Source organism: Stegodyphus dumicola, chromosome 8, assembly GCF_044657685.1.
Source record: "Stegodyphus dumicola isolate Sdum_Otavi_A_Nest chromosome 8, ASM4465768v1".
Lineage (NCBI taxonomy): Eukaryota > Metazoa > Arthropoda > Arachnida > Araneae > Eresidae > Stegodyphus > Stegodyphus dumicola.
The window spans coordinates 27584927-27657015 of record NC_140775.1 but is presented as its reverse complement, the minus strand read 5'-3'; the positions used below and the strand labels follow the sequence as shown (position 1 = coordinate 27657015).

Genomic DNA, 72089 nt, shown 5'->3' with positions numbered 1-72089 from the left:
CCAGTATTTCAATGGCGACTTACAAATATTTCCCCTTCCCAACAGCGGGTTTTCAGCTTGGCCACAACTAAGGCCAGGTGGTGGTCACTTTATTATGGAGGCACCTAATAAACCAATAGGGGTGTACGGAAAAATCTATGAAGGAACCAGCAGTTATAACCATGCCTTCTCCGGAATTCGAGCCCAGGCCTTGTAGTATCGCAGTCAGCTTCCCTAATCAATATATCGTGTGGGCGGTGACTTATAAATATAGAACTATTTAAATTTACGTGGTGTGAAATCGCCGCTTTCGCTAGATTTTGCGCATATATTTTTGCTGCAATTTGCTATGGCCCCTATAATGGAATTATACCACAAAATAGTACTTTTATTTGAATTGTGATGTTTTATACGATAAATAACACCAAGATTGAAAAATTCTTAAGCATACAAGTCTTGCACAATGAAAATATTTAAATTACCTTTACAAACCTAACTTAACATACTATGTCACTTTACGTTTCTCTTTATATAAGTAATGTACAATGACAAATTTTCATTATTTATAATATATTAGATTATGTTGATTTAGGGCCACTTTAACCCTGCAGGAAGTATAAATGTATACTTAAAACAAACAGTTTAAGAAATTGTGATTTTAAACATAGCATTAAGAAAATATCATGCAAATATAAAAAAAAAAAAAAAAAAAAAAAAAGTTGCTTTTTACTGATTTTTGAATTTTTTCAGTTTCGTTTCCTCATTTCTTTCAAGTGAATTTGAAGGAATGTTTTGTATATTATTGTTCAAACATATATTTAGAAATCCTGACAACACTCATGTTTATTATCTTGTACAGCAAATTACATTCACAGCATCTTTTACTAATACATACATACTATATTACAAAAATAACTGAGATGAGCCTCAGTTATTTTTGTAAGAAGCTGATGGTGTAGATGAAATGCTTTTCGTACTTTTCAGATATAATAGTCTGGAAAAGTAAATATGCAACTGATATCAATGCCACCATATTTTCTGCTGGGTCTTTGAAACCTCCCAAATTTTACAGTATCAATATATATATATATAATTTGTTTCCACTAATGTTCCATTTTTTCCGCCAAGATGCAGAAATCTATGCAAGCACTTTAGTTAGTTTCAGTATTACTTGCACAATAAACAGCAATTGTATGTGAAAACTTCTGCAACAGTGTCTGAAACTGCAACCAATTTCACTGACCACTGGAAATAATTTCATTGATCAATACTTTTATGAACTTCTTTTACATCTGAAACTTCTGTAATAAACTGTTTTAGAGAGATGTATCGATAGGAATTAGAATGAAGCTGAAGAATAGACCTTCAATTAATGTTTTTTTTCTTTTATATTCCAGGATTTGCTGTACTGAAATATAGTAACTGCCTTCAGACATCTGATGAAAATCTGTACTCAAATTTGCGAGTTTGAAATTTACACGTTAAAATTAATTTTGACCTAATTACTAAAAGTTCTTGAATTCTATCTATAATAGCATATATAGTGTGAAAAAGAGCAAAAAATATTTCCTTGCGTAAACATTTGAAATGACTTTTTTTTATTATCGTTGTTATTAATCTCACTGACAACACCTACGCTAATTCAAATGAAACGCGAAACGCTGGCGAGAAATTACAATAGGTTTACCATCATTTGTTGGCGATAAAAAGAAACGGCGTATGCGCAGTTCGTTCAAAAGATTTTCTCATAGGGAGCCGTTCACAGCCATCCCTGTTTTGAGACGCTAGTGATGGCCTTGGTTTAGGGGCGATTTTTCGCACCCCATCGAGAAGGCCAAAAGTTTGTGACGTCATTAAACTACGAGCCTTCTGTAGGGAGGCTTGTATTTAAGAAGGTGTTGGCAAAAATACCCGTTCTCCGAACGTATGTACGAGGTACTGGTACAGATAGGTGAATGTCGTTCTATTGATCAAAGAATTGCGAAAGCGGTAGAAAATTCCAGTACATTCCATATTCTTTTGCCAATATTACACACGTTTGAATTTCTATCAAGATTTTAATAATGAGATACATTCCGGTGACGTCGAAGGTCACGTGATGTAAGAACTGCTAATGTAAACAAACAAGCTTGTGCTGCGGTAGAAGTGTTGAAAATTCGGAAACTTTGTTTATTTTTAATTTAGGGTGAAAATGTGCTTTAGCCCACTACTTGGCGATTTTCAGTAGTGCCGATTTTTTGAAAATCGCCAATAAAATCTCAGAATACGTTGCGTAAACAAAGTTGCTAAGGCGGATCTAAGTGACGTCCATAAATAGGTGGGACTAAAATTGTGACGTCACAATGTATTCCCTATAGATATAGAAATAAGTATAATAAATTCTTTATATTTTAAGTTATAATAATGCAGTAAGTGAATTGTACCAGTTATTAAAACTGTAAACAACGTCGCAGTCTCTCATATTTGTATTTCATACAGCATCAGAATATTCAAAGATTTTAGAATTTACACAAATAAAAAAAGATTTTTATTATTAAATTTACTGCGGCAATTATATCAGAATGTTGCAAATTATTGCGTGTCTTTGAAATAAAATAGTATATACTCCGATTTACATTAAATCTATTAATATAAGGGCTTAATAAATTTCAAGACTTACCCCTTTGATTATTTTTTTGATGCTGGATTATTCCGAATAGCTACTAGAAAAATACTAACTTCTTCTTTTGTGAATGATTCAACGTAAAATAAATCATACACGATTTTGATTTTTTTAAGGGGGGTTTATATTGACATAACATTATTTACATTTTTAGTTTAAAGGGATAATCATTTAAAGAACAATATCCGATTACAGCCGATTCAAAAACTATCAAAAATCGAGTTCAAGTTCTTAAAAAAAAGTGCTAGTTCTACGGTTTTCGTTTTTACTTAGGAAAGAAATAGAGAATTGCACAAACTGGGCATTGCGTGCTACATTGGCTTTACCCATGAACACACCGATCTATTTTCACTTTAAAAAAAATCAGAGAATCGCACAAACTTGGCATAGCGCACAACCTCGGCATTGCCACCACACTGGCTTTGCCCATGTGCACATCGATCTATTTTCACTTAAAAAAAATCCCAGAATTGCACAAACTCGGTATTTCGCACCACATTCGCTTCGCCCATGCGCACATCGATTTATTTTCACTTGAAAAAACATCCCAGAATTGCACAAACTCGGCATTGCGCACCCCATTGGCTTTGCCCATGTGAACTTCGATCTATTTACACTTCAAAAAACATCCCAGAGTTGCACAAACTCGGCATCGCGCACCACATTGGCTTTCCCCATGTGCACATCGATCTATTTTCACTTCAAAAAATATCCTAGAATTGCACAAATTTGGCATCGTGCACAACCTCGGCATTGCGCACCACATTGGCTTTGCCCATGTGCACATCGATCTATTTTCACTTCAAAAACATCCCAGAATTGCACAACCTCGGCATTTCGCACCACATTCGCTTCGCCCATGCGCACATCGATTTATTTTCACTTGAAAAAACATCCCAGCACTGCACAAACTCGGCATAGCGCACCCCATTGGCTTTGCCAATGTGCACTTCAATCTATTTACACTTCAAAAAACATCCCAGAGTTGTACAAACTCGGTATCGCGTACAACCTCGGCATAGCGCACCAGAGTCGTAGCTAGGGTTTTCAGCGCCCAGGGACAACTGAAGATTTCGCGCCCCCTACTGCTTGCCAAGGATGGAAAACATTTAATTCTAAAATGTCGTAACATCAGTTTGGCGCCCCTTGGATTCTGCGCCCGGAGACATATGTCCCCCTCTAGCTGCGGCCCTGTAGTGCACTGCATTGGCTTTCCCCATGTATCTATCGGTCTATTTTCACTTAACATCAGAGAATTTCACAAACTCAGCTTTTCCAATCTTCTAGAATCGAGCCAAAAAGAAATACAAAATATTAAAAATAAGAAACTTTAAAACGAACCATACATGAAAGTTTTTTTCACTTACCCTTTTCAAGAAAATATGTAAAATCTTTTTGAGGGGTTTTATATATGTATATTGAATTTATCTCAGGGAGAAACCCTTTTGGATCCCCCTCATCTTTAAATAAATTTACTAACGTTTTATACTACATTTCCGTAATATATGCAGAAAAAAGGCAAAAACTCACAGAAGGAAAAATACTCGATTAAAAAAAGAACCACCACATAAGAACATTCAAACCGCAACAGAATTAACAGCTCAAATTAACAAGTAAAAATTTTTTTAAAAAAATTAAAGCTTTCAGATTTTACATTATGCCCAAAAGAGCGTTTTTTAACGTTTTCTGTGTTACCTTTCTTTATCAAATATAATGTTCTTTACACTTAAACCATAAAATTCAGTTCAACAGCAATATCGCAAAATAATTTTAAAATGAGCATATCTTTAGAATTTCCGATACACAGTTTTGCGCTTTGCACGTAATTTTTTTCCCCCCACGTACTGTGCTGCCATTGTTCGCTTTGAAATCTTTGAGTTTGTTAATCAAAAATTTGTTCAAGTTTTACAAAATGTCAAACAGATAATAAAAAAATTTCCAAATTCCAAGTTTCCCATATTAGTTTGGTAACGTACGTTATTCAAAATTTGATGGCTCTAGGTACCGTTGTTTTATCACAATGCGAGAAACATTTATGCAGACTTTTCAATATTTAATTTCTTTAAATATAACACAGGGCGATAACATCTAGTGGCAACAAAATAACAACACAGCTTCAAAACATCGGGTTAGCCATGTTGGCGCGTTTATTGCCCACTGAAAAACAATCACCAAGCAGTGGGCTAAACCGCATTTCAACCTTAATTTAGTTATGAAATATGCCTTTCATCTTTAATTATTATTTCATCCATTAATTAACTGTTCATTCATTCGGTTAGTATAATTTTGGTAACTCTTATATGTTATTGTTATTTTCATGATAATCTTTTGTTAGCTGCTTTACCAAGTTTTGATTGTTAATATTTATTTATGAAAGTAAAAATGAGTACATAAAATCATGTTTACATAGATTGCTCTTCTACACTGAAAAGAAAATTACTATTAATATTTTTAAATCATAATTTTATCAGCTTAACATCAGAACAGTAAATATAAGTAGTTGGTTTCTCAAAATCACACTATAAATGCAGTTGGCCCTTAAATCATGTAAGGATAACGATGGCAATGTTCTGCGCAGTTCAAAATTAATATATAATTTTATACAACTTAAAGTTTAATTTTTAGCAACTGACTATTATCCTATTGGTAGTATAAACTGCAAATCAACACATTTTGTATACTATAATGTAAATGTCAAAAAGAAAATATAGATTTTTGCAACTGAGTTCACTGCAGTACTAGCTGTGAAACTAATAATTTTTCATAATATATTTTTCTTCATTTTATAATAATAAATAATAATAAAGTACTATCTGTATACATTTTAAACATTCAAAAAATAAATTTGAAGTTATTTTTAAGTTTGTAAGTTACATAACTTATGTGCAGAATTTTTTTATTTTAAAATCATGTAGCTCAAACAGATTTTAAAATGTACTAGCGGGCTGAAGCCCGCTTCTCATTGTTCGTGTGTATGAGAGTTCCCATTGTAATTTCGCCGGTATTCGAAAGTTAGACCGAACTACAAGTGTTCAGCGGTTTTGCGTGGGCTGCGCCCACTTTGTTCACATATGCATGGAGAAGATACTGCATAAACAATAACATGCGTAAGATCAAGAAAACACTTTTGGAACCAGCCGGTACGCCGGGATCGAAAGTTGGACCAAATTACCAGTGTTCATTTGTGCGGGCTATGCCCGTTTTATTCACATATGCATCCAGAAGACACTGCATACATGACACACATGCGGAAAATCACAAAAACACCCATGCAACCAGCCTGCTCGCCGGGATTCGTAAGTTGGAGCGAACTACCAGTGTTCAGCTTTCTTGCGCGGGCTGCGCCCGCTTTATTCCCTTATGCAACCTTATTTTAATCTAAACTAAAAATAAACTAATTATGAAAACTTCCTCTAGTCTTTCAGAGAAAATTTACAAAGTGGAACAAAACTTGAGATAAATAATATCACATTAGTCTTAAAATTTTTCTTCAATGTATAAATAAAAAAATGTTTGTTTGCATGTAAATTGTTATAAATTCTTTATTTCTCTTTGCAGCTTAACACTTAATGGCATTTTGATTCTAATAATTTGTAGGCTTGAAGAAATATTACTAGGAACCACCTTCATCATGGATCATAAGCCTTATCATCCAATTGGGTTTTTTCTTATTAATTTTCAACAATGTGTGTATGTGGGGGGAATCTGTTCACATATAAATGTATTCCCAAACAAAGCAATTATTCTTAGTTCAAAAATTCGTAACTGATTTATTTTTTGACAGAAACAAATAAAATTTAATAAAATACTGTTATGTTATTTTCTTCCTTCACGTTCGTAGATTTGGAGTGAAAAATGACGACACTTGATGAAGTATCGAAACACACTTTATTTAGCCAAAAGGATTTATTAATCAGGACAGCTCCAAAGTCACTTTTTACAGTCGTCGAAGATCTACTATGAACACGCTGGAACAATCAGCAACACAGTCTTCAGGCTATCATGGTGAAGACAGCTTCACGGTAAAACACTACAATACAGCTCCCGACTCTCCTCGGTTGTTCTCGAAACTCTACGTACTCTCGATGATACACAAGAGTACAGCTGTCAACTCGGTTCAGTCGTTCCCAGAGCTCAGCACTTTCTAAGACGAGACTCGACGATGCACTAACTCACGATACACTAAAGACTCTCTCAATGCACTCGACGATCAACTCGGCGCTAGACTTCGAGACTCGCTCAATCACTGACTATAAGCTCGCTAAACGAGGTACTAACTCGATACTAACTGACTCTCTGCGTACCAGCAGGTTTCATATAGCTTTTGACTGGTATTCGAGAACATTCTGGGCTAAACCGGTAATTCGTTCTAGAAGGTTCTCCATCCGTCCATGATATATCACCAAATGGGTGATTTCTCGCCAAAACAGGCCTTTACTTGCCATTTTGTGGCAAAACTAAAACTGCTTTGCGGGGAAGCTATCTCACCACGCCTGTACATTTCGTAACAATACGTATCTTCAAATCTTTGAATAAGATTTATATCACACTGTAAATTAATTAGCTTCATTTACTGATTTTCTGGTGCATTATTCACGTTCATTTTTAATGAAAATGATGTAAATTCGGGTTTCAAATAGAAATCTTTCCAACACCATATTAGCAAAAAATACGTAACTGAAATGTCCTTATGGGCCACTTAAATATGCTTCACGGGCTGCCAGTTTGAGACCACTGCATACTTGCCAACCTATGACACTCAAAAATCAGATTTTTCACAATGTTAAAAAGACTTGTGTTTTTGTATACGCACGTTTAAATGATAAAAATATAGTTTGTAATAATGAATTATCTTTAAATAGCTACTAATTCTTAAATGCAAGCTACACAAAAATACCTCACACATAAAAAAAATTTTTAGTACTTGCATCATTTAAAAAAAAAACAAATGTTATGACAGTATTACAAATGTTATGAACAGTGGCAGATTTTGCTTTCGTTATGGAAGAAACTTCATAATTTTGTTCATAGCAATCGCCATGTAGGCCTGCTTTCACTAATAAAAGTTTTTCTAATGTGTCATCACTAATATTAGATCTAAATTTAGTCTTCGTTTTTGCAACAACACTGAAAATCCTCTCACATTACTATGGGGAACTGTCAAGATGGCCAACATAATTCTAGACAGTTCACTATATTTTAAAATTCCATCAGCACCTTTCAGTTTTTCAATTAAACTCCACTGGGTGTCAATCATAGCTGAATTTATAACTTCATCCAAGTTTTCTAATTGTAAACTGCAATATTTATCAGTGGGAACATCAATATCATCATCTTTCATGACTAAATGAAGTAACACAGGAAATCTGTTCAAAAAGTATGTTATATCAGAAAACGATACATTTGCTAGAACAGAAACATCAGCAACTTTGGTATACAAAATCACTTCATCGTTGACTGGAAATTTATGTACTATGTAATCACATACGACAGAAGTAACTTCTAACATGAAGATAAAACTTATTTTTTTCTTCTTCTGAAAGTTCTTCCACTTCTTTTGTAGTTTTTGTAGTACCAAATCTTCATCTTTCTTCTGATTTTCTATTTCACCATACATCACATCATATATAGAATTACAAGACAAAACACAGACTGGTTTTACAAACTTTGATAAAATGTCTTGAAATAGATCATAAATCATTGATTGCAAAACATGAATTAATGGAATTCTGCTTTGTAGAACTGTGTTAAAAACATCGAATGATGGCAAAATGAAGTGGAAAAAAAAAAAAAAAAACCTTTGTTAAGGTCCGAAGGAAAAAAACATAAATATTCATTCTTTAGAAGATAAACTTACAGTAATCGGAAAATGTTTCGTGTGTTGAGCAATTTTTTTTTTTTATTTTGAGAGAAATTTGTTTCAGCTTTACGCTTATATTTTGCAGTATAATTTTGAGAACTGCCAGTTGAATTGTTGAATGGTGTAAAAATTATTTTCCTCAAACCTATTTTTAACAATGGAAGTAGTAACTACATTTCCGTTTACTTTAGGTATTTTATAACTTTCAATAGAGCCTTTTATCTTAACTCTCGAAGCATTTACTTATTCTTTAAAATGTGCAAGAAGTGGGTTCCATTGATCGAGGATTCTAGATAAGCATTTTTTTAAAGACAGCCAGCGTGTACACACGTTTCAAAAATTTTCTCATTTCAGTATTATGCAGCTCTTGGAACTGTTTCAATTTTTTCTTCCTTTTAGAACTCCTTTCAAGATAATAATAAATATCAATGTGTTCATCCACATTTATTGGTAAAGAAGCTGCCCCTTTTTCAGCTGCTAAATTTAAGAGGTGACTCATAATCTGCAAATCTGAATTTTCCTTTCTTAAGATGCCTGCGACACCAGTCTTCAAGCCTACCATTACTGGTGTATTATCGGCACCAAGTGCTTATCCAGAGGGACTGCATTTTCTTTTAAAGTTTTAATAATTAGCTGTGCTATATTAAAGTCTGTCGAATGTCCTTCTAAAGTGGGGACAGAAAGTAAACTCCACTCAATTTCTGAAGACTCTGGATTCAAAAAATAAACAATTGGATACAGTTTTGAATCGGTATTTTTGCTCCCATCTGTAGAGAGGCAGAATGGAGCTGTTTTAATGCAATCAATAACTGAAGATTTATTTTTTAAACCCATTTCTTTAACAATTGCACCTGTTTTGGTCCTTGCACTTGAGTATTTCTTAGCGATTTCACTATCGGGAACTAAATAAAGCTGTAGCATGATCCGATGCATTCGGTGGCAGGTTGTGCTCCAGCAAAAAGGCAGAGAACAGACATTCTGCATTAATAACTTTTTGGTCCTTTGTTTCCGAAGAAAAATTCAATTTTTCGTTTTTTTTTTTTTTTTTTCTCTTTAACAACTCTTGTTGTCCTTGTGTTTTTGTATACGCACGTTTGAGAACATCCTCGCTTTCACCATGCGAAATCGAAAAATCGCAACGACAGATGGTACACATCGCAAATTTATTACATTTCCTTGAGGAAATAATGGAAGGAAAGCCAACTGTGTACGATTTTTGAAACGTAAATGAGTATTTCATCTTTCTCGCAGACATAACAAAAGATGATAATTTTTAAAACTACTTCCTGAAGGCATGTGTACTCACACAACTCAGGACAAGATGAACGATATAACTAAAGAACATCCAAATAACAGGCTTGAGCTTGCTTTGTGCTTATTGGCTAATATATGCCAGATGACATGCAGTGGAGCTCGATGCCCATTGGAGAACTGGAGAACGACGTTTCTGGATATGTATGCTCTCACTCACAAAGCAGAAATTCTCATCTGATTCGCAAGGTCTTGTTTTAGATATAATCTAGAGAAAATTCAATTGCTTTCAGACGTCCAAAATCTTTTTTTTTTTTGTTCGTGTAACGAAGTATTAAGCCAAGTTTTATAAAAATCGAGAGAAATTTTAAGAATAAGAAAAAGCCGGGAGAAATATATCGTAAATCGAGTTGGCAGGAGAGTGGTAAAAAATCTGGAAAGCTGGCAACTCTGCCACTGTCTTAAGATATACCTATTGTGCCTATAGTCTCCTAGAATTGTTTTTAATTCTATCTTATAAGAACCTTAGTTTAGAACACAGAGAATAATGGATGGTGAAAATAAAAGAAAAGTAACATAAAGCACATTTCTTTACAGATGGAGCATGGAGCTTAATATAATCAATAATAGATTTTAAAGATTAGTGTAAATGTTTCATAATTTAGGGCATTACTTCCATAAGGAGCAAATTAGGACTTCCCGCAAGAGTTGAGTCTCACAATGGACTCCACCTTGTGCAGATGGGTGCAATATCCTACTGAAGATCCTACCCACATCACCTCTAATTGTGTGATGTTTGATGATGTTCTGGGCCTGATTCTGTGTGTCTCATTTTCCCCAGACCCTTACACACTTCTGATTCCAGGAGAAATCTGTACTCATCCATGAGCAGGACACTGCACCAATTTGAGATGGTCCAAATGTGACGTTGAAAACACCACTAGCCCCTCTGGATTGGGCAGTTAGTCGAACATAAACACTTGAAAAGCAAGCGTACAGTCACTTGATGCGATGCCTTTCATGCACAATACTGGCAGATACTGTCTTACCAAATAACATTCTAATGGTGGATGCAACAGTTGTGGAGGATAGTTATTGATTCTGCATGGCTATTATAGCAATATACCAGTCTTCCACTCCCACTTTAATGTGTCTGACAGCATACACATACCAGCACTCCACCATTAATTTTCTTTCAATCATCAAAAATTGCAACATCAAAAATTATTCTACAAATTATAAACTCTTCATATCAGCATTTAAATGAACCTCCTCAAGCTTTTCAGAAAGCTGGCAATTTCAATGACTGAACAATTCAATGACAATTTCAATGAATGAAATGTTATCCAAGGTATGGCCTAGCCTGTAGTTCAATTAATATATAATTAATTGGACAGCTGGTCATGATGATACAATATTTGCATACGTCTGCATCTGTAATGATTTTTAGCCACTCAAATTCAATTATGCTTTTGAAAAATGCTGATTTGTATTGCTTAACAGTTAGTTTACGTTAAGATATAAAATATAAATTTTTATAAATAAATATAACATTTGGAAGTCAATTTACATTAAGATATAAAATATTCCTTAAAAACACATAAAATACTTTTTCATTTTTAAGAGGCCAACCTTGTGATTACATAATCAACTTTTAAAACATTTTGATAAATTTACACCCTTTCTTCATAAATTCTTTAATACATCAAGTTTCATATATACATCAATAAATTATCACATTACAGTAAGACATTCGGTTCTTTTAAATTCCTTTTTTTTTTTAAACTACACAAACTTTTTTCTCCCTGAACTAAATCCAATAAAATAATATAGATTTTTTTCCCTCAGTGCATAAATATATCAAACTAAATTTTGAAATTAGCAGATAAACTCAGGTTAAGTGCAAAAGTATATTAAAGAAATGTTTAAAACACAATACTATTAAAAAATTAGTGCATTCATACTTTTTGATGTAAAATCCACTGTCACCTGAATCATTAATTGGTAATTAAGCCTGAATTTCTTATATAATCCTAAGAAGAAGTATTCAATTTGCACTTTTTTTCAGACATCAAATGTACTCAATTTAACATAAAAAATATTTTTAATATTTTACTGGTAACTTTTGAATTTTTCAGGTAGCTATGCTCAAGTTTTCCTTATAATCACTCTTTTCTTGAACAGTACAACAGTTCCAAAATAGCCATAGGGTTCATACACTTCTTGAAAAACTACTTATACATTTAAACATACATCTTATTTTTTGAAAACATTCATACGAATTATTTTTATATCACATTGATATATTAACTTCAAAATTTGCAGAAATCTATCTCAACACCTGTGTTTTGTGTGTGTGTGTGTGTGTTTTGAATAACTTCTCTGTAGTAGTACCATTGACCTTATCTTTTTAAATATGCCCTATTAGCAGCATCAGTACTTAAAATGGTTAATAGTTCATTAAGTAAAATTTTTCGAGAAGATTAAGAGCAAAGCAGGGATCCAGTCTTAAAAATTGCTTCATACAGGCATTTTTTTTTTTTTTTCCTAACAATTTTTAAAAGCAATTTCTTGACAAATACTTTAAAAAATTCAGCTTCCTTTTTACCTGGGCAGGCCAAAAAAAGGTGTCTGTTTTTGCCATTAAAATTTAAAATTTGTAGCTTATAATGCTATTATTTCTAATCTTCCTGACCTGAGCTGACAACCAAATCAGGTCCATGAATTTTATTGTAGGCATAAGACAAGGTCTGCACCTGTCAGTAATTTAGGGCCCTTATATATCCCTAATTTTGGTCTCTTTATATGAATTTGCTTAGCTCCATTCCAACTTGAAGGAGAATTGCAGATAATTGAACACATACAAAAGTGCAATTCATGGGACAAAGCCTAAATAAATGACAATATAAAATGAGATTTAAATGCGGAGGGAAGACATAAAAGCTGGTGCACATAGGCACATAAATTTCAGACATAAAAGCTGGTGCACATAGATAACTCAACTTTTGAGATGAACAGACAGGATGTTCTAAGAGAAAATTTCTTGTTAGATGTGTAAATTTGAACTCTTCCAGTAATTATGTCTGCAGATTATAATTTATAACAACCACTACAATTTAGCTATGATAGAATTTGAAAGGAAGAATGGAACTGATGCAAGAGCATTATTGTGCTATGATATTAAAGTACCAGTAAATCAAGAAGCATGCCTTCAATGTTCACAATTAATATATCAAAATGAAGCTGCATCTTGTATTCAGATGGTTTACAGAATTTTGAAGATGTCAAAATCTTCTTCAAATGAACACACAGTAAGACCTTCGTTAGCTATAGCCCCAGGAAATGTGATGATCATTTAAAAACTGTTAATCGATGATAATCACTGTACCTAGTGAACAATACAGAGAGAACTTAACATTGAATTTGCAGTTGTACATAAAATTATTCATGAAGAACTACATATGAAAAAAATTATTAAGTAGTTAGTCTTCCGTAAATTAACAGAACAGTAAAATGTATAATGCTTCAGAATCAGTAAAAAAGCCCTAAAATTGCGTAATGGTGCTGGATACCACATTATTTCTAAAATCATAACTCATAATGAAACATACATACTGTTGTTTGATACTCCAATAGGTCAAGCAAGTAAAATCTCTGAAAATAGCCCCCAAATTCTTTCACCTCAGGCTTCTCTATAATAATGCATCTTCTCATTCAGCAAGAGTAGTATTTCAGTGTCTTGAAACAGCAAGACATTAAATTAATTGAAATTCCATCCTACTTTACTGGTCTTTATATGTCTGACTTTTGACTATTTATTAGTCTAAAAAAATTTACATGGCTATTGTTTTCCTACCAAGGATGAGATAAAAGCACATTTTTCATAGCTCTCAAGAAATGGATGGCTTAAAACATCTTTGAAAAATTCACCTATACACGTACAGTAATGTTGGAGGGAGCTACTATAAATACTCCTATGATTCTGATAAGTTGTAATTTTGCTGTATCTAAAAAATTTCAGTGACCGTCAATCCTGACAATGAAAGCGCAAATCCTGTCAAACAAATCAATGTGTGGCAATCAAATTGCAAATTGTTATGCTAAACTCATGTTGTAATCTTCCCCCCCCCCAAAAAAAAAATGCTACAGAAAAACAGCAGTTCCTTTTGTCCTTATTTACAAAAATTAAGACATTCTATTAAGAATCAATTAGGTTTACATAAAACCAAGCCAGAGATCAGTGTTGTGATGACACATTCATCTATTATTGGAGCTAAATCATACAGTTTGCTGAGAGTCTTTGTTTGTTGAGACTGGTAAGTTTAGTTCTCACAACAGACTGACTAAATGCCTATCATGAATTCTCGAATCTCTCATAGTTTCCACCCTTTCTATGAAGAGTCTCCAACTAAAAAGCGAATTTTTGGAACACTATGACGAATACAACAATGGGAAAGGGAGCAATCAACATTTTCAGAAAGAAAGCAGTGTAACTGTATCAACACTTAAGGTATTATAAACAGTGTTCCTGGTGGTAATTTTATATATATTTTATGATGACATTACCAGTATTTCATTTGTTTCTTTACCCATAAAAAAATGTTTAATATTTGAAAACATTCTAGCTTTTAAGCTATCTGGTTACTTGAATGCCAAATAATCAAGTTCTTACTGTATTTAAGAAGAAAAAAAAAAAAAATTCTGAAAGCTTTCAGATTTTGTATTACACCCAAAGGGTTATTTTTTTTTTAACATTTTGTGTGCTACTTTTATTTATTAAATATCCTGTTCTTCGCACTTAAACCATAAAATTCAACTCAACAGCAATATTGCAAAATAATTTTAAAAGAGTACATATACCTTTAGAACTTCCGATACACAGTCTCATGCACTGGAGATAACCCCCCTCCCCCCGGTACAGTGTTGCTATTGCTCGCTTTGAAATCATTGAGTTTGTTAATCAAAAACTCATAAATGCTTTACAAAATATGAAACAGATAATAAAACAAATTCCAAATTTGAGCTTTCAGATGCCCATATTCTGGTGGAGACGTTATTCAAAATTTGATGCCTGTAAGTATTGTTGCTTTATCACAATGCGAGAAAAATACAATTAAATAATGCAGATTCTTCATTATTTAATTTCTTTAAATATAATACAGGGCGATAATATTCAGTGGCAACAATTTGAAAAGTGATTCGATGCAAAATGCCAAAACAAAATTAACAGCCCTTCTGGGCTAAAAAAAAAAAAAAAAAAAAACTACAGAAAACACATCCATTTTAGAATTTTACAGGATTGTAAGAAGCTGAATTTTTTACTCTGATGATATCTACTAATGCACTTCTAAAAATATATTAAAAACAAATATTAGAAAAAAACTGCTTAAAGAAATGTATGACCAGTTGCTTTTTACAAATGTATTTTGAAAAATACACCTGTAACTCTGCACTTTTCACTAACACGAATAACTCACATAATATATAGATACATAGATATCATAGCATGACATTATATGCAAATACCCATAGCACAGAAAGCGTTTGCAAATGATTATTTTTAGATAATTTATCTCATATATCATCAACAGGAGTAGAAAAGCATTTTTAGGTGGAATTGGCATTTTTAGTTCCACCTGAAGAAATGCCTTCATATAGAAATTTGTAAGGAAAATGCCAGCCAACACTTGTTACACACATACATACTCCCCAAAATACTCTATACATCCAGCCCCTCAATTACGAGGAAATAAATCTGAATTGAACTATCAATGTTTCACACTTTTTAAGTACTTAGCCAATTATAAGGAAATCAGTTATTATTTATCCTGACAGTCCAAAGTATCCATTACATATAAAATATATAATTAATTTCATTTCCAAATTATTAATACTTTCATTTGCATTTTTTACTAGCATATATCCTTTTTATAATAAACACATTTCAAATGCAGTTTTCCAGTGAAAATGAAAGCACTAAACAAAACAATGTAATAAATATCTTAAGATTATTTTATACACTCAATGTTCGAAATACATCAAAACCACTTTGGGCAGTGGAAATTAAGACACCAGGCATCTGTTTATGCCAGTGCAATTCTTTGATTTCTTTTTGGCCTTGGTGGATGAACAGCAATTGAGGTGGCAATGCTAAAATTTCAGGACTTAATTCTTTTCCTTCTTCCTGTACATCATCTCTCTCCACAGCAAGATCCCATTGTGTCAACTGGTCGTCAGCTCCAGAAGCAGCAAAGACTGAATGATCTGTTGGATGCCATTCAACACTGGTAATGGGAGCTGTATGATGTTTAAAGGTGCATATTGGATCCCCTTCCTGTAAAAAAAAAATATATATATATATATATATATATAATGTTTTTAAATAACAGCAACAATGAAACAACTTATAAAAATAAAATAACAATAAACTCACATATTTCTACTGCACCCATTTTTAAGACTAAAAACATATAGCTTTTAAACTCTTTCAAATAAATTGCATCTATTAAAAAACAAAATATTTCTTGTTTACTTGCTACCATCATACCATCAAAGAAATGGATGGGAACAAGTAATAAATATAACAAAAAGTTTTCATGCTTAATGCTGCAAAGATACCTTTGAGTTAAAAAAAAAAAAAGTTAAATGAATAGCTGAACATATAAAACAGCCCCAGAACATAATGCACCAACTATTAAATGCAAGTCATATAAAATTGTCACAGCAATGATATTTATATAACACTTTCAAATTCACACTGCCATATGGTATTTGAAAGATAAATTACCTGTTATAAAACATCATATAATTCAATGCTCAAAAAAGCATTTTTATTTTTCAAGATGCTGTTGGTTCTGAGAATTATACTTTCAAATTTTTTAAGTTTTAAGTCAAGCAAGATATTAATTGCTGTCTTAATTTTTTTTTTTTTTTTTTTAATGTTGCAGCTTTTGAAAGACATTCATTGTGCATGTTGTTTTTGGAACTTGATTCTAATTGTTTTGAGTTAACCACCTGATTTTTCTTCATTACCTGACATTCTACTTTACACATTAATTATGTAGAAAATAAATGACAGTTATGAAATTTTATAAAAATGAAGGTGAGTTACTATTATCACAGATTTTTCACAAATATCCTGTAAATTTATGTCTTTTTCTCATAGAAAATACATATTTAAAAAGCCAATAAAATATAAATTCATAAAAGGAAATGAATCTGAAAATCTGTTAACTAAAGTTAATACTGTTTTATCAAAGTACTAATACTTTTTTGCATCTGATGCAAGGAATATAATGGCAGTTGTTTAGTAACCGAAATATAACTGCAATAAATAGTTTATTAAAAATTTTAGTTGATTTCTGAAAATCGCATATGAAGCAGTAACCATATAAAGTATAAAACTAAGAAATAAGGATGCTGCCAGCATTTTAAGTAACAAAACATCCACTTCCACTAAATTAAGTTTTACATTAATGAAACTGTATTTTTTAAAAAGGTACCCAAGCAATTTACGCATAAAAGTAAATTTTGCAGCAATTAAAATAATTTGCCACAAAAAATTATTTCCTTTTAAAGTGTTCTAACAGTATGAAAAATTAAAACAGCTCAATTACAAAATACACGGAACGAAACAACTTTCTTTAAAAGAATCTTGAAACCATACAATAATTAAAGAATTATTTGTTATTATTATAAGATGAAAGCTACACCTTTTCAAATTGTCCAACTAAAACAAAAGTAATTACAACTATTATTTAAGCTATGAAATACTTCTTGAATATATAGAGGGTGTTTACACATTTTTGTAATGATTTTGATTTTCTCCATGAATTTGAATATCAATTTTTAAGTACAAATGTGATTGGCATCAAACTGGAATAAGTTTTCATTATCATCTGCAACATTAAAAATATTCTTTTGTTTAAAATGCTGCTGAAAAGCAATAGATCGAAGACTATATTTTTACACTATCCGAAGAAAAATACTCTTATTCAGTTATTAAAAAAGAAGAAGATGTGAAAAGCATGGTTTGAATATTCCTACATGTAAAATACATGACATAATTAATATGAAAGAAAGAAACATCAAAGTTTACATCTGATTGCGAAAAAGGCAAAAAATGCATATCCAACAAAGGTACGTACAGCTCTTATTAAACCTAAAGTTGCATCTCATGTTTTAAAAAAAAATCCAGCCTGCCAAAGCACCACTGCAAAAACCTTTAAATATCTCTATAAGAACTGTGAAAAAAAATATAAAATCTGATTTAAAGCTAATCAAAAAAAAAAAAAAAAAAAATGCTCATCACCTAATGCCGAAACATACTTCTCAGGGTAAGACTAATGCGCAGATTGATGTATAAAAATTATTTGACAGCTGAAAAATGGAAATACATAGTTAAAATTGTTGAGGCTTGGATACACAGTAAGTCTGAAATCTTGACTCGTTGGGACTACGATTATGCATTTGGGGATTTGTCCAGATATTAGATCATCAGTTTAAATCTAGTAAGATGGCATGCAGAAATTATAAAATTAAAAATATGAAATTGTGATTAATGAAATAATGAAGTATTTATGATCTAAAGGGTATCAAAATTTACAAAAAAAAAAAAAACTTAATATTTGTTTGTTTACCTTATTAAATATTTCTTTCAATGTAAGTTGCTTCGTTTTTTGTGCTAATACTTTTTCTTCAATTCTCATAATCTCTTGTTTAGTTACATTGTTGAAGTCCTGTAGCTGCTATTTCAAGAATTCTAACAAACTTGTCAATCGAAATTTTCTCGTTTTCAATAACTTCTCTGTCACTTCTTCACTATCGGTAGCGGTATTTTCTGGATCTAGAACCATACTACATATTTTGCCATTCATTAATTGATAGATGATTGAGAAGCATTGTCATCACAATGAAAACTTCTTTTTTATCATCTTCATTTATTACTGCTTCACATTTCTTTACAAAAATTGTTAATTGGAAAATTTCATCTTTGTTTTGTGATATCCGAAAACCTTTAAAATTAGCGGCTATCATCATCAAATTTAGCTATTCTTTACTATACATATTTGGCTATGCATCATGTGCTTGGCAACTAACTACAAGTTGTTCCGTTAAATTTTATCTTGCTTCTATCGCTCACTGAGACAATTAAGCCTGAATTATATTAGTTTAATTATTTATTATATTTATGTCTATTTCTTGCACATGTTTAAGGCTTATCAGAGTTCTGAATAAATAAATTCGCACCATATACTTAAGCCTTATTAAGGGCCGGTACTAGATATCTTATCGCCTGATTCAGTCTCTGTGGGTCCTAAATTATGTGACTCGATGCTGCCATACGAGCCCTGGCACTAGTTTTGGGTTTATGTGAATAACAAATCAGTTATTCTTAATTCAAACAGCCCTAAATGTAATCTTTGGGTCTATGAGTATCATCAACAAAATCTATTTTTAGCATATGGAAAGAAATTTTTGGTAAATTCCCTGTCAACATTTTTTAGCACATTTAACTTAAATCTGTAATCATCGCCAAGCGTAATGTCACCATAAAAAGTTATCACACTTCTTTATTATTCAATTACTAACATAAAAAAGTGTTAAGGCACTGCTACATGAGTCATTACTCAATTTGTCATGTTTTGATAAACATGCGGTGATGAAAGGAAAGTATAATAAAAAATTATTCGCCAGGTTGGCGTCAGATCAACGATGTATCTATGTGGAATGTTTCTGTTTGAGATGTATGCCAAGCAGATATGCAGCAACGAAGCCAAATTACTGATCATACAAATTTTTGCTAAAATAATTGTTTCTTCAGTAACAAGGTACTATTTTATTTAGTGCCAAAGTGAAATTAAGAATTGGGACTCTCCAGATGTTTTATTATTCGTGCAGGGCATTTGATTTCGCATCAAATGAATGCGCATTCAAGCATGAGTATAGCCTACGAGAAAACGTTGGTGGTGGTTTTGAGGTCCGGACTTTAGATCATTCCGGATAATGGATGTCCAGATTTCAGACTTTGAACTATACTTATCTGACTGCAATAGAAAAAGATCAATTTACTACCGAAAAAGAATTAATTTTGGGTTAATTTAGGTTTAGAATTAATTTTTCTAAAGGTTTTATGGTTATTACAGGATTCTCTTATAACAGAAAACTTAAAACAAGGAAAGTAGAACAAAATGTCAAAATTAATTAGGATTATTATCAGAAATATGTTTTAACACCTATATTCAAAGAAGAATTTCCATCTCTTTATCCAAAAAATCTTCACTATGTTAAGTTCCATCAGGATAAAGCTCCAAGCCATGCCTCTAAATCTATTGCTCTATTTTTTGAAAAAATAAGAAACAAAACCGGAATTGAAGCCATTCCCTTTAAATGCATTCCACCCAAGTACCCTGATGTATCTTCTATGGATTACTGCGCATTCAAAATTATAAAACAAGCTATTTATAAGTGGCATCCCAAAACACTGGATGGACTCTGGAAGATTGTGAAGAATAAAATCAACCTTCATGTTTTAAGAAGAGGACTTTTATCTTCGAAATCGAGATGTAATATGATTGTTCAATCCAAAAGGGCCATCAGACTGAATATATTAGAAAATAAAAATTCTAAGGTTTGTTTTATATAAATCTTTGCAAAATCATTACAAAAATATGTGAAACCCTCTGTAGTCAGTCATACAGACAAAGATAATACATATATTAATAAACATTCCAATCAGCAGCAACATTTACTTGGTTTAATTAAAACTCTTTTGATTTAGATTATGAACTATTTATAAGACAGCTATACTTACAGGAAACTTGCGGAGGTCCCACACTCTGAGTTTTCCATCATCACCACCAGAAAGGATAAAAGGTTCACTCTTATTCCAGCTGATAACATTTACATCACTATCATGAGCATTTTGCCTTGTTAACATACAAGCTTTGTTGCTGGAGGCTCTGATGTCCCATATTCTGATAGTTTTATCAACTGAACATGAAGCCATTACCTAGTCATAGATTTTTTAAAAACAAAAATTATTAGCAAACAAAAAAAGAAAAGAAAATAGCACATTGTTTCAAACTAATTTTACAGCAAAAAAAAATTAGCTCATTTAATACAGTTGAACCCTGCTATCATGAACACTAAATCCTGGTAACAGTATACCTTATGAACCCTATAATGAACAGTAATCTTTTTTATCATATCTAACTTGCTATACACTTTAATATTATTTTATACTCTTATAGCAAGCCTCCAAGACTATGAAAAGGGGATATAATGAATTATACATATGGATATTGTGGATATAATGAATTATACATATGGATATCGTAGCTTAAAACATCTTTTGTGTTTTTCATATTTTTTCCAGAATTTCTACAAGTTTTAATGAAAAAAATTACTATGCGTTAAAATCATCAGTGCTTAGAATATTAGGCTTCACACTGCTAATTCCATCTGGAAAGGTTACCTCTACATGAATTTTTTTTTTTTTTTTTTTAATTTTATTTTCACCCTCCCTTTTCTCTTTTTTCAAAGGTTATATGAAACAGATATGAGTACACACGTAACTTTATTAGACAAACAAAGGTCAAATTTAAACAAATGTCATGCGAGACAGATAAGACAGACACCTAACTCTAGGAGAATGAGAATACAATAAGCATATTTTGGGAAACCATACAGTGTACATGAACACTGAACCAAAAAGCATGTTCTCTGATTTCATTAAAATTATTTGAGTCAGATGGAACTCTATTCAAGGCTGATGCTATAATGAAAATTTTGAAATGTTTGCTTTTCAGGGAAGGAGTACCAAATCTTATGGGCATGACTCTTTTCATGATTTCATGATTCTTCTTTCAGGAAATGAAAAGTTTCAATCATTATAAATTTTTGGTGTATAAATGCTAGCCAACTTTTATCATCTGAACCAGAATTTTATATTTTTAAGTTTTTGCAAGACACAACATATTCGTAAAGCTTATTGAATCTTTGTGCTGCAACCACACATATCTTGGAGGAAGTGACTGTGTTCTCTTTGACATTGGATAAGATGCACTGGTGATGACAATATCTATCTTTTTCACATTTTCCAGAAAAGAAAATCTCTCACATGAGTTAACCAAACTCCCTGTTTTTTTTTTTTTTTTTTGCCTGTGTAAAAAAATTCAACTATGTGGTGAGCTGCAAACATAAAGATTTTGCATTCAAAATGAAGTGAATATTATTCAAAAAATACAAAATAGACGCAGCCAAATCAATATTTGGCAGAAATAAAATTTATTAGATCTACAGTTGGTATCACATGGGAAAAAAAAAAAAATTCTGTAACTTCTGCTCATAGAAGAAATTTAGATGCAAGGAAAAAGTTAAGAGTTAATATAGGGATATTGATAAAACACTTATGAAATGGTTCACCATTTCAAAGAAGCTGTAATCTGCCATTATATGTACAAATGCTAATGAATTTATCAGACTCCCTGAATAGACTACAAATAATTAAAAAAGTAATAACAAGTGTACATAATAATAATTGCAATTAAATCTGATTTTTTAAATTAGATTTATTATGTGTTTCTTTTTGTAAACACAAGAATGTTAATCAGTTTTTTCCCCTTTATCCATATTTAATGTTTGCATGTTTTTATAAGTAACCCATTTTTCTCATTGGATCTTTTTTTCTTATCTCAGTACAAAATTAATTCAATAATCCCTCGGTGACTTCTTAAAGCTTCATAATAAAGATTTTGGCATAATTTAATTTTTAAATCATACAAAAATAGCAGCAAAATTTTTATTTTAAGAAAAACATCTGAATACATTTATAAAATAAACTAAAATTAAATTGCTATAAATAGTTGCTCTAAACTTACATGAAAGGAAAATATACATCTATATTCTAATACTATTTGTTTCCGGTTAAAATTCTCCAACCTGAAAATCTTTTCTGTTTTTCATTTCATTAAGGTTAAACCCCTATCACATACGATATTTGTTGCCAGAACAAAACGTTTGGTGGAACAGTTCTGAGAAATGCTCTTTCACGAAATAGGGTTACCATCTTCACTTGGTAAACAGGCTGAAAGCCAAACAAGAATCAGTTATCGCTCAGATTGGCGAAAGTGACATTTCCTTTCAAGTGACGTTTGCTTCTTCGTGTTTTTTGTATCGCTCACACTCTTTTCGTTTTAAACCTTACTGTTCGTAATGGAAGATAATAGAAAGGTGTTTGCTATCAAGTTAATCACTTTGATCTCCACTCTGGCACTTCAAGTAACAGATAAACACACTTCTGGTTATAGCATACATCAGTAATAGCCAAGTTCTGTATACACTAAATAGTTTATCACGGGTGCTGGATAAGTCTATTTATCAGACATTACTTATGTGTATTTACTGTTGTCTGCATTCCACTGAAAATTTGATAGCTCACTGGAAAATTTGTGACCTGGTGAAAGCATTTTCTTGACTAACTTTATGGCTCATAATTACTGTTCTGTCCATTCAAACAAACAGACAAAAAAAAAAAAAAAAAAAAAGACCTCCTATGACAAAAATCTATATGGCTGATATTTACATCCTCACAGCTAGCAGATACTATTCAACAAAATAAAGATCAAATAAAGCACATGAATACATGAGCAATCAAACATGTGCAGTTTACTGTCCCATAGAACACTCGGTAATATACCTAAAACACATTAATTATACCAACTCTAGAAATTAGATAGTGCACATCATGAGTTTCTTTTATGTGATTATGGCAAAGCCTCGAGGGATATCTGCCTAACAGGAAGGATCCCTTTGTAGATTTTTCAAAACTGGCTCGTATACCAGTTACAAATGGGAAAAACCAAGAAAACGTCCATCTAGCCAGCCCCTTCCCGGCATTCTAACTTGAGACAGAACTACCAGTGTTCAATGACGCTTCGGCTACTAGTAGGCCCGTGCACTTAATTGGAAAGTACAATTCATTATGTAAACAGACATGAAGGTGATAATCAGTTGTGCACTGTTTTAAGTAATCAAATGTTATAAATGCATAGCTGTTACATTTCTTATTATTTATTAGTCATGTTTATATTACATAGATCATACATATGATATAATTATGAATTAACCCAATAACAAAATGTGTACACTCTTTAGTACTCAAATGCTCATCAATTACTTTTCAACTGACTAGATATCCATAATAATTTGCAAAGAACTGATGACTACAGTTGCTGCCAATTACATGATCATTATATGAATTAAAAGTAACTTCAAATAAACTTTTTGGCAATGTTCATTTTTGTATTCATACATACATATATATACACATCTAATAAGTCATATATTTACATACAGATAGAGAGATGCGATAGTTTAGAAGTTGTTGATATATTTTTATTAGTATTAATGTAATGAATAAGATTTATATTAATGAATGTATATACAAATGTTTTTCATCATGCATAATAATAAATCCATAAATTTCCAATGTTTCAATATGTAGCATTTACAATAGAAGTATAGTTTCTAATGTATTTATAATCCAAAAAGTTTTTCATTAATAACATGAAAATAATAGACAAATTTAATGAGTATTCTCATTATTACATAAGCTATGCTTTTCTTTTTTTTATGCATCTTTTATGCTGTTTAAAATGTGTCACTGATTATGCAATTAACAATTTAAAAGATAAGTGATTAGGAGAAAAGCCGTGCATGTACAAACGGATTTTAAAAAATTATTCAACTTAAATTTAAGAAATAAAATTCTATTATATAACAGTGATAATTACACGATCAGCACGAAATACGACAAATTTGGCGAACTTTTGGTGACGAACAATTTGTAAACAAATCCGAGCTGCAAGAATGTTGTAAAATACTGTCAACTCTGAAATTTCCATGATTATATATTTAATGAATATATAAACATTTTTAAAATGACTCAGGCAGTTATATTACAACAAAACAGCAATGATTCCATCGGCCTCTATTTCCACCATCCATGACTTCACAGTGAGAGCCATTGCCATACCATAACTGCCAACCTCTAAAGATAAAAATTCAGAAGATTTCTTCCCCAAATTCAGAAGATTTCTCCAAAATTCAGAAGAACACGAAGAATTAATATCATGCTTTGATATTAAAAAAATAACAATTCATAGAAAAAGAAAAAAGAAAATTGTACTTACATTAGTAAATCTCAATTAAGTAGTAACTAAAAAATTACATTAGTAAATCTCAATTAAGTAGTAACTAAAAAATGTATTAGGAAACATAAAACAAGAACTTAATGTTACACAAAAAAATTATTGCAATGAATTTAGAGTGCATTTTTTGGCCTTAGCCAAAAATTCTTTGGAAAATTTCCTGTCATAACAATTAGTTTCCTCATAACATTTAGCAATTAAAATGTTTTCTAGAGTTTTTGGTGAAATTGAAGAACGAAACATAGTTTTGTTTTTCTTCACAACACTGAAGACTCTCTCGCACTCAGCATTACTGTGTGGAATTACGAGAATAGCACATAATTGCTTGCTAGTCTATCATATTTTGGTGTTCCATCAGCTCTTTTTATTCTTTTTAAGGTACCAACCAACGAGGACATAAAATCCATTTTCTCCAGAACTGGCAAAGTCTTCAAACTGTGCAGCAGAAAATTGGTTCTGTAGTTCATCTAAAGCATCATTATGGCATTCATTTTCTTTAATTGTTAACAAAAATGGAAATTTATCAATAAAGAAACGAATCTTTTCAAAAGATGAATTTTCAATTTGTTTCAAATTTGCCACTTCAGCATTTAACAGAACTTCATTTTGCAATAGAAACTTCCTTACAATGTAATCACAGGCTGAGGAAGAGTACTTTCTAACACATTGAAAAAATTCTTTTTTCTCATGATCTTTCAAAGAATTTACAAGTTCCCTGGTTTGATTTCCAATTATAAGATCATTGTCATCCTTTTGATTTGCCAAACTATTATAGGCAACACGAATCAACACACTGTTTTTCACAACGGACGGTTTTACAAACTTAGTATAAAGTTCTTTCAAAAGATCATTAAGAATTTGGATAAGCAGGGGAGATTTTGGCGAAGCTGATTGTAGAAGGGTATTTACACTTTCAAAAATCTTAATGGTACTTAACACAAAACTACAATATGCTTTGTTCAAATCCGAAGAAAGAAGATAGAAAATTCTTTCCTCTCGGCTAATAGAAGACTGTTTCTTCTTCCCTTCAACTTCTTTAACAAAGTTGACCTTTGAGGAGTCTTCTAAGCATTTTCTTTTTAAAGGGTTTGATTCTGTGTGTTGGCTTTTCCCTTTTAAAGCATTTTGATTAGAAGCAAAGTTGGTTTTCGGAATCTTATATGCCACCAAATTTGATGGGATCTGTGGTTTCGTTTTGGTCTCTTCGTGAAAATATTTTAGCAATGCATCCCACTGTTCAATAAACCTTCCTAGCGCTCTGCCTAAGGATAACCATCTCGTGCATACATGTTTCAGAATTTTTCTCGTTTCACCAGAGCACAGTTCTTGGAAATTCTTTAGGTTTTCTTTCCTTTTTACACTTTTTTCCAGATAGAAAAACACATCAATCAGAAGCTGGTCCATATTTAATGGTAAAGCAGCTGCAGCTTTTTCTGCTGCCAAATTAATTAAGTGGCATGGGCATCCAATAACAATTAATTCATTTTGTTCTTTTTTGAGAAAAGAGGCTACACCCTTTTGTCACCCACCATGACATGAGCATTATCTGCACCAAATGAAATGCAGTTTGATATTGGGATGTTAAGTTGTTTCAACTCATTAATTACCAAGGAGGCAATATTTTCCTCCGTAGCATCTCCATTTAACAATGGAAGACGCAAAAGATGAGTTTTCATTTCATTGGAAACATGTGACAACAATGGGGTAAAGCTTCCAATCGCTGTCGTTGCTGCCATCGATTGACACCGAAAATGCTGAATTCTGGAGTGCAGCTATCGTTTTACTTTGTGCATCGCAAGCAATTCCGTTCACAATAGAAGATGTTTTCGTGCGAGCACAAGCATATTTCTGAGCAATCTTGGAGTCGGGGAAACATCCGTCTGAAAAGTTGACCGGCGTGATCGGCAGCGCTTAGCGGCACGTTGTGTTCGATGAGGAATGCAGTAAACAAACACTCTGCCAAAATGACATCGGCATCCAAATTCGTAGCCGAATTTGAAAAAAAATCATCCACTTTCTTTGACGTTGTCAAAGCCGAAGCATTAACTTCATGCTTTTTAGACTTAACATGCTTCACAATGTCGCTTTTTCCACCGTGACTTATTATGAAGTCACACACGCACACGTTGCAAAATGCATAGTTATTTCCTTTGAAGGATTCTTTAATTGTTGGAAATTCGGCTTTGTAGGCAGGCTGAAAATATTGAGAATACGGTTTTTTTGAACTCATTTCGTAACAACGACGTACTAAGAAAATTCGTAGCACGTGCAAACAAACAAACAAAAAAACAAAAACAAAAAAAAAAAAAAAACAGTAATAAATAATCTGGCGCCCACAAAGAAAAGAGTGGGAGAAACAAGTTCAGTGCATTGGATTGGCTGGTTAAGCGGCGAGTTGGGAGAAACCGCAGGTTACTGGATTCGAAGTAGTCGGTAGTTGGCGGTAAAACACGATGCAATTGGCAAAAATCGCTGAATTGGCGAAAAATTCTAAAATTTCGACAAAAATCACTAAAAACACTTGAAAAAGGAAAAAAATGTAAAAAATGGATTATGATCGTAAAATCGTAAAGACAAACGCATTTTCGTAAAAATTACGAAAAATTTGTAAAAGTTGGCAGGTATGCCATACTGAAAGTTACCCGTGATCCTTCAGAAGCAGAACTTTTGTCTGATTGGTTGAACATTCGAGGAACATGTCTCCAGCTGAAACATTTTCGGAAAAGTTTTAAAATGTTGCTCGTTGCCTGGACATGTTCCTCTTAGCTAGACGAAACATTTCTCGGAAGCCTCCCGCTTAAAGCAGTGCTACTAGAATATCATTTCTTGGAATTGTCCCGTGTAGCCGCGTGCGTCCCTAGAAGTGATAGCCTCTTTAGATTAAATTTATTTATCATGACAACACAGGAAAATCAAGGAATATCAGCTTCAGAAGTGGGATTTTGGAAGACCGTATTTTGAAAGTAAATTAATTCAAACACTATTCCAAAAATATTCTAAGCAAAAATTTATTTCAGTAAATAGCAAATAATTAAATGATACTAATTGATTTGGCAGCAGAAAGATGCAACTTATATTGAAAAATAATTTTTCTTAGATTTATAATTTTATTCCAAAACAAAAAGTAAATACATTTTTTGCTGAAAATACCATAGAAATCTAATAAAAATATTTGAGAACAAATAATATTAATCAAAAATTTAAGAAAAAATATTTAATAAAAACTGTAAAAAGTAAAAATTCTGTTACCTAAATTACGAAACAACTTCATAACAACTGACATAAAACACATGAGAAAATTATATTTTAATAACAATTAAATATATTAATTTATAATATATTTTAATAAATACTTTTAACATATTTTTTTAATTTTAAAAAGGAGGTATTTAGCGACATATCAGATTATTTAATGCAAAAAAACTGCAACAACAGATAATGCTCACTCCACATTTTTCAACGTAGATTGTCACAAACATTACATAATTTGTCTAGATTTTCACTTAATATCTTAAAAATACGAAATTTTGCTTAAATTTAGAAAAATTTGTTTTTAAAGGTGGAAAATGAATTTTTTTTCCTTCATATTTTCAACAATGTCTCATGGTATATATGCCAACATTTTCATTAAAATTGATTTAGTTTCACTTAATCTGAACAACTTTGCCTTGAGAAAACTAAACATTAAACTGTTTTAAATGGCTATTTGCAACTGAAAGAAAATTTACAGCCTTTTCAAGCTTTTTATTTCAGTGCTCGTTTTACTCTATTATTTTATTGAAAATTTTTTATCCTCTAGTTATTTTTAACATAAATTGAACTGCAAAAACTACTAAAATATTTTAAAAAGAAAGCAGTTACTTGCCTTCTTTTAATCTGATCATAAAACCAGACATTTTCAAAATGTCAAGTTTCTTTCATCTTTGGTATTCAGGTATTAGAAGCCAAATCTAAGTGAAACCACCAGGATTCAGTAGTCACATGCTACTGGGAAAAGGTTCTTGTTAAATCATGAAAGTGGCCATTCCATTACCACACACCCACCTTAATAGCCATATATAATAGCCACCTTATAACCACAATTGTTTTAATATCCTTTCTCTTTAGTATGTGAGGCTGTTATAATAAGCATTGACAGTATCATAATTTTTCTACTTGGTTAGTTAAATGTCAGCATATTTAAATAATTAATATAATGACATTAGAAATATCTTACAGTAATATCAAGAGTACAGGTGTTCCAAATTTTTCAGCACTGTGTCATATTATGTCAGTTCCACAGTTTTATCAACCACATGGCTCAATAACTGTTGATAATGGGCTCTTAAGATCTTCAATTTGTTCTCCATTCAACTACCAGTTTCTCTGAGTGATGCCTCTTTGCATTTAAACAGTGATGTAGCTAGAGGGAGGCAGAGGGGATGATCCACCTTGGGCAGCACATTTCTGGAGGCAGCATTTTTAATGTGAAACATTATTTTATAAAGGTTTGTCAGGCTGATCGGCAAGGCAAATAATAAATTATCAAATTCTGAATTGACATACAGAATTACATTAATGTGCAAAATAGCTTTTGCATATTACAGTATTAAAAAAAAAAGTCATCAAGAGATTTCAAAATGGCTGCATACTCGTTATGCCTTTTTTATGCTCTCAAAACTTTTGAATGAAAATTATGACTCTCAATTAAATTATGATATGGTGACATCAATAAGGAAAAATTCCTCATTATGAGAGGAGCATTCCAGAATTTTATTTCCCTTATTGCCAGGGAAAGCAAAATAGGAATGTGGAAGAGCAGTAGTACTATTGAATTTTTGCAGTTTATTCTAAACTACAAGCTGCAGAACAAAGTTCCAAATATTGTAATACTACTGCAACCTTTTCTTGCAAATGCTGTTATGTGCTATTAGTTGTGCAAAGAGTTTTCTAAATAAAACTCATTTTTAAAGTATATAAAGACTACAAATATTTACTTTGTAAACATAAATGTATATTTTGTATTCAGAAATCTTCCTTTACTGTCTACATAAAAGCAACTGGAGCAATCAACAGATGTCTACACTGTCTCTGATGATTTTGTGAACAAAAAAAAAAAAAAAAAAAAAAACCCTTCAAAATAATATAATGTTAAAAAGTTGGAATAAGTCATTTTGATACTTTTTAAAGTTATCAAAAAATCACTACAGCATTCAATGGGAGAACTACTAATGAGAGGGGCATTCATCACTGATTCGCAGAATTTCACTCAGGATTTGAGACGACAACATGAATCTTGTGATCACATCCTTCCTCAACTAATTTGAATCAATGGGAGGATTTAAAACTGAATCAGATTCACAATAAACTCACCAGAGAACATTCAGACTCTTCTAAAGTTTGGGACACAAAGTGGTTGGGCATTAAACCTTTAAATGCCGCAGAAAATGTAAAAATTCACCCCCAGTGCCACTGTTTTTTTGCACAGTCGCACGTAATAAGTGCAAGTTTTGCTCTCTAAAAATTGTTTACTTTCAGAAAATAAAAAATAAAAGAAAAAATGAAAATGCAAAATTTAATGCTTAGAGTAAAAATATAATAAAAAAGATGCAAGTACAATAAAAATGATGTTTGTATAGTAAAAAAGATCCCCAAAAATGGAGTTTCCATCAATTTATTTTTAGACCAGTTAAGTGTAATATCAAGTTTGTGTTATACCTTGCAAAATTAGTATACCTAAAAAAACATATATTTCGTCTGAATTGGTTGGATGCCATGATTTTGTTCTTGATTTTTCTTTTGCAGGATCTTGGTTCATATACTGGTTTGCAAAATGGTCAGTTTCAGTATCAAGATGAAGCACAAGCAGTTCATCAAAAAATAATCACCACTGTCAGACGTATCCGTAAATAAGCACCTACTACAAACGGAAGACACAATAAAAAAATATGTTTTACTCAAACAGAAACACGAGAAATAATCGTGCAGTCATTACTTTCACCGTTTCAGAAACATCCCCCTCTCTTTTCTAATACAGTATTCTTCTTCGCATGATTTGTCAAGATCATTGTGGTGTTGCATTCCAAAGCTTTGCAAATAATTTTACTGGTACCAGTACGAAGCAAATGACAGTATTTCGGAAGGCTGAGCAAGGCATATATACGCCCGTGGCAGTTAAGGAGTTAAAGAATTAAAGATGATCCAGGAAAAACTCCAAAGGCATCTTTGCATCCCTCTTAAAAAAGGTGTTGTTTACTGCATAGTGGTCTTCTGTTGAGTTTTTTTTTACTACTATACCCTCCATAAGGAAAGACAATAAGTGCAGCTAAATACTGTTGAGCTATACCAGTGTTTTCCAAATGTTGGGCCACAAAAGCAAAACGCCAGGTTGCAAAAAAATTTAACAAAATTACACTTTACATATTACAGCAACATGAAACTGTATTACAGTTTGTCTATAAATGATTCTACTGAAATCTATCCCTTATTAATCTATTCCTTAGTTTGGTTCTTATTTTAACTAATTAAGATACATTAGCAGTAGCACCACCAAAACTTGATTACGCATGATTGGAGTACATCAACAATCCCAACCAATGATTTTGTATTTGTGTAATAAAATGGAAAATTAGGCTCATTTAAAGCAGTTTTCATTAGAAAACTGAAAGGGTCGATAAACCTCCTCTCCCCCATTCAATTGTTTTGCTATAAGAATGCTAAAAATTTGGCTACAATCAAAAAAAAAAAAAAAAAAAAGATAGAATAAATTATAAGGGGAAAAAGTTTTATGTCTACTTTAAAAATCTCATATTTTTGCAATTTTTTGGCTTTTTAACAATTTTGAAATTTGCAAAAAAATTCTGACATTATGGTAAAGAATAAAAGTCATTTTTGGATTCAGCACTGAAAAATACACAAGAATCAACTATCAAAAGTTTAAAAAGACAGCCATTGCAGGCTTGTGTTATCAATAGATAAACAGATTATAAAATAACGCAAAAAATCAGAAGTCACAACTGATAAATAACAAAGATATAAACCAAAATATAAATGATAGATTAGTGATGGTTTAGTTTATCTATTTCCCAGAACTACATTAATAAAATTTTTAATTATCGACTAGAGATTTATGAGTATCTTCAGAATTTAAAACCATTAAAAACTGTAACCAAAGATACTGCACATTTAATAACAAATATTTTTCCTGAAATTTCAAAAGTATTTTGAATGTCATTGGTTATTCTTGTCTTGTCATATTTTCAAAACTGTCTAGAAAGATTACTTGAAATTACTAACATAAGAAAATTGAATCAACTGTTTATGATCCCAGAAAATATTCCTAAATATATATACTAATGGTCCCAAAATATAACTTAAAACTGACCCCCCCTCCAAGAATAAAAAATTTGGCCACCAATGAGATACACTCAGACTACATACTACTACTACTCAGACTACTCACAAAATTTCCGAACTAAGCAACTAATATACATTTAGAAATAATAAATGCAGCAGAAGATCATAAATTTACTTAGCTTGGGACCAGAGGTCGTGTGGATTTCAAACAGTCAAAAGTCGTTAATTCGGACACCCATAATCCGGAATGATCTATAATCCGGACCTCAAAGCTACAAACTTTCTGCGCATGCGTCGCGTTTACGCATGCGTCGTGTTTACGCATGCGCACAGGCGTTTACGAGAGCGCATAAGACCCTTACAGCTGCGAATATGTTTGTGCACATGCGCGTTTAATGTGTAACGGAGTTATACGCTAAGCTAAAGTTATCTAATTCAATTAATGTTGCAGATTGCGTTGTTCCTTAATCTTCGAATTGGACCCGGCTTATTATTTTTTGCAGACTGTTAGAGCAATTTTATAAAAGTAAGCTTGAACTTTCGATTATGTCAAATAGAATTTCCGATATATATTTACTACAAAGCGAAAGTATGTTTTGAAATCCGAAATCTGTTTATCAATTTCACGCTGCTCTGCGGCAAAGGGGGGCAGAAACGTCATTATTAGATTATGATAGATTAGAAAGATTATGTCAAATAGAATTTCCGATATATATTTACTAATATGTAATTTGTATCTACAAAGCAAAAGTATGTTTTGAAATCCGAAATCTGTTTATCAATTTCACACTGCGGATTGGAAGTTGATCTGTCAGCACTATCCTTATCTTCAGAGCAGATGTTTTTATTTTATTTGGTTTATAATTCCGTACTAAGTGTAGTATTTCATCTCCATATACTCGGTCTTTGATATGATTTAAATCAAGTTCCTGCCATTATAATTCGCTTCGGATAGTGAAGAAAGTGACCCAGAGGTTATTGAAAACGAAAACATTTCGATTGACAAATTAGTCGGTATTCTCAACACAGCAATTATAGGACTTGAACAGCGGAACTTTGTAACTAAACAAGAAATTATGTCTGTTTAATAGAATTAAAGAGAAAGTATTATCACATGAAACGAAGCAACTTACATTGAAGGAAATGTTTAATAAAGTAAACAAATAAATATTAAGCTTTTTCTTTTTGTAAATTTTGATACCCTTTAGATCATAATTGTTCTTTATTTCATAAATTACGGTTTCATATTTTTAATTTTGTAATTTCTGCATGCCATCTTACCAGATTTAAACTGATGATCTATAATCCGGAAAAATCGATAATTCGGAATCGCCGAAGTCCCGACGAGTCCGGATTAACGACTTTTGACTGTATAAAAGAAAAATCATTACACTAAAAGAAGCAGAATAAATAAAAAAGAATAAAAACACAAAAATAATTCTCTTCTTACATCTGTACAGAGAAATATATCAGAATAAGGATAATATAAAAAAAAAAAATTAAGTTAAAAAACAAAGAGACTTTTCTTCTCATTTTAGAGCTTCAGATGATCAAGTTTAGAGAGAGGTCCACCTAAACAAAAACTTTCTGATAAGCTAAACCCTTAAATAATATTTCTCAAGAGTTAACATCATCATCAGAAACTTTGGGCACAAGATTTAAAATGATGATTTCCTCATCAAATATTTCAACAGTGGCATTCAAATTCACTTAAATTTGTCTTCAAGCTCAATGAAATCTTCACCAGATGACAATGACGAAGCAGAATAACATGATGATAAATATGACAGAAGCTATTAACCCATTATATATAATGGGTTTACTCAATGTATTAAGGAAAAAAATGATGTGTAATTATAGTCAAAAATAATATCTGAAATAATACATGGTTTCACTTACAAGAAATTTGACGTCATATCAGTTGCAGAGTCAAAAATACTTACATTTATTTCAGTAGGAGACCACTGTATATCTTCTACGGAATCTGTATGACCAGTGTAAGGTCTCTGATCAACATGCCAACCTCCTTCTAAAGGTTTCCACAAATGAATGTTTTTCTTGCAATCTCCAGTTGCAAGCATGCCTAAATATTGCAAAAAGGTCAATAAAATATCAAGGGGGGAGGGAAAGGAATAGGGAAAAGCTATGAATTTATTACATGATTTTACACTAGACACATACACACATATTGATATACATATATGTGTGTATACCTAATTTCATTTGAATCATGTCAAAGCAAGTTACATCTTGATGAGTGATAACAGGTTTATTATAAATTTTTAATTTCTTAAAAAAAACCTTAAATATTTTAAATTTTGCAATAATATACTTCATATTCTCATTTAATTAATTTACATTTCCAGAGGGAATCATTTAAAATAAAACTTTTTGGCAAATAACCCATGGTCAAGCTTGTTTCCACAAAAGCAGAAATGAGACATTATTTTTTGACAATATTTTAAAGTGTATTTAACATAAAACTTCAAAATTATTTCATTACTTATGTTTTCTATTTCATTTGAATCATATAAAGGAGTTATGCTTCTATAATTATCAAAAAGAAATTTGCTGCAATTATTAACTTTAAATTAATACTGCCAGATAAAGTTACAGAAACGCACAATGAAAATTATGTTATGCAGTTTAACTTAAGAGTATTTATAAAAAATGCAATGTAAAAAATATGATTCCAAAATCTTGCAATATTCCATAATCAATATGTTTTTAATGTCAAAAAAACCTGTTCCTGATTTTTTTTTTTTTTTTTTTTTTTTAAATAAAGATTCAGTCTACTGATAGAATAATTCACTAACAGATTTTATCAAATAATGAAAATATTCCTGCAAGGTGCAATTCAAAATTTTTCTGTAATTTATTGAAATCTTTGATGCTCCTATTTGGATACTTTATTCACTTTCAAGGAACTCATTTTATTCCAAAACAAATTTTAATTTACACAAAGATACTTGAAATTCACATCTTGAATAGAACGTTACCTTTTTCAACATCACTTTCTGATTTCCTATCTGAATATAGACTTTTTTTTTAATTATGATTATTATTTCCAATGGCAGATTAGAAGACAACTGCAGTCAGAAATACAAACATATTAACAGAAGTGATACATTTCAACATAGAAAAAATACAAACAAAATACAATAACCTAAGCGCAAATACAATAAATAACCTACAATATACAAAATAGAATAACCTAGGTGATATATTTCAAAATACAAAAAATGCCTTTGTATGTGAGGAAATCACTAAATAATAAGTATCTTTTAACTTAACTAACAAATTAATTTTTACTAATCAAAGAAATATATTTTTTTATTCTGCATTATCTTCAAATATAATTGCAGTAATTACCTACTACAGTCAAAAGTTGTTACTTCGGACACCCATAATCCGGACCTCAAACCTACAAACTCTCTGCGCATGCGTCGCGTTCACGCATGCGCATAAGACCTTGACGGCTGCGAATATGCGTGTGCGCATGCGCATAATACGTTTACGCATGTGCGTTTAATGTATAACGGACGGTATAAGCTAAGCTAAAATTATCTAATTCAGTTAATGTTGCAGATTGCGTTGTTCCTTAATCTTCGAATTGGATCCGGCTTATTATTTTTTGCAGACTGTTAGAGCACTTTTATAAAAGTAAGCTTGAACTTTCGATTATGTCAAATAGAATTTCCAATATATATTTACTAATATGTAAAGGATCTACAAAGCGAAAGTATGTTTCGAAATCCGAAATCTATTTATCAATTTCACGCTGCTCTGCGGCGGGCCGGGGGAAACGCCGCGGCGCGCAATGAATTGGAAGTTGATCTGTCAGCACTATCCTTATCTTCAGGGCAGATGTTTTTATTTTATTTGGCTTTTAATTCCTTACTAAATGTAGTATTTCATCTCGATGTACTCCGTCTTTGATATGATTTAAATCAAGTTCCTGGTCATAATTCGCTTCCGATAGTGAAGAAAGTGACACAGAAGTTATTGAAAACGAAAAAATTCGATTGACAAATTAGCCGGTATTCTCGACACAGCAATTATAGGACTTGAACAGTGGAACTTTGTAACTAAACAAGAAATTATGTCTGTTTAATAGAATTAAAGAGAAAGTATTATCACATGAAACGAAGCAACTTAAACAACTTACATTGAAAGAAATGTTTAATAAAGTAAACAAATAAATATTAAGCTTTTTTTTTGTAACCCTTTAGATCATAATTGTTTTTTATTTCATAAATTACGGTTTCATATTTTTAATTTTGTAATTTCTGCATGCCTACTTACCAGATTTAAACTGATGATCTATAATTCGGAATCGCCGAAGTCCCGACGAGTCCGGAGACTTTTGACTGTACTACATACAACTTTCAAATTAAAATGATAAAAACAATAAGAAATCAACTAACATAAAAAATACAAAAATTATTACAATCATACCTGAAACTAATGGGGACCATTCCAAAGCAAATCCTTCACTTAAATGACCAGCAAATGTAAATATGGGTTGTGGATTTTCAGAATTTTGAATATACGACATCATAACACGGTGGTCATTTACAGCATTTATTGGAAGTGTTAAGTCCCACACAAAAACTTTGCCAACCTCAGACCAAGAAGCCGCAATATATTTGTCAGCAAATTTTGTAACCTAAATGATACATTTCAAAATATAATGCATAAAATAAGCATACATATCATTAATTTAAGAATAAAATGAGTAATGCATATTATCTTATAAATCAGAGTGAAATAGTGAATCTGAGTCAATCAATTAAAACTCATTTGCTAAGTACTGTAATATTATAAACTATTAGTATATAGCTTATATAACATCATATGTTTACTATTTTATACAAACATCTAACAATCACTAACTTTTATAACATCCTTAGTTTACTGACTATATACATACTACAGAAATGATAAAAATAATAAAATTTACCATCTCCACTGCTATCACAATCTTAAAATGTCCTGTAATTAATTCAAACAGAAAATTTTCTCAAATTTTCAAAATCTAAAAGAATGCTGAGGTTTTAACGCTTCAGCAATTCTTTCTTCCCAGACACGCACCTCTGTTATTCACATATTTGTAAAGCAAGCTGTGTTTGTTTGCGTTCACTGTGGAGCTTTACTGTAATGCTAGTTGAGCTCGTTAATTCATATATAGAAATTTTTAAGTGCCTCATTCAGCACAAATAATTTTTACTATACTTTTCATTTTATATCAATTACTCAACACTTTTTACAAGATCTTACTTCTTATTTAAGTCTTACTTCTTATTTGCCAATCACTGATCAAAAATATTTTGGTAAAGATTTTTAAATGTATTCCTTGCTATACAAAAGAGTGTAAAGTCTAATATTATGCACTTGCTAAATTATGAACTTATTTCAACATAATTATTATAGAAATTACAAAATACATAAAATTAATATGGGTAGACTATAGAGTCACACAACTAAACAATAAAAACCACTTTCATTTTTATTAATAAAAAAAAGAAACTCACCTAAATATCATTATTTTGAGTTTAATACTTTTCTCTATTACATTATTTTGCTTTCCGAAACCTTTGCATGCATGAAAATTACCATAAAGTGTTAAAACTAATCTAGTCTTGAGGTAGTTTCTAAAATTGTTCTGTAACATGAAAATTACAACATATTTTATATTTTCATAAAATTTATATATAGTACAAATCTATTTTTCTCATCTTGAAAGTTACAGCCAATTAATTAATTTCCTACAGCTATCAAAGCAAAAAAGTTTCATGCCAAAATAAATATTAAAAGCGTTGAACAAGCTGTTAATGAAATAAATATAAAATGATTATGCAGCATACTTCAAATCACAAAAATTATTCATAAATATTTAGTTATCATAAAATTATATGGTTATTATACAAACCTTAATCCTGTCCACACAGCCAGAATGACGAATAGCAGCACATTCTAAAACAGGTTTTGTTTCTTCCTCATCCTCGCTATCAGACTCATTTTCTTCATCCTCATCATCTTCCTCATCTTTTGGTGGCTTTGTCTGGTGCATATTGCTCATTTTCATGATGAATAATTTATTACAATGTACTTTTTCTGCTTGCGTTCCACCAACTAAAGTCATGGTTAAAGGATACTGATCGGCCCGGTTATCTCCCAGGTTATCCGGAATAATATCAAAACTTAAACAGGAAGATCCTTAAATGAAAAAAGAAAATTTTTTTTATTGGATATTGGAATATTTTTTAGGACTACTAGAAATTTAAATTATAAATATACAATATCTATCTGAATAAATAAAAATTTGGATATCTGAATAAATAAATAACAATATATATCTGAATAAATAAAATTAAAATTTTTTATCTGAATAAATAAGAATTAAAAATAAAAAACAAACACATAAAACTTCAATTAATTAAAATTAGCTTTTATTTTCATTAACAGTTATAGCCTTTAAAAGCTATAAAACAAATTCCAAGCATTAAACAGCAAATTGTATCATTTGACATTGAATATGAAATATAATTCACAGAAATTTTCTTCAGTTCACCTAATCCTAACTTCTTTTAATTCCAATTTTTACTCTCCAGAAGTACAGCTAAAAAGACAAACTTTCTTAACATAACACATTATCACATATACAACTGTAGCAATTAGAAACTATTCTGAATGGATTTTTTTTTAATTAAAAGAAACACAACAAATTCCACATGTACCACATAGTATCACATGGGGCTTACAGTAGTAAGTATGAAACACAATACAAAATAAACAGAAGAGAAAACTGAAATAAAATTAAGGATGATTACAAAGTTTTACAATGAACTGACAAAAAGTGTTAAAAGCATTTCTCTCGGAAATAAATTGGTAAAACTCTGGAGGCCAGTTAATATTAGAATTTTTCAGTCCCAGTTTCAAGACTTTTCTTTCGCTCTCATATTTAGGACATAGAAGAAGCACATGTTCAACATTCTCCTCGCCGCCAAGGCCACAGTCACAAACAGACTCAGGACTTAACTTAAATCTGTTCAAATAACTTTTAAAATCCCCATGTAAAGTAAGAAACTGGGTTAATTTGTAATTTGTGAAGAAATGATGAAATGACAATCTCATTTTAATAGAAAGGAAAAATCTCCTAGTTAAACTCCCTTTATTTGAATTAATGAATTCGTGATTCCACGACTCCACAATGCTTTCATACATGACCTTCTTATAAAAGGAATTAGGGATATTGACAAAAGTGTCAATTTCCCGCTTAGGCGCAGTCTTAGCAAGGAAATCGGCTCGTTCGTTCCCAACAACACCTGTATGACCACAAACAAATGAAAATGTAACCAAAATATTTTTATCCTTTAGATTTTTCAGTTCTTTTTGAATCTCGATAATGATATTATTAGAAGAAGAAATACATTTTAAGATCTCCAAGGATGAAAGGGAATCAGTACAAATGAGATAGTCCTAAACAGCACTGTTTTTTTAGAGACCCATTTGACGGCGAAGTTTAAGCACAAAAGTTCAGCTATGAAAACGGTACATTCATCTCTGATTCTAAATTGAAAATGCTCAAATTCAAGACCATTTCTGAAGACAACAAATGTGAGATCAACCTTGCCATCAATTTTGCTGCCATCAGTATAGCAAGTTACAGGCGAATCATCTACAATTTTATTGCTAAACTGAATAAAATTAACAGCATTTCTTTCTGAAGGATGAGGGAGATCAGATAGAGGTAAAATACAATCACACTGAGAGACAGTAGAAGCAGAAATATTTTCCTTATAAGCAATAGAATGAAGAATGGCAATGTCAATTGGAGGAAAGCCAGAAATTGCATAAACAGACTCATAGCTTACGGTACGATATCCACATATGACCCGCAGAAGTATCCGCCTTTGAACACGTCGTAAATATCTATAATTTATCTTCTTCTTGAGCGATATACCCCAGACTCTAGAGCCATACATAATGAAGGGTGCAATTCCTTGTTTATAAATGAGCGAATGAATGTTGTAATTAATACCGTATGTGTTGCGTGCAAGACAACTTAATCCACGCTGCAATTTATCACATTTCTCTGATACATAAGTTAAGTGTTGTTTCCAAGAAAATTTACAGTCAAGAAAAACCCCAAGATATTTCATTTGCTTTACCACAGTCAAAGGGGTGCTATCGAGAGATAACTGAAATGCATCATAACAGATGTTTCGCTTTTCAATAATCATAACCCTGGTTTTATCAGAATTAAAATCTAATCTAAAACCTTTTGACCAGTTAGAGGCGAAATTTAAAGTCTCTTGTGCCTGTAAAAAAATAGCAGAAAGGTCCCTACTCTGGAAGCAAAACAAAACATCATCCGCAAAGGCTATAGTATCACAACAAGCATGATTTTCCAGTTTTAATAGGAGATCATTAATAATACTATTCCAAAACGTAGGTCCTGAAACAGAGCCCTGAGGGCAACCCCTTTCAAGGTGACGAATTGCAGAAGCCAAGCCCAATTGCAGTTTGGCCGCCCGATCATTTAAAAAATCAGCAACAAGTGAAAAAATATTCATTTGAAGTTCCACTTTTTTGAGAAGATTGAGAATACAAGGCCACCACACATAGTTGAAGGCACCCTTAATATCCAAAAAGACCAAAATAGTGTGCAAGTTTTTCTTTTTTTCTCTCTGAACAATTTCATTCAAGCGTAAAAGAGCGTCTTCCGAACTTTTTTGAGGTGTAAAACCATACTGATTACCAGAAAGAAGGTCTCCATGGCGGAGATACTAGCAAATTCTGTTAATAAAAAGTTTTTCCAAGCACTTACCTAAAACAGGAAGTAAGCTTATACATCTAAGGTTATCTAGATGAGGAATCCTAGACTCATTTTCTTTAGGAATATGAATTACTTGAGCATGTTTCCAAACATGTGGGAAAATGCCAACATTTAGACAAACGTTAATAAGTTTATGGAGAAATTGAGGAAACATTAAATGAAACTGTTTAATAATCTCATTCGAAATAGAGTCAGGACCAGGTGATTTATTTGGTTCCAGCATAGAAATAACTGTATTAACTTCATCACAAGAAAACATAGGATCTACAAAAGAAGAATAAGCAGTACGTGCAGCTTGACGGTATTCCTTATGCAAATCATCATCATTTTCCTCTAGATCTGAGGGGAAAGATTTCTGAAGCACAGCAGTAATTATCTCTTCTAAAGAGTTGGTTGTCTCTCCAGTGGAAAGACAAATACCAGTTATTTGAATTTTTTTCATGAAATCTCTTTTAACTCCATACGTGTAAATCTTTTTCCATACATTGTGAACATCAATGGCCGAAAGAAATGTTTTCCAAGACCGAGATTTAGCATCGGCAAGCTTTAGATTGTAAACTTTTCTATATTCAAGATATTTACTTTTATAAAGTTCTCTAAGAGGCGGATTTTTACAACGCTGAAATCTACGCCTAGAGGCATTAAGCCTCTTTCTCATACAAAAAATTCCGGCAGACCACCAAGGAACATTGTGCTTACCATGATTCCTAACAGGTATGAAAATCTGAGATGCCCGGAGAAGAACAGAACTAAAATTCTCAACAAGAGTATTTAGGCGAGAACCGTCAGTACAGTCGTTAAGAATATCAATGAAACGGGTGATGCGAGAATAACAAAATTTTCGAAAATGATCCCAATTTGCTTCCCCTGTATTGAAGATTTTAAAAGGAACATTTGAGGTGTCTTGTAAGAACGTAGAGAGACAAAATTCAAATTCAATCATCATGTGATCAGAAAGGGATTCTTTTTCAGACAGCCGCCAACTCGAAACATCCTGGAGAAGATCTGAACCAATAACAGTAACATCAATATAACTAGAACCCTGAGTTGCCTGAAACGTAGGTCCATAATCTTCATTAATAACAAATTTCTGAATGGATTTGTCAGGACTATTTTCAACAGAGATTTATTACAAAAGAAAGAAAGGTAAAAGTATATTTTAGGGTACCCCTTGGCGAAACTTGGCGATTTTTGGCAGTACATGGATACCAAGTTTTGTGCAATTCTTTGACTTGTTATTTTGGCTCGTCAAAATAACAAGTCAATATAGCATATATTATGGTTTTTTATGCGCTCGCAGTGTAGCAATGTCTTATTAGACTCATAACTTTATCAATACACATAACTTTCTTCTCTAAATAAAATTCTACTTACTTTACATAAAATTCAACAGTAAAATAATAAATTTTTAAAAGTTCCTGATATAGTGTTAAATGTTGAGAAACATTTCTCTGTTTTATTTTCAGTCTTTTCTCAGTTCACGAACGTTATCTACATAATATTTTTTCTCTTTTTAGCTTTATTATTGAACATCACTTTCTTCACACATATGACACTTAAAATTCAACAGCAAAATCACAAATTTTTTAAAAGCATCTCATCTTCAGATTTGTCCCTATTTTTTTCCCTTCAATTCATCATATCAATATTCAATTTTCTCAGTAAGATGACTTACAAAATTTTGTTGGTCTTTTTTTTTTTTTTTTTTTTTTTTTTTTTTTTTGTCTTTTAAACCTTATTTACTATATGTACATATGCCCCATAAAATTCAACAGCAAAATCCATACATATTTAAAACAACATATCTTTAGAATTCCAGCTAGAGTATTTTGTATTGCTTTATACAGTTTTACATTCACTGTATTATTTCTTTAAAAATATATCAAGCAAGGTAGTTATTACAATACTGAGTGACCAATTTGGTCTAGATAACATTTTGCGCAATATGCTGCAAAATAAGTAAATTAGAAATTGTAGTAAGCTTGCCTAAAAGTTACCAGGAGCTGTTGCTCCAAAAAGTTCAACACGTTTTAAAAAAATTAATACATATGAAAATCAAACCATGTAACAGGTAAAACATTAAAAAAACAAAATCAGATAAAAAAGTAAGCGGAAAATGGTAAATTAGCCGAACTCGACTTCCAAACTGGCTTTTCAAGAAAATTTTTTTGGTTTGAACGTCGAATCAAGCTAACCCCATTACGCGTTTCGCCGAAACAGACAACTGAAACTTTTTCGCTACAAAATTTTTTAATTTAGACAAAGTGTCTTGGAAAATTTAATAGTCTCAATTCTCTGTTCCAATTTCCCGACACGTCCGCACAAAATGACACATTAAAGTGTTAAAATATGTAAAAACTATTCCGATACATCTAAAATCTAGACTAAAATAAAAACAAAAATAAATAGTGGTCTGCTATTAGTCCTAAATATACAAAAACATATGGGCTGGGCCTGCAAGCTTAAAGATTTATAATTTTATATATTTTATTTTATTTTTTTATATTTAATTTATTTTAGATATTTTATTTTATTTTATATATTTTAGAAATCTGTAATTAAAATAAAAGAAAATTAAGATGAAAACTAACAAAGTGGGTCTTGCTAAGACCAAGAAAAAGTTGTAACAAAAGAAACATAAAAAATTGACCTGTGGCGATGCAGAGCTCTCCCTCTTAAAACTAAGTTATAAAGTAGTTGTAATTCCCTTCTGTGTACTTCAGTCGTGTGGCGTATGTAGGGGGGGAGCGATGTTCTGTGGGCATCAGCCAATACGAAAAGACTGTCCGTTAGCTGCAACTCGTCTCTAATTATCGAAGGGGGTCGGAAAACTCGGAAAAACGTGAAAAGATTTCAAAATGGCGTCTGACATGTAGTTGGAAGAAGAAATTGTGACTGAAAGTGAAAATGGCTAATTCAGCTAAAACTACAAAACTTGGCCACAAAAGCAAGAGTAAAAGGAAAAAACAGTCATTTGTTAAAAAAGTCGTAATTCTTCAAGCTAGCGGGCGATCAAGCTACTATGAAAAACGAAAAGGCCCGATTTGTTAATAAAAGCAGTAAAATTGGCCATTATAGAAATTTAAAACTATTTAAACAATAGTATTTAAAAGTAAAGTGCCAAAATTTTGGAGGAAAGAGAATGAATAAACAAGAATTATCTGTACATTTTTACATTAGATTCTCTGAATCAGTCATCCACCTTATACCGTCCTTCGGGCTTTACGCATAAAATATCATTATCTAATTCAAAAAATCTAAAAATAGGTAAGGCTAATGCCAGCTTTTTTTAGGGTATTTTTAATTACTTTACGAGGAATTAAGTTACTTTTCAAAATAGTTACGTAGTATTTCTTCTTGTAAGTGTTTCGCAGTATTGCAGATTCTTTTTATTCTGAGTAGCTGTGAATAAATTGTGTTAAGTATGACTCTTATGGAAATATTTGAATTCCAGTTAGTTAATTTTAGTGTGGAAAAATTAAATTCTCTTCTTTTGTCGTAAACTTTAATAAAATTGTAATCTATAATATGTAAATCAAGGTAGACTACATTATGCTGTTCTGTATTTGTTTTATTTAGTTTTAAGCATGTAGGGTAGATATTAGCTACTTCTATTTTGTTGTAGTTATTAAATGCAATGACATCATCAATATATCTATAGATGTGTTGGTAAAATATACGTTCTTCTGTACTGAGTGAACGGACATAGGTCAATTCTTTTGTAAAAAGGAATAATTGACTTTAAAAATAATGCACGGAAATAGCATGTTTTGTCTGTATGCTTTTATTTGTGCAGCCATGCATTTTTTCATTCACTATATCACTTCTTTAAAAATAATACAGTACAAAAATTTAAAATATGAAACCATAATTTATGAAATAAAGAGCAATTATGATCTAAAGGGTATCAAAATTTACAAAAAAAAAAGCTATTCATATTTATTTGTTTACTTTATTAAACATTTCTTTTAATACAAGTTGTTTAAGTTGCTTCGTTTTTTGTGTGTTTAGTTACAAAGTTCCACTGTTCAAGTCCCGTAATTGCTGTGCCAAGAATACCGACTAACTTGTCAATTGAAATTTTTTCGTTTTCACTAACCTCTCTGTCAATTTCTTCATGCCTTTATCCATTTTTTGCAGCAATTTCATTTTTTGTTTGATGAACATCGAAACATGCTTTCGCTTTGTAGATCCTTTGGCAGCTCCTGAATTGGAAACTCTTTTTGACATAATCGAAAGTTCAAGCTTAATTTTTATAAAATTGCTCTAACAGTCTGAAAAAATAATAAGCCCGACCCAATTAAGGAACAGCGTAATCTGCAACATTAACTGAAATAGATAATTTTAGCCTAGCTTATACCATCCGTTATACATTAAACGTGCATGCATAAACATATTATGCGCATGTGCAAAAAGTTTGTAGCTTCGAGGTCCGGATTAAAGACTTTGTACTGTACACGTGATAACATTAGCAGTAACATCCTTTTATTTGAACAGTGATACAGACAGAATGAAAATCGAGACTAATAGTACTTCTGGTGCTAAAAATCAGTTATTAAAGAGATATTTAAAGCTACATTTAAATTTCAATAGAATTATTCTTAAAACCTGATTACGATTAGCATGAGAATTCAGAATTTTCATACTAACATAAGTTTTAATTTTGAGTATGCCAATCAGTAATGCTGTAAAAGAATACTTAAAAATAAAGATATCGACCAATTAATACTTAAAAATAAAGATATCGACCATCCATGGCTTTAAGAGACGGGGAAAAATAACTGTTTAACTTTTGAAATGTTAACTGTTAACTTTTGAATTTAGTTAACTAACTAAATTCTGTTGGTCGGTGCCTTCCAAAATGTTAAACATTTTTAGCCTCTAAAATTCTGCTGCCCAGTACTTTGCTTGAATTCTAAGCATTTGCAGTACTCTTCCATTATACCCCTGTACGATAATGATCATAATAGGATAGAAAAAATTCAAAAACTATTAAAAAATAGTACAGACATTTTATAAACTAAATAATTATCATTTATTGATAAAACTTATTTCAATGCCAATGTTCATTTCTGGCGGAAACTGCTTAGCAATCACTTCGATGATCAAGTTGAATAAATCTTTTCCATTCACTTTTTTTTTTTTTTTTTTAAATAGTGAGTTGTGATGTTTATTGATTATTTACAATTTTTTCCCCTTCTCCAAAAGAAACATGCTATTTCTTTAGGATACTTGTTAAGATTATGGGATATAATGGAAAAGCACCCATTTTGCAGCATCTAAAATGTTGCTGCCAGGACTTTAAATCCTAACAACTTGTATAACTTAGAAGTTGCAGCCATTTGTAACAATGAAATTATCTCTTCATAAATGTCCTGGATTATCTTTCCTAAAGTATGGTGACCCTGTCTATTAATCATATTTTCCATTCATTTGGTGGAAGAAAGAAAGAATATTTCTATCATCTCTTAAAAGAGTTCCTTATATTGTACAGCAAAACTTCACAGTGGTTAAGGCTTAAGGTCAGAATCCCTTATTTCACATGAATATCTAATTTAGCACTAGAAGGTTTACTTAGTAGCCATTTTTCGGACAGTCCAAAACTACGTGGTATATATTTGGCTCTTATTTTTGTTATGTGGCGATGCCGATATACAGATTCTAGTTCAGATAATTTTAGGAAGTTTTTGGATGCTGTTAAGGAATTTTGTGTGCCACAGACTGAAGACGAACGAATTTCTAAATAAGGTAAGTGAATATTTGCTTTGTTTAGTGCTTAAATGCATAAAAGGTTTTTCCTTTTTTATGTTATATTCAATGTTTATTTTAAATGTAGTTTACTGAGATTATGTATTTTTTGTTTGCTTCTAATGTAGAACTGGGTGCTCCTTTGACTTTTTAAGTGAAAACATATCGATGTGTACATGGACAAACTCAAGAGAGTGCGTAAGGCATAGATTGTGCAATTCTCTGATGTATTTTTTTAAGTGAAAATAGGTTGATGTGTACATGAATAAAGTCAAGGGAGTGCACAATGCCATTTTTGTCCAAGGTAAAAGTTTACAATTGGGTGCCCCTTGTTTCTTGGCAATTCTTTTTTGACGCCAAGATCACCACCAGGAAGGCACAATTTTAAGATGGCTGCTACACAAAACCAAAATAAGAAGTCAATGAATTGCACAAACTCTGTGTCCATGTGCACATCGATCTGTTTTCACTTAAAAAAACATCCTAGCATTGCACAAACTAGGCATTGTGCACTGCCTTAAATTTTTCCATGTGCACATCAATCTATTTTCATTTAAATAAAATCAGGAAGCTAAAACAAAGTTAAAACTATCATGGTAACCAGAAGTGAGGTTTCATCTCCAAAATTTTTAAAAAATTGTTGCTAATCGAAGGAGCACCGAATTCTACACTAGAGGTTTGTGCAATTCTGGGATTGTTTAATCTTTGGATTATGGTAACTTGGCGATTTTTTGGAGAAAATTTGGCGACCAACCCTGCTACAGCAACCTGCTAGTTTTTGTTTGGATGCCATTTTGTTTTCACGAAGTAAAGGCATTTTTTTTTTTTAACTCAACATTTTTTTCCAACAATCTGATAGCCGAATTACGCTTATGCTAGAACTTTTATGGAACAAAAGTGCCTAATCATGACAAAGATTAGGTGCGAAATTGGGAGAAAGTGCAGAATCGCAAATTGCTTGCCGCGTTTTTAAGAATTGCACATACACGATATCCATGTACACGTCGACCTATTTTCACTTAAAAAATATCCCAGAATTGCACAAAAATGGCATTGCGCACACTCTTGACTTTATACATGTACACTGCTAAAGTCCTAGCTAGTAACCTTTATCGCCAAACTACCTGTTACCATATTCCAAAGATTAGCCCTGGGATTTTTTTTTTTTAAATGAAAATAGGTCGATGTGTATATGGATACCGACCGAGTTTGTACAATTCGGTAAAATGCTAGTATACGGTGCAGCCTTGGCGCGATTTTGAAAATTATCGCCAACACCAAAAATAACCCAAAGAACGTCTATATATATATATATAATGATAGTATACTATACACTATCACTATATACATAGTATATACTATGTATAACTATAATACATTCTTTGAATACCCGTTTACTACTCATCGTATATGTCCCGTTTTTACTGTTCATCATAAAAGTCGCCAAATCCCGTGTGCACCGAATACTAGGATTAAACCGTACAATTCTTTGTCTTGTTATTTTGGCTTGCGTAGAGGCCAAAGTAACAAGTCAATGAATTGCACAAACTCGGTATCCATGTACCGCCAAAAATCGCCAAGGGGTACCCTAAAATATGCTTTGGTGAAAGTTTTACCGATGAATTTAACGTATACTTTACTTTACGTTGATAGTCTTATGCTGTGTAAGTTACCAATTAGACCGTGTTTTACACAGCGGCCACTGTTATCACAATAAGTCTTGAAATGCATAATCCGCGGATAAAGCAGCAGACCTATCAAGGGTTCAAAATTTATCAGTTACTACGCGAAAATTAATTCTATAAACTAGTAAAAGCGATAAATATCTAACAAAATATTCTTCTTAGATAAAAGACAATCCTAATTCATGTCTCTTCACTAAAATTCGCTCAAACACACAGTAATAAATAAACTTAATTTACCAGTTTTAATAGAATGGTAACACTTATAAGCTGATTCGTCGCATTCTAAAGGTAAATCTTTATCCGCTTGAAGACTGGGAAGATACACTCTAGTTACACTAGATTCTCCATTAGCAGTCTCTGATTCATCTTCCTGAAGTTCTTCTTCACTCTCCGATTGTTCCATTTCTTCCAAATCCTCATCATTATTTTCTTTTCCTTCATCAGAAGAATTACCGATAATCTCATTTTCAAGTGCCATCATCTACAAAAAATCTCACTTCAAACACGATTCTATATTGTTTTCAATGTGTCAAGATGATGTTGAGTAGTAACTTCCTTCCTAATGTAAAAATGTATTCTTCCAGTTTTAAAATTTTTTGAGTTTCAAATTGAATATTTTTATTTATTTTTATATAAAATGTCACTAATTTATTTTAGTTACTATTATTATTAATATGTTTTCAAAACAAAACGCTAAAAAGGGAGGTAATGTTATAACTACTTTCCTTCATAATATTCTTAATTTATTATAAATATAATATAATTTATAAATTATATTATATTTATTTCTATTTATTATGTACTCTTAATTCCACAAAATTGTACTCTTATCTTCTCAACAATCGTTGATATGCTGTGTTGTAAGGCAGCATATCAACTACAGAAGCAATTATTGTAGAAGAGATGATAGCAATTTTTGATGAAGCAATCATTGTCAAGTCTTCTCTTGGTGTGAATTACGGTAAAGACGAGTATTCGATCCGAAGATTTTTACTTCTTATTTCCCCTGCTGGGATAGTCTTATTAAGCATAATTGAGATTCTTAGCTGGAACTTGGTGTCATCCATGAGAAGTCGAAAAAGAGAGCATGAGTCTCCATCTATTAGTGATGAAGGTTACTAGTATAGTAGAAGCATGGCATTTTTCTAAGATAAGCATATGTAGTAGGCATGGCATCTTTTTCTTGATAAGCATAGCAAAGAGAGAATTTATATGCTGGAGAGAAAGAAAGGTCCATCCTTCCACCCTATTTTGAGAATAATTCGGTCCAAATGGCGCATGCGTATTAGCACGCATGGTCGAAGATGAGGCAGTCGAACTACAGGGTGCGGCAGCTTTCATAGCGTAATTTGACTTGCGGAGTACAATGACGTACTGCATGAATGCGCGTCAGCTCGTACCGCATTCGTGAACTAATGAGCTGTCATTTTGAGTAAGACAGTGATATGGATCGGTGGAGTGCACAGCATCGTGCCTTTGTTGTTGAAAGTTATTTCAAGAATAACTACTACTCTGTTATTGCTACTCAGCGTCTATTTCGGCAACATTTCAACTTGGGACGTCACGGGGAAGTTCCAGATGGACAGACCATTGTGAGGTGGGTAACTACATTTCAAACAACAGGTTCTGTTTGCAATGGCAAACCGGGAAGAAGTGAAAGAACTGTGCGGACACCAGAAGCCGTGGAAAATTATGTCCTCAACAAGACGGAGCGACCTCGCATACAGCCAGAATTTGCATAGATTTCTTGCGACAGACGTTTCCAGGTAGAGTAATTTCCCGTTTTGGTGACATTTCCTGGCCGCCGCTCACCTGATCTTTCATGTGCAGACTTTTTCCTTTGAGACCACCTGAAGCAAGAAGTTTTCCGAACACGTTGTGCCACTATTCCTGAGTTGAAGGATCGCATCAGAACTGCTGTCGGCAATGTCACAGGGAATACGTTACGCCGAGTTATGGGAAGCTTCCAACGCCGCCTAGATGAATGTGTTGTGCAGAGGGAGCATCATTTGGCAGGCATCATATTCAAAAAGTAATCCACGCAATGGACAATGACTTACACATTAGTAAATGACATAAGAAAGGTAATAAATAGATTACAGTTACTGCCTTATGGTGTGTTTTTAATAGCCTACTATGAACGCTGCCGCACCCTGTATAACTGACTGTCTCTTCATAGGAAACAATGGAGGCCTTCCTATTAGGAGAGGATGGCTGAGGATAGTGAAGGGTGCGGACGTATTTTGGAGTTGTTCTTAAATTTGTCATCTCTAAATGTTTTTATTGAAAGCTTAGAAAGTTCGGTATTTTTGTTTATTCTTTTTTAGCATTGACGAGTATTAGTGTTTTCAAATAGATGCAGAAAAAGATAATCTTTTGTATATGTCTTTGCTTACAAGAATTTAAAATATTCCTCTTCGGATTAAATCTGAAATCCTATGGGCAAGATAGGATGTTTTTCATTTATATTAGTTTTTAATCGTCATCATTTGTGACCTCAGCATTTTTTTTAAACTTTTTATATGTATATGGTTCTTTTTCCCACAACGTCCATGTCCCGCTATTGAAGGCTTTGTTTATATTCCTGGAAGGCCTCCATTGAGGAGAAAGGCAGATTCTTGGCGGACTCCGTAGTTCCATGACCTTCAGTTTTAGCTGCAAGGGAGGAAAAGGGAAAACTTTTCTGCTCCTTGGGAATTAGGAATGCTTATGAACGGAGGGACGATTTTTCTTTTATTGATGCATTTATCTTTGTTACTCAGATACTTATAAATTGTTACTCAGATATTTATAAATTTAATCCTTCTTGCAGGGATGATTGTTTGCTCCGTAAAATTCACTACCGCTTTAACTTGTGCATTAGTGATTTTTTGCCAGGAGTCATTATTATTATTATTTTATTTACATATTTAAATTTTTTATTTATTTTTTTATCTATATGAATCTTGAAATCTTACGTGGAAGGGTTTCAGCTGCTTTTCTTGCTCATTTCATGTAATTTTTTAAGAGTATTATTAATTAATTCGTAATTTTAGTGATTTACTTCAATGGTTTAGTACTTTTATCTGAAGCTTCACTATGATTTCTAACCACAGATATGTATGGATATCTCTCTTTATTTGGGGGGGTTAATGTTGTGTATTGTGCAGATATTATTACATATTGTGTCGGGATTATTACGTATTGTGTATGGATATCTGCTTTGTGTGTATGATTATGACGAAGACTCGAGGGCTATTTACCTAAGGGGAGGGATGCCTTCGTGGAGGACTTTCTAAGGGAAACTGGCTCGTATACACGTTACACATGGGGAAAACCACGAAAACGCCCATGCAGCCAGCCCGTTCGCGGGATTCGAACCTCGGTCCGAACTACCAGTGTTCAGCGGCTTTACCCCTCGGCCGCTGGTGGGCTGATATCTGCTTTGTCTGATCCCGTATTGTGTTTGGATGTATGCTTTTGTCTGATGTTGTGTTTCTTTTTTCTATTGTGTTTGCAGATGGAAGCAAACATATTGCCTTATTTTTCACGTTTGGACTTACTTCCCCCTTTTCTTCCCTTCTCATTTTGCTGTTTTAAATTTTTATTTTATTTTATTTATTTATTTTTATTTTACTTCCTTGTCTTAACTTTAGCTTCCTAATAGATTTTAAATTGTTATATAACTGGCCCCCTTAATTTTTTTTTTTTTTTAATTTGGCTTTGCCGGCGCTTTCAGCTAGCTCAAGCACACTTATAGTTTTCAAAGCGCCACACTCCTGATAGAACTTTTTTAGCTTCGTTTTTTTCCTCTGATGAGAAACAAATGTTCAGGACTGCTCAATTTCTAGAACGAAGCATTCCCCTTTTTTTCAGTTAGATTAGGTTGGCATTTTCAACACTTCGTTCAGGTTGGCATTTTCAACACTTCACACTCTTATGAGGTGATAGGGCACATGGACCACTTCATTAATACATTGCTTGTTGCACTTTAGGATACAATCAGGAGTAGGTTACTTCACGCTTCCGTTTCTTCTTCTCTAGCTTACTTAGGCTCATAAATATTTTTTTCTCTATATAGTCTGGGCCTTATTATGTTTTTCCATCTCTTTTTATAATCCGCTTTTTTGCTTGGCTTTAAAAAATTTCGTATCAAATGCTACATTATTTTTCTCTTAAACAAAACTGCTCTCTTTCTTTTCGAACGGTGTTTGATACACCTGGGTTACCTAGGCTGACGCCTTACCCCAAATCGAATATATTGAAAGTTTCGAAATATTTTAGAAAGTAACTTATTTGAGATATAGTATTTTTTTTAATTTAAATTTTGAAAAGATGCACACACTATAAATTCAAGCCTCAAAGCTGTTTAAGTGAATCTATGTTATCAAGGTAATTTTGAATCAATAGGTCTCAAGTAGTGAACAAATACATACAATACACACAAGATATAAATATAAATATGCATACATATAACAAAAGAATACCGAATAACATGACAAAGTAAATATAAAAATCAGACTTCTGTGATTACATTTGGATGGAGGATGGACACTGGACTTTTTTTTTATTAGTAACATTCTTATAATTTGAATTATAAATTCTGAATTCAGAGTTACTTATAGTATGTACACGAATATGAAACTATCTGGCCAGGTGATAGTAAAAACTTCTCAGTGGAATGCCTAGTTCCTCACGAATTGCATTATTTCTAATATAGTATGGTGCGTTTGTAATTTCCCGCAAAACAACATTCTGGGCAGTCTGCAGATTTTTAAGTATAGTTTACGCCCTCCTTCTATTTGCCTTTCCTTGGGGCTTAGCAGGCGCAAAACAAGATATCAGTCTTCCTACACGGGCGGCTAAAACCCGCCAGGAACTGAAGAAATTCAACCAATCTGAATAAGCCACCGCCGGAGACTGCTTTTGGCGACCAATTGTTTATGCCAACAAATGAAGAGTTTGTTTTGGATTCATTTCGTCCTCATATTCCATTTTTCGAATCTTTTGATGATATATTTTTTTTGTTTAGATTTGTAATAACTTTCTAACTTTTATTTTTATAAAAGGCAAAGGAGTGGATTTGGAAAATTCGGTGCATTCTCATGTGAAATGTGTAATAAAATTTCTAGCGAAAAATGTGTGTTAGTGAATCATCAGTGTCTTCTTTAAGGTGGTTCATCGCAAAAATCAAAAATTATTTGGTGTATAGTGTATTTCGCTTCATTTTGTAGCACTGAAAATTACAGACAGCATTTATTTTTTTCATCCCCAAGTAAAAAATGCACGTGAAAAAAGGCTTTCTCAAGTTTTCGCATGCAAAAGATATGTTGCTTTTGTTTTTTTTTACTTCCTTGTACTAAGTAAAAAGGGAGTATTGTAATCGCTAAAAGTTTCAGGCAGCGTATTTCAACGAAAATATCCATTTTGACAGCTATCGAATGCAATTTAATGATGTTTTTGCATGATATCTGTACATAAGAACAGAATAAGACTCTTTTCCTCCAAAAAAAATTATAAAAATTCTTTAAAATGAATTCTGAAGAGAATTTTTCGTGGCGTCTGTACGAACGTATGTACGTACGTATCTCGCATAACTCAAAAACGAGTAGCCTCAGAACGTTGAAATTTTGTATATAGAACTGCTATAACATGTAGATGTGCACCTCGTATTTTGGTTGCAATCGGCTGCACCAAACGTATATAAATATATTTATATATATATCCACTCTGTTACCTGGCTCAGTGATCTCAGTTTCTTTACTCTTATATGTTTTAAATTGTACATTTTTTGCTTTAAAAATGATTGAATTATGTTGTTTTTATCTTCCGGTTAAGGTTTTTATGCCTTTAGTAAATATGTATGCACTATTTTTAGAATTATCAACAATATTAAAGTTGTTTAAGTGCCGCTTAGCCTTTTTTTTTTTTTTTTTTTTTTATGGCGGCCATTGATTCTTTACATTTGAAACAGCAGACTAGCGGATTTGTTGCCAATCTAGAGAAACTTAGCTTCGCAACAATAAAGATAAAGCATTCATTTATTATTGCCAATTAAATCATGCTTAATCCTTTCTGGAATTTTTTCGAGGAAATAAGTGTTTAAGATTTACTTCGTAATTTTTAATATATTTTGTGTTTTTATGTTGCCTTCTCGCGAAGTGACAACTGAATTAATTGAATGAGAAATACTGAATCGTCTGTGAAAAACTGTTTCTTTTTTGTTTTGTTTGCTTAATTTCTTTTATAAATCATTCTAGCTTTATTATAGTATTTGAATAGAACATGTGGCAACGGTTAGATAATTCTACTCTTTAAATGATATAAATTTTGTGCATTATGAGTTATAACATGAACGAAATATAATACTGTTAAGTGAATCTAGCGCCATAGTGTTGCTATGGTAAACAAATACTAGAGTGAATTTTAAAGAATGCATTTATTCTATTGTGGTTTATGCGCTGGTAGTAGTATAAAAATGACAGTTCTGCGGCAGGTGGGTCAGGGGGTCAGGGGGCGTGGTCAATGACGTCACACAGAGGGCGGGGCCAAAGGCAACGTCATCACACTAGGAGGCGTGGTCACGAGTGGAGTTGAGGTGTTGGTAGACTGCTGGTTGAGTTGTAGACCTCCTGCTTTTCATTTAAAGTTAGTTTTTTTTAAATTGGCAACGGGAAATATTTTCTGCATCTTAATTTTGATGAAATGTCGATGCTGCCCTCTCTTGACGAAAAAGTGAATTATATGTTTTAGAAATATATTTTTTAAGTCTGGTGTTAAAATTATTCAATGCGCGACTCTGAAAACAATGTAAAAGAAACAAATATAAAAAAAAAAAAAAGATTTTCCTTTAATGAAACTACAAAATAATTTTTTTTTATTACTCAATTTTATTCTGATACTTTTATTCTTTCTAGTTTTCCATGAAACTTTAACTTATTTCTCAGGTTTTCTGTTCATAATAACATATTTATTTACTGTCATATTTTTTTTTAATACTTAACGTTTCTAATTTGTAATATTTTATTTAATTTCCACATACTAGTTTTTTTTCATACCTTTCATACCATTTCAGCATACCCTGATTTTTAACTTATATATTATATTTCACAAACGTTCCCGCACATGCTGTTTATTTGTTACACTACTTAATTTTAGATGCAATTTCACACTTTTTTTAACGTTATAATGTTCAATATATTCTGAATTTTAACTTCATTTACTTTTTTTAAACCATTCTAGTATTCTATATACACTTTAACTTAGTGGTTTGAAATTCTATTTAAAAAGAAACGTTTATTTTTCGTGATCTTAGTTCTTTTACTAAATTTTCTACAGAATTTCTAATTTCTTTTACATGTTTAACAATATCTTCCTTACATTACCGAATATTTTTTTAAAAAAACTTCAGTCTATAACTGTTAATTGCTTTTCTTACGTTCATGATTTCCCTTATGTGTTTATATTTCTTAATTCTTATTTAACTTATTTATTATAATGTTTTTATTTCCGTCTCATCACTCGTAATTCCAACATTTTATCTATTTTTATTCATTTTAACGATATGGATTGTTTTCATTTACTCCATATTCAAATATTTCCTTACAATTTTTAAAATACTTGTTTTATTCTCCGATCATAATAGATCATCTACAGGTTTTACTCAGAAATTTCCATTCACAACTTTACAGTTTAATACCATTTATATCTAAATGTATTTCTTTCTCATATAGCTTTACGATCTTCAAAGTTTCTAACATCATGTTTAGTTTTAAATCCCTATTACCTTTATGTGTGTTGATAATTTTCATTTCTAATTTTACAACCACGTTCAGTGTTTCATCCACACATACCAAAATATTTCTTACATCTTCTGGTATTTAGTCTATGTCATATTTCAGTACTTCAAATGAATTTACACTGCTCACATTATTATTTTTTCAAGTTTTAGAGACACTGACTATACTAATTTTACTATTTTTCATACACTAATTGCATCTATGTCAGCACTCATGATAAAGTAGCAATTGATTTGCATCACATGCATAAAGAAATTTTTAAAACCAACTTTTTCAATATCGTAGTCAAATTACTGTTTTCCAGATGGGAATTACCAGTAGTCTTTGATTTTACTCTGTTACATCTTTTTAAATTTTAACATCTAACTTTTAATTCTAATATACATCTTTCGAACAGTTTTTTCTTTTAATGATAGCCTTACCTTATTTGTTCAAATTAATTCTTTAATTCACCTCTTTTACTATCTTTTAATACCTTCATAATTCACTATGCAAACGCAATGTCTTTCACTGACATTCTGTCTGATAATACCACAAGTTTCCTTAATTGACAAAAAGCGAATTATTTCTCATTTCAAAATAGAACTACTATATTTTTGCACAAACATTACCTTCATCCATTCAAGACGCCCCTTAACCTGTAACTGATGTAGCGATAGGAAAGGGACTCTTATCATATGCTCTTTCGACTTTTGAGGTTTTTAGAACTTCTTTGGCAAGTATATCAGTACCATCAGAAAATATACTTGACATTTTTACACAGTTTAAAGGCAACATACTGTTATAAGAATGGTTTTAGTTAAATTTATAACACAAATAAACACATTTTGTGCTAAATAGGCATAAACATTTCGATTCAGAATATTTCTTTTTAATCCGATGTAAGACTTGAATTTCATTCATGATACGGATTGTCTCTTGATTTTTTTTGTTTACCTTACACTAATAGAAAATTTTTATTTTACAAGTTCAGCTTTTAACGAAATAGAAATAAAAACTACGATACACCTGGTGTTTTTAAGAAAAGGAACTTTGATATATTTCTGGAAATGTAAATGCTTTTAGAGTTTTTTTTCTTTCAATAATGTTGATTTTCATTACTTTACTAATTTCAATAATTCTCTTATTAGCTAATATGAATGAAAGAAGATTGTCAAAAATGTGACACAGTATAATTCTTACGAACATACGTACCTTTACCAGCATACAGATATTACCGATTGAAATGAAGAAAGATACAGATATTTTACTCCAAACTACATTAAATTAAAAAAATATTTAAACTTTCATACATTCCAAAGAATAAACGAAAACTCAATAGATATTGTCATGTTTGTATATATGAGATAAAAGTTTTATGAATGGTATTTAAAGTAATGCTTAGAACTTCATAAAAGCGAGCATTAACTATGTTAATACACATATCATCAGTTATTTACATAATTCAAAGTAATATTAATCATTACATGTACTATATGCATATATATTTAAAGTTTAATTGTCTTACAATTGAATAATTAACTATTGAGAGAAAGAGGTTCATATCTTACACTATTTAATTCACATGGAACAAATTTTACCATCAACCACATTGAACCGCGTTTATTAAATTCGCCAAAGCTCTTTTATTTCTGCATTTTCACACTCACGACACATTTTAAATGTAACTATTGATTACCATTTCAAACACCGATATCATAACTCAGTGTAAAACTACATCATAACTCATTTTTTCCCTACTAACTACAATTTTATATATTCAAGAAGTACATCTAAGACATGATCATTTTCTATGTTCTAGCAAATCGATTCAATTGCGAACATACTATTAAGACTTGCGATTTTAGAAGACTTGCATGTATTAACGATGTCAACGTTTCTTCGTTTTTATAAGATTCACATCAAATCGTGTCGCATTCGAATGTGGTGTAAGAGATCACTTTTTCTTTTAAACATTTGTAAACGATGGATGCAATTTATAAGAAGAGAAATATCATGCTGTTTCAAAACATCATCATCAGCATATTTCTGTTTCTTTTGACACCGGCAACATTTAAAAAAAAAAAAAAAGTTTCCCGAGATATTCTTCAAATTCTGTTTTACTTGAAAAAATGTCCGAACATTCAATACGATGTAAAGATTCATATTGTTTTAAATTCTTATGCTCACTAAATATTTTTTATCATGATTTACTCTTAAAGTAACTTTATAAGTTTTCATATCCTTTTTACATGAAAAGAACTTGTGATTATTCACTACAAAATTCTAAGACGAGAAGCTTCGCGACTTTTCAAACTACAAACTTAAATTTCTTAGGACATACACTACATCTGATGTTTCTTTCATGAGATTTCAAATATCTCTTCAGATTACTCGTATTCAAGAAACCTCGCAAATATATCACATAAGTTCAGCGAATAATCGCTTCATAAACTCTTAAATTTTCAACACGAGTGAATCACTTGAAGCATATACTGCACTGTAAACATACAATACTTAAAAAAATTGTTATAAAAAATAAAAATACATTCATTTCACCAAGAAGCTTTTCTATTTAAATACATTTATTTATTTCCAAAGAACAAGTTTCTGTATTATACATAAAATATACTTAGAATTTTCTTTCATTAGTTAATATCAAATTAACAACAATATCCATTTACTGATATTTGATATACATATTTGCTTTAAAATTAAAACTAAAATTTCAATATATTTCTATTAAAAAAAACATAAGGAAAAAAAAATACTCATAACATCAACCAAAGACAGAAATTTAAAAAGAATAGCTGTACTTATATTAGTGCATTTTTATAATCTTCATAACATTTCGATTCAAAAAACCTATTACAAAATAAATGAAACATTTTTTTCTGCCTTAAAGAATCTCTTATATTTTTAAAATTAATACATAAAAATATATCTTCACCAATATATTTAATTCTATCCTCAACACTTATTATAATGCAATCATGTCTTGTTTGTGAAGGATGATTTACAATGCAACCTTCGCATTTATATAGCTTTTTTATCACTGAATTTAATTCAGTTTTGATAGAGATTATGAGTTCTTTAAAAAGTTCATCATCATCACTTACCATATCCGAACAATTGTTTTTACATTTGATTTGCAACGGTAAAATAATTTCAAAAATACTTTTATATAAAGTATTAGATACATCAGGAATAATTTCTTTCAATTTTTTTAAAATATCACAGTTTACTTTTAGGTATGTAGGTTTTAGTTTAAAAGAATTTTCATCTTGTTTAAAAACTTGTTGAAAAATACACTCACCTTCTTTGTTGAAAACTACCAACTCATTATTGTAAATGATGCTGGCAGTCGTATAGACAAGATTAAATTCATATATTTTTGAGGAAAATTCTTGCCATGTTGCAGGAGTTATAACAACACCGCGTGTAGTAGGGTATAATATTTTATTTTGTTCCACACATTCACGTAGATGAATGTTCATTCTGTTTTCAAACTGATTTATGGACACAAAATATCCCCAACCAAGAGTCCACTGTGCAATCAACTTCGAACTTTCTTTTTTCTGTTCTCGATTATTCGGCATGAAGATATTTTCAGGAACAGACTTCATATAGTGGGCAAACCAGTCATCCTCTGGAAGTTCATCCTCATTATCTTCCAAGCGTCGTTTTTTAATTTTCGAAATTTTTATGTTTCGGAATGTGATACTAATTCTAGGATCTTTAACGTCAGGTTGAGAGGGTATTCCGTGCATCCAAAATTGATTCGTTGGGGGTTTCATTACAAGGAGAGTTCCATGAGTTAAGTCCACGCTTCGAGATGTGAAATTTCGCCTGGTAAATACCATTTGACGTTTTGCACCTAAACTGATGATAGGTATATCACTTTCAGGTTCGAGACAAGTTTCATTGTCTTTATGCGTTGAAATTTTCGCCACTCCGTCAGGATAATAGTTCAATAAAGCAAAATTATATTTTTTGCCAGTTATCGTTTCAACATAATCTTTTACATTTAGAAGAGTTTGAGTCCATGGTTCTGCACAAATGCTCATTCCAGAGAATTCGTAACTAAGTCCTTCATCACCAAAACCGAGTACTTTTCTTCGTGGAACATACTGAGTCCCGTTAATTTCAAAACTAATATTTTTAAAATCATAATTTGATAGTTCATCTAGCAAAATATCAGCTTCATTTCGTGAATAAAATTCTTCGTATAATTCCACATTTAACTCTGTATCACATATATTCCTCATATTCGCTTCTGAATCTAACGACAATTCTGAATGATATAGAAATACGTAGCATTCTTAAATAGCAAAAATTATCTAAAACATACATTAACGAAATGATTTCATCAACACTTATCGTAATACATTCTTGTCATGTCTTGTTTGTGAAGCCAGTCTTTCCGGCGTCATATGTGTAAAAATAATCATGATAGGATAGTGGGAAAGAGTTATAGTGTCCTAATGTTGTTATTCTGAACCTCGATATTACATATATGCATAAGGAGAATCTTAAAAGCATCATCCACTTATCATGATAGAGTAATGGAAAATTTCTAAAACTCTGATAATCATACGCGAAAGACTGTTATTGTTGCTATTCCAAGTTTGACAATACATACAGAAGTGAAGGAAGACCCTTGATAAGTGCTGCACGTTATCATGATAACGTGAAGTCTACAGCGCTTATCAAGGATCTTCCTTCACTTCTGTATGTACTGTCAAATTTGGAATAGCAACAATAACCTTAAGATAATACATTCTTTCGCGTATGATTATCAGAGTTTTAGAAATTTTCCATTACTCTATCATGATAAGTGGATGATGCTTTTAAGATTCTCCTTATGCATATATGTAATATCGAGGTTCAGAATAACAACATTAGGACACTATAACTCTTTCCCACTATCCTATCATGATTATTTTTACACATATGACGCCGGAAAGACTGGCTTCACAAACAAGACATGACAAGAATGTATTACGATAAGTGTTGATGAAATCATTTCGTTAATGTATGTTTTAGATAATTTTTGCTATTTAAGAATGCTACGTATTTCTATATCATTCAGAATTGTCGTTAGATTCAGAAGCGAATATGAGGAATATATGTGATACAGAGTTAAATGTGGAATTATACGAAGAATTTTATTCACGAAATGAAGCTGATATTTTGCTAGATGAACTATCAAGTTATGATTTTAAAAATATTAGTTTTGAAATTAATGGGACTCAGTATGTTCCACGAAGAAAAGTACTCGGTTTTGGTGATGAAGGACTTAGTTACGAATTCTCTGGAACGAGCATTTGTGCAGAACCATGGACTCAAACTCTTCTAAATGTAAAAGATTATGTTGAAACGATAACTGGCAAAAAATATAATTTTGCTTTATTGAACTATTATCCTGACGGAGTGGCGAAAATTTCAACGCATAAAGACAATGAAACTTGTCTCGAACCTGAAAGTGATATACCTATCATCAGTTTAGGTGCAAAACGTCAAATGGTATTTACCAGGCGAAATTTCACATCTCGAAGCGTGGACTTAACTCATGGAACTCTCCTTGTAATGAAACCCCCAACGAATCAATTTTGGATGCACGGAATACCCTCTCAACCTGACGTTAAAGATCCTAGAATTAGTATCACATTCCGAAACATAAAAATTTCGAAAATTAAAAAACGACGCTTGGAAGATAATGAGGATGAACTTCCAGAGGATGACTGGTTTGCCCACTATATGAAGTCTGTTCCTGAAAATATCTTCATGCCGAATAATCGAGAACAGAAAAAAGAAAGTTCGAAGTTGATTGCACAGTGGACTCTTGGTTGGGGATATTTTGTGTCCATAAATCAGTTTGAAAACAGAATGAACATTCATCTACGTGAATGTGTGGAACAAAATAAAATATTATACCCTACTACACGCGGTGTTGTTATAACTCCTGCAACATGGCAAGAATTTTCCTCAAAAATATATGAATTTAATCTTGTCTATACGACTGCCAGCATCATTTGCAATAATGAGTTGGTAGTTTTCAACAAAGAAGGTGAGTGTATTTTTCAACAAGTTTTTAAACAAGATGAAAATTCTTTTAAACCAAAACCTACATACCTAAAAGTAAACTGTGATATTTTAAAAAAATTGAAAGAAATTATTCCTGATGTATCTAATACTTTATATAAAAGTATTTTTGAAATTATTTTACCGTTGCAAATCAAATGTAAAAACAATTGTTCGGATATGGTAAGTGATGATGATGAACTTTTTAAAGAACTCATAATCTCTATCAAAACTGAATTAAATTCAGTGATAAAAAAGCTATATAAATGCGAAGGTTGCATTGTAAATCATCCTTCACAAACAAGACATGATTGCATTATAATAAGTGTTGAGGATAGAATTAAATATATTGGTGAAGATATATTTTTATGTATTAATTTTAAAAATATAAGAGATTCTTTAAGGCAGAAAAAAATGTTTCATTTATTTTGTAATAGGTTTTTTGAATCGAAATGTTATGAAGATTATAAAAATGCACTAATATAAGTACAGCTATTCTATTTAAATTTCTGTCTTTGGTTGATGTTATGAGTATTTTTTTTTTCCTTATGTTTTTTTTAATAGAAATATATTGAAATTTTAGTTTTAATTTGAAAGCAAACATGTATATCAAATATCAGTAAATGGATATTGTTGTTAATTTGATATTAACTAATGAAAGAAAATTCTAAGTATATTTTATGTATAATACAGAAACTTGTTCTTTGGAAATAAATAAATGTATTTAAATAGAAAAGCTTCTTGGTGAAATGAATGTATTTTTATTTTTTATAACAATTTTTTTAAGTATTGTATGTTTACAGTGCAGTATATGCTTCAAGTGATTCACTCGTGTTGAAAATTTAAGAGTTTATGAAGCGATTATTCGCTGAACTTATGTGATATATTTGCGAGGTTTCTTGAATACGAGTAATCTGAAGAGATATTTGAAATCTCATGAAAGAAACATCAGATGTAGTGTATGTCCTAAGAAATTTAAGTTTGTAGTTTGAAAAGTCGCGAAGCTTCTCGTCTTAGAATTTTGTAGTGAATAATCACAAGTTCTTTTCATGTAAAAAGGATATGAAAACTTATAAAGTTACTTTTAAGAGTAAATCGTGATAAAAAATATTTAGTGAGCATAAGAATTTAAAACAATATGAAACTTTACATCGTATTGAATGTTCGGACATTTTTTCAAGTAAAACAGAATTTGAAAAAAATCTCACGAACCTTTTTTTTTTTTTTTTTTTTTTTTTGCCGGTGTCAAAAGAAACAGAAATATGCTGATGATGATGTTTTGAAACAGCGTGATACTTTTCTTCTTATAAATTGCATCCACTGTTTACAAGTGTTTAAAAGAAAAAGTGATCTCTTACACCACATTCGAATGCGACATGATTTGATGTGAATCTTATAAAAACGAAGAAACGTTGACATCGTTAATACATGCAAGCCTTCTAAAATCGCAAGTCTTAATAGTATGTTCGCAATTGAATCGATTTGCTAGAACATAGAAAATGATCATGTCTTAGATGTACTTCTTGAATATATAAAATTGTAGTTAGTAGGGAAAAAATGAGTTATGATGTAGTTTTACACTGAGTTATGATATCGGTGTTTGAAATGGTAATCAATAGTTACATTTAAAATGTGTCGTGAGTGTGAAAATGCAGAAATAAAAGAGCTTTGGCGAATTTAATAAACGCGGTTCAATGTGGTTGATGGAAAAATTTGTTCCATGTGAATTAAATAGTGTAAGATATGAACCTCTTTCTCTCAATAGTTAATTATTCAATTGTAAGACAATTAAACTTTAAATATATATGCATATAGTACATGTAATGATTAATATTACATTGATTAATGTAAATAACTGATGATATGTGTATTAACATAGTGAATGCTCGCTTTTATGAAGTTTTAAGCATTACTTTAAATACCATTCATAAAACTTTTATCTCATATATACAAACATGACAATATCTATTGAGTTTTCGTTTATTCTTTGGAATGTATGAAAGTTTAAATATTTTTTTTTTAATTTAATGTAGATTGGAGTAAAATATCTGTATCTTTCTTCATTTCAATCGGTAATATCTGTATGCTGGTAAAGGTACATATGTTCGTAAGAATTATACTGTGTCACATTTTTGACAATCTTCTTTCATTCATATTAGCTAATAAGAGAATTATTGAAGTTAGTAAAGTAATGAAAATCAACGTTATTGAAAGAAAACTCTAAAAGCATTTACATTTCCAGAAATATATCAAAGTTCCTTTTCTTAAAATCAGCAGGTGTATCGTAGTTTTTATTTCTATTTGATTAAAAGTTGAACTTGTAAAATAAAAATTTTCTATTAGTGTAAGGTAAACAAAAAGAAAATCAAGAGACAATCCGTATCATGAATGAAATTCAAGTCTTACATCGGATTAAAAAGAAATATTCTGAATCTAAATGTTTATGCCTATTTAGCACAAAATGTGTTTATTTGTGTTATAAATTTAACTAAAACCATTCTTATAACAGTATGTTGTCTTTAAACTGGGTAAAAGTGTTAAGTATATTTTCTGATGGTATTGATATACTTGTCAAAGAAGTTCTAGAAACCTCAAATGTCGAAAGAGCATATGATAAGAATCTCCTTTCCTATCGCTACATCAGTTATAGGTTAAGGGGTGGCTTGAATGGATAAAGGAAATGTTTGTGCAAAAATATAGTAGGTCTATTTTGAAATGAGAAATAATTCGCTTTTTGTCAATTAAGGAAACTTGTGGTATTATTAAACAGAATGTCAGTGAAAGACATTGCGTTTGCATAGTGAATTATGAAGGAGGTACTGAAAGGTAGTAAAGAAGGTGAATGAAAGAATTAATTTGAACAAATAAGATAAGGCTATCATTAAAAGAAAAAACTGTTTAAAAGATGTATGTTCGAATTAAAAGTAAGATGTTAAAATTTAAAAAGATGTAGCAGAGTAAAACCAAAGAATACTGGTAATTCCTCTCTGGAAAACAGTAATTTGAGTACGATATTGAAAAAGTTGGTTTTAAGAATTTCTTTATGCATGTAATGGAAAACAATTGCTAGTTTATCATGAGTGCTGACATAGATGCAATTAGTGCAGGAAAAATAGTAAAATTAGTATAGTTAGTGTCTCTAAAACATGAAAAAATAATAGTGTTAGCAGTGTAAATTCATTTGAAGTACTGAAATATGACATAGACTAAATATCAGAAAATGTAAGAAATATTTTGGTATGTGTGGATGAAACACTGAACGTGGCTGTAAAATTAGAAATGAAAATTATCAACACACTTAAAGGTAATCGGGATTTAAAACTAAATATGATGTTGTAACAGACCTATTTAAGTGTAATTGAACTATTTTATTCACGCCATGAACTCATGAACTGTAACCCAACTATTTTATTTAAAACGCCATCTCGTGGCGATATGAAAAAACGTCAGTCGACCTCCAGCCGCCATGATGATAGATTACTATGTTATGTTATTCTCAATGTTTGATGTTCCATTTCGTTTATGTTTCATTTTTATATATACTTCTTTTGTTTGTAACCGTTCCTGTGTGCTCTGTTAATAAATCCTTTTAAAGCTAGCCGGCATTAGTGTCTATTGAGGAACGGCTACATCACATTGGCGCCCAACTAAATTTGAATCCAAAATGGCGCAACAAAATGTTTAGAATTTCTGTTTGGCTTTAACAAGCTCTTACTCCCGAATTTAACTTTTAGTTGCTGGAGATCGGCTCAGTTTCTTTTCAGGTGTGGACTACTGGTCAAATATTCTGGAAACCAATTCAGGAATTAAAATTGTCATACCGTGCTGCTAGCACATCGAATCATCAACTGGACAATTTCAACGGAAGAGATAAGTTTCATTTACAATATCGTTTAATCTGAGTTTAAAGTTCTTTTAAACTGATTATTTATTATAAGCTGCTTCTTAAAGCAAATGTAAATTCTTTACTGAAATCTCATTTATTGATACTACATAAGAGTATTAAACGAAAGCAAACAGCTTTCTGTTAACCAAACGTTATTTCTTGAATTGTAATTTGTTATTTTAAAATGTTAATTCGCATAGTAAATTAATTTGTGAATAATATTGTTTCACTGAATACATGTTTTGATGTTAAAGTTTGAATATATTCATGGACGTTGTTCATTAGAATTTATTAGTTTCGCTTCTGTATACAGCAGCAGATGTTTTCCCTCCGCGGAAATGTTTAGACTAGCGATGATTTATGATGTGTTTACGTCAAATCTTTTATTATTTTTATTTCCTTTGAGTGCTGTTGTTCCTTATTAAATGTTTTATTCTACATAAAATAAAATATTGTACTTGTTGATTTATCTTTCGACGAACATTTTGAGAAAATGATTATAGTATAATACTTTAAGAAAATACGATTGTTTTCCTTTAATGAATGCATGTCTTAAAAAATATTTCTTGAAGCGAAAGAAAATAATTATGAATAAAATCGAATGACTATTTAAATAAAGTAAAAGAGTTACTAAGTGTGTGTTGCTTAATCAGCTTAATATTTTGTTAAGATTAAGATTTCGAAGAATTCAGCTTAAATATAAAAGCTTATGGTAAGACATTTATGTATGTTTTGTATGTTTTGCTAACTAGTAAAAAATTTTTGAGCAATTTATTATATGTTATTTTCTTGATACAAGTTGAATTTATGAGGGCATTTTATGATATTTTTACGACTTCGAAATAATAAACTTTGTGAGTATTATTGTTTACATTTATAAATACTGTTTAATAGTGGTATATAAATATACGAGTAACATTGTTTACATTCATACATGCTGTTTAATAGGGGTATATACATTTTACTTAAAGGTATAATTATTAATTCTAAAATACTGTATTGTGAATAAAATCGAAATAACAACAAATTCAACTTCATCTTTTCCCTCCCCCCTGACCTCTCATATAATTATGGCTTACCTTGCCAAAGCACGAAAAGAGGATTTAAAAACTCTCGCTGCAGAACTGGGTTTCACTGTAAACGACACTATGCGAGTAATAGATCTTAAAGATCTTATTGTCAATTCTGACACTTATGATGAGGCTTTTACCAGGAATCTTCTGGAAACTTTAATCGAAACTAGACAACAAAAACAACGTGAAAGCAACGATCTGGAGACACGTCAAAGAAAAGAACAAGAACTTTTATTAGAATTGGAACGTTTAAAATTAAACCTGGCAGCTGCTAGCTCAAACCCTAACTATGCCGCCTTTGCTTCAAATGCAGCTATTGGAACAAATATTCAACACCTAATCCCTAAATTTACAGGAACTTCTGACATTGCAACCTACCTGCAAATTTTTGAAAGACGATGTGAGAAAGTTAATATAAAACAAATAGATTACATCACTCATCTCCTACCTCTTCTGCCTATAGACATTTCGCAAATTATTTTAAGAGAACCAAAAGACAAATTAGAAGATTATTCGTACACCAAGAAGATTCTGCTACAAAGATTCAAATTAAATGCTGAATCATTTCGAATTAAACTTACTACACACCAAAAACACCCTGGGTCTTTATGGAAAGATTTTACTTACGAATTAAACAATTATCTGGAAGAGTGGCTCCATAGTCTCGATGTTACAGACTTTGAATCACTCAAAGACTTAGTCCTGACGGATCAGCTTAAAAGAAGAGTCAGTAGTGACGTTAAGGAGCATTTTATTGATACTTGGGGAAAAATAAAGAGTTCATCTGAATTAGTACAGAAATTGGATGATTATGAAGCTGTACGTGTTAAAAATACGAACTATAAAACTCAACTTCCTGGCAGGCGGAACTATTCTTACAAACCGACTAATCCATCCAAACACAAAGTAGAAAATCGAACAAGTGACATACAGGGAACTCATAAAACCTTTTCAAATCGTGTTCAGCAACAAACAGAGGAAAAGCGACCTCCTTTAACATGCTATGGGTGCGGAAAAACTGGTTTTATCAAGTCTAAATGTCCAGACTGTAACCCCCCCGAAGACTTCAAATTCATCAAATTTTGGCACTATCCAAATCCGATCCTGTTTATCTTCCACTCGGACTGCTGTATTTCCAATTAGTATTGGTGGTGTCTCCGGTACAGCTTTCGCCGACACTGGTGCTAGTCACTCAATTGCAAGTGAATCCCTCTATCATATTCTGCAGAAACAAGATGCAGTATTTGAAAAGACAACACTAGAGGTGTCTTTCGCTGATGGTTTGGTATCTGAAAAAGAGGTACTTCGCACCGAACAAATCATTCTTCTCGAAGGCAGAGAGTTCAAAACTCCGCTCCTTGTGTTGCCTGATGCCAAAAATAACTCGACTCTGTTAGGAACTGACTTTCTTCAAAAAGCTAAAATTGTTTTAAATCTTGCTGAAAATAGGTGGAACTTTTCTGATGAACCTCGAAGAAAATATAGCTTCGTGAAACCTCATCAATCCCAAGTACTGGAAGAAACCCCAGTTGTTGTAAACAACTGCCAACTACGAGAAAATGAAGGACAACAATTAACTACAGCCCAACGGCTTGCAACTGATGCTTTGCTTAACAAATATCACACTGTCTTCAAAGTAGGGGGAGAAGCCACTCCATTCATTGAACACCATATTAACACAAGAAACAGCCCCCCTGTTTCAGTCCCTCCATATCGGATGAGCCCAAGTAAGAAAGAACTGTTGAAAAAGGAACTTGATACCCTTCTAAAACAAGGTATCATAAAAGAATGTGAAAGCCCCTATGCCTCTCCTGTGGTTCTGATTCCCAAGGCAAATGGAAAAGTACGGTTATGCATTGATTATCGTAACCTAAATGCTCAAACCGTTCCAGACACTTATCCTTTGCCACGTATAGATGATCTGTTGAGTGAAGCAAAACCGACACCTTATATGTCAACTATTGATTTGAGATCCGGTTATCATCAGGTGAGAGTAGCTGAAGAAGATCAAAATAAGACTGCTTTTGTTTGCCCTTTTGGTACATATAAATTTACCCGAATGCCCTTCGGATTGAGAAACGCTCCTGCCATTTTTTCTAGATTGATAGATAGGTTCCGTTCTGGACTTAATAATGTGTTTGCTTTGGCATATTTAGATGATATCATCGTGCTGTCATCTAGCTTCGAAAAGCACCTTTCTGACTTAGAACAAGTTTTCCAACGTCTATCGTTATTCAAGCTCAATGCTAATCGTGAGAAGTGCCACTTCTGTTGTGAAAAAGTGAAATATTTAGGGCATTACATTACTAAGCATGGTATAGCTGTTGATCCACACAAGACTGCTGCCATTGCAGACATGCCATCGCCGAAAACTGTTAAGCAAGTGCAATCGTTCGTACAAACGTGTTCCTGGTATCGTCGATATATTCCAAATTTTTCTCAAATAGCCAAACCGTTAACGGATTTAACAAAGAAGAAAGCGCTGTGGAAGTGGGAAGCACAACAAGAAAATGCTTTCCAAGAGCTGAAATCCAAATTAATTAGCCCGCCGATTCTTAAGCAAGCTGATGGAACGAAGCCTTTTATCATTCGCACAGATGCTAGCAATGTAGCCATTGGAGCAGTGTTGCTACAAGGGGAGAAAAATGAAGAACACCCTATAGAATATGCCAGCCGCTTGCTGACTGCATCAGAACGAAACTATTCCACCATAGAAAAAGAAGCCTTAGCAGTAGTATGGGCACTCAACAAATTTAGAGGATATGTTGAAAGCCAGTCTATCACAATCACCTCTGACCACCAACCATTGAAATGGCTGATGTCTTTAAAGTCACCAACTGGTAGGCTCGCAAGATGGGCCTTACAAATCCAATCCTACAATCTGACTATCAATTACATTCCTGGTCGATTGAACTTTATTGTTGATCTATTGTCTCGTCCTATTTGTGAACACTCAAGTACAGATTCTTGTCAAGTATGTGCTGTCTCTGTCGAAATCCCTACTATTAGCCCTGCAGAATTAAGACAATCACAGCTAGAAGATGATGATCTTCGGAAGATCATTGAAACTTTTGAGAGTCCAGAGAAAGAAGCAGACTGTGCAACTTGGACTGGAAGAGGCTACGTTATGAACAGAGGAGTTTTGTACCGATATTCCCCTGATTCAGAAGAGGAAGAAGCTCAACTAGTTATACCTCAAAAAAGAAAAGCAGAAATCTTGAAAGAATATCATGATTCGCCAACGGCCGGTCACTATGGATCTGAAGGAACATTTTATCGAATAGCAAAAAGATACTACTGGGTTGGAATGAGAAAGGATATAGCAGAATATGTCAAAAGCTGTCTCGAATGCTGTCGTTATAAAGCCACTAATCAAAAGCCATCTGGTTTACTTCAAACTCCAGTCTATGCTCAACGTTTTGAGACCTTGTCAATTGATCTTTTCGGTCCCCTTCCTGAAACACCGTCTGGTGAAAAATGGATTTTTATTGTGCAGGACTGTGCAACGAAGTGGACAGAACTATTTGCTTTAAAGGAAGCCACGGCCAGAGAATGTGCCACTATTCTTTTGGAGGAAGTCGCTCTTCGATTTGGGTTACCCAGGAAAATAATAAGTGATAATGGTACCCAGTTTACTAGTGCTGTTATGCAACAACTATGCTATATCTTGAACATTGAGCAAAGTCTTACTCCTGTCTATCACCCACAATCTAACCCAGTTGAAAGGAAGAATAGAGATCTGAAACCACGTTTAGACTTGTTGAAACTTGTTGGTAACGACCATCAGTCATGGAAGGATAAACTGCCATTAATAAGGTTTGCTTTGAATACAGCCAAATGTGATTCAACTGGACATTCTGCTTCTTTTCTTCAATTTGCACGAGAGTTACGAACCTTAGATGATGTAAAGCATGATATAAAAGCCGTAATTGAGAACGATAATTTTGTTCCTGAAATTACTCCATATTTGAAACGTTTTGCAAGAAATGTACAACAGGTACGAGAAAGAGTCGAAATGCATCAAGATAAGCAGAAACGATATGCTGACAAAAAACGAAGAGAAACACCGAAATTCGTTCCTGGAGATAAAGTTTGGGTCACCCTCCACCCAATCAGCAAAGGTCCACTGAAGAAAACTGCTAAATTCCTGCCCAAGAGAGATGGTCCTTATGTGATAGTAACTACAAGATCTCCAACCACTTATGATATTGCCGATCCTCATGAACCAGACAAAATTCTCGGCAAGTATCATGTTTCAGCCTTGAAACCATATCAAGATCGAAATAAGCAAAACTCAGCTCGTGTAATTCCAGTGGTTCCCTTAAAGAAAAGAGGACGCCCTAAACGTGTAATACCATCCGAATCTGCACCTGTTGCACAAGGTGCTGGTGACGCAAAATCTACTCCTCGTCAAACTGGAGCCCGTCCATCTGATTCTCCGCCCGCTGCACTAAGTAGACAAATGTCAGTTCCTGACTTCTTGCCGAGACGTCTACGAAGTCAGAGGGGGAGGATGTAACAGACCTATTTAAGTGTAATTGAACTATTTTATTCACGCCATGAACTCATGAACTGTAACCGAACTATTTTATTTAAAACGCCATCTCGTGGCGATATGAAAAAACGTCAGTCGACCTCCAGCCGCCATGATGATAGATTACTATGTTATGTTATTCTCAATGTTTGATGTTCCATTTGGTATATGTTTCATTTTT

General features: G+C 31.9%; 1 protein-coding gene across 1 annotated transcript; it reads right to left on the bottom strand.

The window, feature by feature from the left end:
- Nucleotides 1–11433: 11433 nt before the first annotated feature.
- On the bottom strand, nt 11434–49105 carry LOC118180220 (glutamate-rich WD repeat-containing protein 1-like). The gene is made up of 6 exons (XM_085821694.1): nt 48812–49105; nt 38232–38518; nt 36758–36968; nt 34243–34382; nt 20566–20763; nt 11434–16086 (listed from the first exon to the last, which is right to left on the bottom strand). The coding sequence occupies exons 1-6, from the start codon at nt 49053–49055 to the stop codon at nt 15766–15768; spliced, it is 1401 nt and encodes a 466-aa protein (XP_085677820.1). The 5' UTR covers nt 49056–49105; the 3' UTR covers nt 11434–15765.
- Between the last annotated feature and the right edge of the window lie 22984 nt (nt 49106–72089).

Bases quoted from the DNA above. Each gene is read 5' to 3' on its own strand.
- LOC118180220 (XM_085821694.1), bottom strand. From the start codon at position 49,055: ATGATGGCACTTGAAAATGAGATTATCGGTAATTCTTCTGATGAAGGA. The intron at 20,764-34,242 runs GTAAGTATTTTT...ATCTATGACTAG, and splicing joins GGTCTCCTACTGAAATAAAT to GTAATGGCTTCATGTTCAGT. The intron at 16,087-20,565 runs GTAAGTATAGCT...TTTTTTTTACAG, and splicing joins GGGACCTCCGCAAGTTTCCT to GAAGGGGATCCAATATGCAC.